The following is a 65,330-nucleotide window of genomic DNA, read 5'->3' on the forward strand; positions in this document are numbered from 1 at the left end:
TCTTAAGGGAGTAAAATTAGGGCAAAAAACCAACCTAGACCAAAGTGGCTGGGTTAGACTTCACTGATCTGAACCCAAATGTTCCAAATTCAGCATGGCAAAGTAGTGTTTCCACCTTTTATGAATTTATCATCAAGGCCAAAGTCCTTGTGCTGCGACAGCTGTCATGGCATATTGTGTGAGAAGAGGAGAGAGCTTCCTGTTTTAGCTCAGCAGTGTGGAAGCTCATTTTGCCCTATCTGAAAATAAAAATTTTAAGTTTGGTGTTGGGTTTATTTCTGTTGACAAATCCAGAGGTTATTGAACTCTTCTAGTTATCAGTCAATGTCCTTAGGCCACCTGGTGTTGTAGTAGCTGAAACCAGCTGTATATTAATGAATTTATCCTGGCAGCACTCCTGTGAGGTAGAGAAGTAGTAGTATCCCCATTTGACCAATGATGAACTGAGGTAGAGAGAGTGGTCACATGAGAACCTGGTAGCAGAGCTTGGAATGGTATCCAGATAGTCCCAGTCCCTTGCCTTTGCTAGAAGTATCTTTCACAGATAAGTTATTCACTTACGTATTCACATAATGTATTATGAAATCTGGAGTTTTCTAAGAGGCGTACATGAGAGCACTCCTGTTCCAAAATTCACCACTTAAACCTGAGCTATGTTTGTATTTTTATGGAGCTATGCAGAAATTTTTCCCCCATGGAAAATTTTGATTTTCCATTAAAAAAGAAAACCAAGAAGTTTGGACCCCAAATTGATGAGTCACAATGTTCCATGTTAAACAGATGCTTTCCATGGAAAACTTTGTTTAAGCAAAAGTTGATGGTGACTGAAAATGTGTGACCTGCCTTAATTTTTCCATGAGGATGACTAACAGCACTGTGATAACCTATTTTCTTTTTTAACTCAAGCTCTGAGATTCCCAGCTATTTGATGCCTAATTTGCTGGGCAATTTTGAGAAAGTCACAGAACTCCCCTGTCTCACTCCTTCATCCGTACAGCACCGAGAGGGGAGGGGATGTGAGGTTCTGTTAGCCAGTCTCTGTAAAGTGTTTGGAGCTCATTTGCTGGGAAGCACAACAAAAGCGCAGTTATTTCATTCTCATGCATTCACAGTGTGACACACACACTCCATCTCTTCTCCCCCCCCTGCTTCTGTCCCTTTCTTTGGACTTAGCACACACCCCCCCTCCCCCAAGAATGCTGTACTGTAAGCATGTGGGTTACATGTGCATTTCCCGAGCATCCCCTCCCAGGGACCTGACTCCCATTCCAGCAGACACAGGGCGGGAGAACCTGCTGCACTGGTTTCCTGGGTGAGAGCAAACCCAGCCTCCCCTCCAGCGGCTCGTCCCGGTGGGATGCTGCGGGAGCGGGGCAGGACGGCTCTGCGGCTCCAGCAAACCTGACCCGCCTAGCAGCTGTCATCCAGCCTCACCTCTCCACCCTTCTGCTGCCTTGTCTCCTCCTCTTCCGGGCGGGGCTGGGCAGGGCCCGTTATCCGACCAGCCCTGCCGCGGGAGGGGGCTCCAGGCACCCCAGGCTGCAGCTCTGGGTCTCCTCCTCCCTCCTCTCCTGCTGGCTGGTCCTCCGCAGCTGGGAGGAGGGTCGGCGGCCGGTGGGGAGCATCGTGCGCCCGGCCCCGCGCTGTGCAGCCAGTCCCGCCCGCGTGGGCTGCCCCGGGATCGGTGCGCGGCGCCGCGGGGCCCAGGTAGGTGTTTGCAGCTGAACGCGGGGTACCCGGGTCAGCCCACGTGCAGGGCTGCTGGGATGGTGCTTTGCCCGGCTGCTGGGATTTTGTTCCGGCACTGAACGAGGCTGGTTCATGGCTGTTACTTGGCTGGTCCTTTCTCCGGGTTGACAGCGGCCAGGGGAGGGAGGTGGGCAGTCACCAGGGCAGCAGAGCCGGGGAAACACACCCCGGCTGCCCGCGGCAACCATCCCTCCGTCTCTTCCCCCTTCCCGAGTGAAATGCTGGGATTGTACGACTCTCACCAGGGGACGTGTATATTCCGGAGGGGGACTGGCTCAGAGGGGTGTTGCTGTCAAAGATTCAGGACACGGTGTGTGCCTGGATCCTGCTTCGGTGATTTCTGACAATGGCTCGTTCATTCAGCTTGCCTGGGGCTGAATCGAAGACGCCTAGTTTGGTTTTGAAATTGTGCCTCCATACTAGGGAACGGCTTATTCTTAATGTAACTGGATACTGGATTGAGAGCCAGGGAGCCTGAGGACTTCTATCCATTGTGCCTCAGTTCCACTTTGGAGGGATCACCTCTAAATAATAATTCAGTCTCCTTGTCCCGTCAATCCTTGGCTTCTCCCCTGAGACCACTGTCGGCATGGCATGTTGTAACAGAGTCGTCCTCAGGTGGCCTCCTGTCTGTTGGAAACTGACCTGGGGTCATCTGTTAATGTTAGTTAGGGCACCTACCTGTTTGTCCAATAGTAACTTAAGTCCTCTCCTGCAAAGTGCAGAGAGTTGCCGTGGAGTCAGGAGCCCAGGCATACAACCCACCTTGCTGGGTTAAAGCCTTAATCACAGTACCAACCTCTTCTTTTCCCTTTGAATTCAGAGCCTTTAAGCAGCCTTAGGGGAAAACCGCAATATTAGTCAATTCCATCACTGAAGAGAGATGGAGCAAATTATCAAAGAGGAGGAGAGGGGAGGAATTAGTAAAGTTTACCTATTTCCAAAAAAGGTATTACTTAATAGTGTGTAATTTAACATTAAAGATAGTGGATTAAATCCTAGCACCATTTAAATCAATGGAAGTTTTGCCATTGACTTCAGTGGGGCTAATATTTCACCCGATATATCTTAAGAATAAAAACAGAAACATCAATTATGCAAAGAGTCCACAACAACTCAGCTCTACAAACAGAGACCAAAGAAAGTGGCACAAATGTTGATGCTGGAGGAAGCTGGCCTCCTAAACTAAAAAAAGATGGCTTGATGGGGTTAATATGAAAAAAAAAAAGAAAACAGAGGTGCAGCAAAAATGTTATTTTAAGACATATAAAAACTGCATATATTTTCAGATATGTCTTTGCTGCCTTTAAAGTAGGTTTCCTATTTAACTAGTTCAACACAAACACCCAGTTTTCTAATAAAGCAATGGAACAATCTGTCTTTGTTCACCAAGTCAGTCTTCCCAGGTTTGTCAACATTACAAATGAGATTTGATGGATAATTATGGGAGTTACAAACTCATGTATAGAATTGTAGCATGAGGAAGGCCAATTCTTGGCTCAAAGGTCTGCATTCCAACCCAGCCAGAGGTTTGAGTTGGGTGGCACTTCTACTAAGACAGAAATTCAGCCAAAATGATTTGATAGATTTCCGGAAGCTGCCATTCACGCCCGAAGGGCTGAAGTACAGAAAGTAGCCATTAACAGAGCGTGTGTACAGTTTCGGTGGGCTGGAGAGCAATGTTAGCAAACAGTTTGATTCAAACCTTATCTTCAGATGTGTGTGGAACGCCCATTGGTGTAGATAACTGAAAATAGGGTAAATGTGCATTAGAGCCTGATTTTGCTTCCAGTGAATGTCCTGACGGATCTCTCACTAACTTCAGTGGGATCAGGATTGGGCTTTTAATTAGTATATCCATGTTTAAGGGCTAAGTAGAAAGAGACTTCAGCCCACAGAACCTCAACAGGGAGTGGGGTGTAAAAGAGGGGATCAGAGCTCTGTGATAGGTCTCCCACTTCATTGGAAAAGGTCCTCTGGCAGGACTTGGGCTTCACATGGGGTGCGATGGAAGAGCCATGCTCCATCACGCTCCCACCTTTACCCTAAAACACAGTGCAAACCAGCACATATTTATACTGACCTGAGTTTGTCTTCTCCTTCTCTGGGATTGCAAGGGATCAAACAACCCCAGAGGCAAGTGTCTTCAGCCTCTGAGAAGGGAGAGAATGTGCTGCTTAGCTGAACTGGAATTCTTCCCAAGTGATTAAGGAGCAGCCCTGACAGACTGGCTGTAAGGAGATGTGGGACACTGATGGTTGGAATGGGGTGATGATATCTACTGCATTCCATCAGTGATGTAGAGACATCCTCCCACCCACTCCTTGGGCTGAGGTGCGGGACGGGGGAAGGTATCAAGATACCAGCAGAGACTTAGAGAGCGGAGAAGATTATTTCGAACCATCCATTTTTGTTGAAAGCACTGGGAGAATTCTCGTTGCCCCTGTCAGAGTCAGTGTCCTCTTTTTGTTGTTTGTTTTGAAGGAGAGAACATTCTAATGGAATGTTCCACCCGCCACAAAAGCTAACTGTGCCAGCCTGTTGACTGGTGGCTGTTCCGAGAGGTTCATGAAATCACATGCTTAATAAAATGAGTGCTGCCGAAAATTAAGGAATCCTGCAGGCTGGTTTGTTGGTAATTAGGTAACTACTGTACCAAAATGCTCAGATGCCATATTTGATGAGGACAGTATAAAAACCCAGATGGATGAATAGATATTCGAGATCTTCATTCAAATGGGTTTCTGTCATTCTTAAGGACTTTTTTGTTAAATAGCTCTGACATGGTTTGGGGTAGGAACTTAGCAGTTGGCAGAAGCTCCTTTCACTACCCCCTTGAAATACAACCTAAATTTGGCCAAGTTTTAGGCTGTGGAAAAGCACCATTTGTATCTGTGCATTATTAAAAATTGTTTGCTTGATTTTAACTTTCTGAAAGCTCCAGTTGCACTGCACATGTTTGCAGGACACATTGCGCCTCCTGCATCATATGCTCATGATTCATGCAGAACTAGAAGTCCAGATAGGACACAGGAAAATCTGATTCTCTTCCTCCTATTGCTCTTGTGAGGGGAAAAAAATTACTTATCGGAATCATACACACAAGGGGGATGATTTAAGGCTGCACAGACAAACATAGTTCTGACTTTTCCCACTTCTGAGTTCTTGACTTTGCAACTTCAACAATGTTCTTCTAACGTAGGTTTTTTTAACAGAATAAATAGATATAAACTAGATGCGCATGCGCACAAAAGCTTCATTACATACTTTCTAATATGTAACGTACAGTTGGTGTCTATGAGACTTTCTCTTTTGTATGGGGAAAGGAAGAAATACGACTTTAAAAAAGTCTTGAAACAGGCAAATATACGTGTCTGATTTGCTTCTGCTTATTCTTCAAAACCTTTGTTTATTTTTTTTATTGTAGGTTTGTCGCCATGGTGAAGGAGGATATTGTGGAGGACAGTGAAGATCCAGAGCTGTCTATAGAGGTGGGAAATGGCACTATTCCCATGAATCAGAAAACTCAGGTAATTGCATTTGTATCTGTATTCAGGCCTCTCCTAGAACAGGGTTACCGCGGGCAGCTCTCCTTTCTCCAGCTTCATTAAAATATTGAAGGAAATTAGTTTTACAAGGGGAACTTGTACCTCCTCAATTTGGGCCTTTCTTACATTTACTGTATATTCTATAAAGTGTTTCCTTTGTGGGTTTAGCTGCCTGAAATCAGTCCTGACTTCAGTTTAAAGCATCAGGTGAATTAGTTTAAATATTACAAAGACCCATCACCCACACACAAATTTTTCAGGTGGAGTTAAGATTACTGCAGTTATTCTCAAACAGTGACCCACAGGCAGTTCACTGGGCAGCAGCTGCTGTCTCTTACTTGTTTTCAGCTGCTAAATTGCATTAAAAAACAGCTTGAAAATATGACATAAACTCCCAATGATGTTTTTCCACGTAGTAAATTGCTGTAGTTGCACAGAGATGTTATGTGAATAAGACTGGGACTGGCAGGTGCCCTGTGTAATCGTGAACGGAAGGGCAGTTGGTCCACAAGCAAATCTCTCTTAAACTGGGCTCCACACTATGCAAAAATATATCGAGGAGCCCTGACCTACAGTTAGCAATGTTATAGTAAACATAGCCCTCGGGTAGCTTATTGCAAATGTACACAATGCTGCTTCAGAGAAAGCTTATTGTTTTTAACTCAGGAGGTAACTGTCTTGGACTGCAAAGGTACAGATGGAAATGCACAAACGGAAGAAACTGCTCTGTTGCACAATTGTGCAAGGCAACTTCAGAAACCACTGACAGAGTCAAAGCCTCCAAGGAAACTGAGGCAAATATTTGCTTGTCCTCCTCAAGGCCTCCTTGCCCGAACAGTGACAAATGGTACGTATGGGACAGGCGATGCAAAATGTTCAATTCCTTGACGTACGAGTATACACACCAATGTTTTGTTTTCTAGATGTGATAGCTGACAGCTTTTCTGTAAACAGTAAAGAACCATGAAGCGACTCTTACTTTTGACCTGCCAGGCAAATCTTTAGGTGCACTGATGGGAGAGTTTTGATGTAGAACAAGGACTTGCATTTTTAGTGCCTTTCCCGCCCCACTCCCACCCTCACCTCCAGCTCCTTCTGTCTCATCAGCTGGCTTATCTTCATATTAGAAATTGTTTTGATCAGAAGTGTGAGCTCTTCAGCCTATTTGAATGTTCTCATCCGCAAATGAACTGTAAAGAAGATTATAAATCATTACTTTTCTGGCAAAATAAATGGCTTGTGTTGAAATTAGGTCATGAATACACTAGTTTGCGGAAGAACCTTCTTCTGTTACTTAGGACTCAGTCCAGCGCTACATACCTAAGATTATTCGGTTGTTTCCAGTTTTTACCCTACTTTTGTATCATTCAAATATATATAAAATAGCTTGTTTTATTAGGAAAATACAATACACTGCATAAGATATATGTATTATGATAATACATTAGTCTGTGTGTATATGCAAAGTTGCCTGTTGAAGTAAGGTTATGTATTAGTCTAGAAGATACACACCATAAACAAACAGGCACGCACGCAAGCTCCGAAGTGCGTGCACATCTGAACTTACCGATGAATCTCATGCCCACCACGTACACATTTCAAGCTGTTAGCAGATCATAGGCTGACCAGATGCCCTGATTTTATAGGAACAGTCCTGATATTTGGGGCTTTTTCTTATATAGGCTCCTATTCTTCCCCCCTCCCCCCCCACTCCTTGTCCTGATTTTTCACACTTGCTGTCTGGTCAGCCTAGCCGATCACAATCTAAAGATTCGACATTCTAAAGTGGGAAGAAAATGAAAAATCTGTATCAGGATCTGTTTCAGAACACAAGGAAGTATTCGAAAGTTTTAAAAAAACAAAAAAGAGAAAAGGATGAAGTTGAGTGTATGTGCTGCAAATGGAGTGGCTCAATTATTAAATGTAAATATTTATAGGCTAATAGGTCTAAGGCTACAACAGTAAACTGTTTTTTCAAATGAAAAGTTTTATTTGGGGATTAGAGATACACCTCTACCTCAATATAACACGACCCGATATAACGCTGTAAAGCAGTGCTCCAGGGGGCGAGGTTGAGCACTCCGGTGGATCAAAGCAAGTTTGATATAACGCGGTTTCACCTATAACGCGGTAAGGCTTTTGGGCTCCCGAGGACAGCATTATATCGGGGTAGAGGTGTATATTGTTTTCTTAAACTCAGAGGTGACGTGTTTTGAGTTCTGTTTTAGTTCTGCAGCAAACCTCACTGATGGACGGAATTCAAAGCATTAATCTACTGAATACTTTTTCCCCCTGTCTTTCCACCCACCAAAATAAACCCCGATATTTACCCAGAAAAATTATTAATAATTTTTGCACGGATTTTCACCTGTTTTTTGTTGGTGTGGTAATAAACACTGATAAAGTCCCAGGAAAAAATAAATAAAATAAAAACTGAAAATGAAGGGCCCTAAGTACAGTGAATACACTATTGTGACTTACTGTCATATTTTAGCACCAACAAAATCAGAGCTCCAGCTCAAAGAACATCAGATTGTTGTAACTAAACTGACATTAAAAGTAAATGTTTTATTTCTAAAATTAAGCAGATAATACTTTTCCCCTCAAAAAAAATCATTTACAAATGTAAATCTGAAGTGAACTAAGCCATTCCTTAGAGATGATTAAATATATTTTTCCTGTCTTCTTCTAGCTGCAACAGTAATACTTGTCTGGGCTGTGGTCTGGTCCATCACAGGCAGTGAGTGTCTTCCGGGTGGGAACATATTTGGAATTCTGTTTCTCTTTTTTTTTGCTGTCATTGGAGGTAAAATTTTTGGGCTCATTAGAATACCAACACTGCCTCCTTTACCTCCTCTCCTCGGTAAGTATTGTGTGATATATTCTTTCTCTTTTTATTCTTGCATAGTTTTGCTTAGGAACATAGGAATTGAAATACAGGATCAGACCCAATGTCCATTTAGTCCAGTGTCCTGCTTCTGACAGTAGCTAATACCAAATACTTCAGAGGAAGATGCAAGAACCCCACAACTGGAAAGTGTGGGGTAATCTGCCCACACACAGGTCTCATCTTGATTGCTAATAAAGATTGGCTTTAAGCCCTATAATGCACAAGGTTTAATATCCCTTCTATAACGTTAATTCCTGCCACTGTGGCTACCCTGGAATTTGAATGTAGGATTTCTGACACTGTAAATGAGATCCATACCCCTAGGCCACCTGATTACAGGATAATAATGAATTCATAATGCAAGGAGTGTTACTCTTGAGCTGTCTCGTGTGTATCTCAAAAGGAAGTTTCTAGCATTTTAAGAATCTCTGTCTCCCACCTTCCCCCAAGCAGTCTGTTTCTTCCCCCTTTGTCTGTCTTGACTCAAGCTTGTCACCATGGTTGCTGACCTGGACTCAGATTTTCCCACCTATGACTCAACAATCCCCTGTCACAAAGGATTTCAAAATGTGTCTTAGTTTCGAATTATAATGAAACCCAAACGTTTCAAAATTCCAAAAAAAAATTCATTTGGGGGTTGATCAAAATGTCTTCTTTCTATTATGACTTTTTTCCTTTATGTAATACAGAATAACAAAAACTTCAAAACAAAATGTGGTTTCAAAACAAAAAAATGAAATGTTTCATTCCAAATGTAAAAATGAGATGTTGTGAAATGGGATGTTTTGTCTGAATTTTTTTTTCTTCTAAATGTCGGTGAAATCAACACAATTTCATGAAGTGTTTCAGTTTTGATAGACCTGCATTTTCCACTGGAAAATGGTGCCGTCCATGTTTTTCTGATCAGCTCTCTTGCCACCCTTACATGAAGAAAATGGGAGTGCTTACAGAGCACCATGAAGAAGCAGGTCAGAATCTGGTCCACTGAGATTATGAAAATAATAAGTAAACCCATTGGATCTGACCATGATTTGGAATTTGCACGTGGATTACTGAAGTGCAATGCTGTATGAAGTAGTGTATAGCATTAGGTATAGCAGCCTTTAGACAGTGAACTTGCAAAGTCAAAACCTTTTTATTTTTAAAGCAAGTTTGAGCTACTGTTTCTGACCATATCGATTCTTCTTACTTTTTGTAAACTACTCCTTTGCTCAAAAGTTATGACTTGGGCACAAAAGTACTTGTCAGGTGAGTAATGCTGAAGAACAGAAGCATTAGCAGGATAGCACATGCCTGATGAGATGCTTTTGACAATCTTCATGCCTAAGGTTCCTGGTATTTGAGGAAAATCTGAAAAAAATCTAGGAATCAAGGAGGGAGAAGGGAATATTAAATGTTCTTTGTTTTCACATGAAAAATCGTAATAAAAATACAAGGACCTATATTTGATCATGGACATCCTTGCCTTTGATTTATCCCTTTTAGAAGGAATTCAGTCCAGTGCAAATGCTTCCTACTACTTAACCCTTACAGTGAGGTTGTGTGGTGCAATTGCCAGCAGATCACCTACATGGGGGCATATTGCAGAGCCTCTCTGTGGTGTGAAGAGAGTCTTTATGCGAGCCCCACATAGATTAAAGGAGAGCATAGCAACAGAGATAGTCTTAAGAAGGGCCTATGAACCCCATAGTTATGCAGGTCCTATGACCCAACATGGTAAAAGAAACAGAGAAACTGTGATCAGTGTTCCAACCCATAGGCTCCTGTAATTGTCACAGTGAAGCACTGATGCTGCCTTTGTTTCTCCTAGAGGGCGTGGGAAGGAGAACAAATAGTAGCTATCAGGTAGACTGTGTTCCAGGTCAAATAAAAGCCATAGCCAAGGCCTGTCAGCACACAGCGGGCAGTCTGTGAGCAACATGAGCACAATATTGACCAAAAAAAAAAGGTCGTAATTCTCTACATTTTCATTTTTAGTGATGTTGACCAAATTGAGTTACTTAACAATCAAATGAATTACAGCACAACAAAAATATTTAGTGAAAATAGGGTCCATATGTTTGTACAGCACCTGGTACACTGGGGGCTCATTGCTGGTTGCGGCTTCTAGGCACTACAGTAATGCAGGTAATAACAGTAATGTAAAAAAGGCCTAGATGAGGTTCACTGCTAATCAGTGGATCTGCTAATTCCCTTGGAAATTAGAAAAATTAGAAAAAAAAAAATTTCTCAAGAGCCATCAAATTACATAGCTATGACCACCTCAGACAGAACTTCTTAAATTTATGTGCTGACTAAAATTTCACTCAGTTTACTGTCGATGACAAATTTACATCTAATATAGGACATATCAGCCAACATTTCACCAATAGCACTATATCCACCACCTGTTTGGAGTGGGTCGGTTAAACCACATCATTTCCAATAACCTTTACCTCTTACTTTCCTACTCACTTTCTTCTTTGCTTTCTGTCCTCTGATTTTTCAATTTTAATCTCTCAGGTTATAGACTGACATCTGTCAAGTACATCACTAACTCTTAAGAGTTCCTCTCCCAGCATAGCAGATCCTAATTTTCTCACTGAAGTTTTCCACAAAAGATTCTGATCTCACTCTAGACGCCACTGAAATACAATAACAACAACAACTCAGTCAAGAAACACTTGCTTGCTTTCTTTTTAGGGATGTTGCTTGCAGGTTTTCTCATCCGAAATACCCCATTCATCAGTGACATAGTCCAGATAAATCCAAAGTGGTCTGCAGCGCTGAGAAATATTGCCCTTTCCATTATCTTGGTCCGAGCTGGGCTTGGGCTTGATCCAAAGGTACAGTATCTAATGTTTCTGGTGTAAAAACATACAAACAAACAAGCCACTAACAGTATCAAAATATTTGATCGGCTGTTTGCTTGAAATCAATACTATATCGAATTATTAAATCTCATACGTTTTGCATTTTATAGCCTTGTTTCTATTGGAAGTGGTTTAAAATACAATCCAATATTGTTCTTATATTAGTGAAGTTAAGAATATCTATACACTATCAGCTGGATACATAGGATTGGTGAGCATTCCATTTTGTGATTTTTTTTCCCCACTAAATAAATAAATAAAATTATTTCTGTTTTGTGAGCTGGACATCTCAGTTAAATGCACTTTATCTTGATTTGCCAAGTTGTGTAAATTGTTCCGTTTGTTTAGTAAGTTTTCCTATAAAGTCTATTGTACTGCTAAGAGATCATTCAAAGGGAGAAAAAGGTAAAATAAACAATGCAGGGATCCAGGACACTGAAGAGAAGAGAATCTCCTTTATGATAAGACACTCTGGTGAAAGGAAGCCCTACAAGTAATATTTTTTATTGTTTTATGTGAGGATATTAATGTAAAGAAGAGTCCAACTGCCCTAGATGAAAAGACAGCTGACATAAGTCTTGATAAATAATAGCTCCCATGATATTTCTATGATCCCTTCCCCAACCACTACGAAACTTGATATCTCCAATGCTAATAAAAGAGGGGGGGAAAAGAAGGGTGGCTCCTGCCTAGTTTACAACTTCACCAGCTAAAATCAAGCTATAAGGTGTTCCCTTGTTCCTACACTTGAATGGAAGTAGAGGGTATGTCAGGCGTAACTAGCACATGTTAGCTAAGCCTACCTAAACTCAGATACTTTTCCTAGTCAAGGTAAAGGCTGGATAGGAAGTGTCCATCATGACATGACATGAGATTTTTCTTGAGGATACTCACTTATAGTAAGTCCCAGAAAATCTCAGGTTGCAACGTTTCTATTGTTACTCTCTAAAATGTCTGTTTTCCAATGTAGCGTCCTATTCTTTACCAAGACATTCAAGAGGGTTTTTAAACATTGTGTTCGGGCACATCATTACACACAGTTGGACGGTCAAGTTCGGTATTTGAGTTCTTTTCCCTCTGTGATGTGGTCATTTTCAGACCTAAGTAGACCGGACTAGATCAAAGATGGGCTCAACCCACTAAATGCACTAAGTCCTAGCTTTTACAGTAGACTGTACTGGATGATGCCATGTTACTGGGACGTCAGTAATAAACCAGAGCAGATCTTTAGCTGCGTTTCTCTTTATGAAATTGAAGGGTTATGCTGTAACTGTGTTTCTCTTGCAGGCTCTGAAGAAGTTAAAGGCGGTCTGTTTAAGGCTTTCTTTCGGGCCCTGCCTCACTGAGACATGCGCAGCTGCTATTCTTGCCCACTTTCTGATGCATTTGCCATGGCAATGGGGATTTATATTAGGGTAATTTACTCTGTTTTCTCCTCTGTAAAAATTCTAAATGGTTTAATTCTAGCTGATGCTGCCTATCTCCCTGCTAGGGATCTTCCCTTGAACTAAAGAATGCCACAGCTAGCCCAGTGCCTCATTCGTGCACTGCCAGGCAGAAGACATGGTTCAGTACTAGTTGCCTGTGTGTCTCTCAGTGGTGAAATGCCGTGAAAGCTAGGCTGTGCCCTGTGGTTGGTTTGAGGGGGAGGTGTTCATAGGTAAGGAAGGGAATCTAGCCTCACTGCACGAGACTGGCAGGGATGCTGGTTGTGATGTGGGTCCTTGAGAGTGAAGAGTTAGCATAAACAAAAGAACAATGGGGTGATCGAATCCTGGGGGCTTTGTCTGGAATGCAGAGGGCCTTTAGGAGCAAAAGGAAGTGTTGTTGCAGGTATCCTGTTAGGACGTGGAAATACTGGAGTTCAGCATTTCCCTTAAAGAGCCACCTATCGTGTAGCCATTCCATTAAAATCAAAAGATAGAATCTGATACGTCCTCTACTCTTTGGGGGGACGGGGAGTATATTCATCTTGTTCCATCAAGCCCCTTATTTTAATGTCACCCATTTGGGCACGTGACAAAAGTGGGCTGTAGGTTTACACAGATGTCTAGTTAAAAGGGCCATGGTGGATTTTCCAATTGAATATTTTATTTTTAAGAAGGGAAGAATGAAATTATGTGTGTTTAGTTTTGTTCTAGGTGCTGTCTCTCCTGCCGTTGTGGTTCCCTCTATGCTGATCTTGCAGGCAGGCGGGTATGGTGTTGAAAAGGGTGTCCCGACCTTGCTAATGGCTGCTGGCAGCATTGATGACATTCTGGCCATCACCGGCTTCAACACATGCTTGGGCATGGCCTTCTCTTCAGGTACACTACCTAATCCATAAATGGCAACATCTAGGGAAAATACGAAAATATGATAAGGAATCTGTAGTCTGTTATTGTCAATTAGTGATAAATCTATAGGGGCTTGATTTATATACTGGAGACTCAGATAATTATGTGTGAAATTACCCATGTGCAGAGCAAGTGGCTGATGCTAATCAGATATGCAGTAAAGCATATTAGTATGTTCTGGGACCTGAGAGACCTGAGTTCTGTTCCGAGCTCCTCCACTGACTCACTATGTGACCTTCAGGAAGTTATTAAGACTCTCTGTCTCCATTATTTTTATTAATTTATTATTCTGAACAAGTAGGTGTGACAAGCAATTCCATCAGCATTTTCCCTCACTCTTGCTGCCCATGTAAAGTTAGAAAGTCATATGGGTGGATCATCTTCTTCTTCCCAGATATTAGATGAACTGTGATATTTACAAAAAAAGTCAAATCTGTGTTTTTAAAAAAATCAAATAACTGATTTTCACTAAAACAAATATTGGTGGGGAAATGTCTCAGTTGATTAAAACAATAGAAAACTTCCCAGATATTATTGCAAACTTTGTGCCCTGACAGCCTCTCTCTGACTGTCTCAAGGGAAGAGTTTCCGAGTGGTGTGTTGGAAGTGGATAGCTCTTATTGTTGTCACTGAGAATTCTGTCACTAATTTGCTGCACACTATGTTAAATTTCCTACCACCTGCCATCATTTGCAGCTGCTGAATGTTGATGATAGGGTAAGGTTCGCCTATATGGCCATTTCATCCCTATAAGGATTGTGTACGTTCTTCTTCGAGTGATTGCTCCTATGCATTCCAGTTAGGTGTGCGCGCCGCGCGTGCACGGCATCTCGGAACTTTTTTACCCTAGCAACACCGGCGGGCCGGCTGGCGCCCCCTGGAGTGGCGCCGCTATGGCGCTAAATATATAGCCCAGCCGGCCCGTCCGCTCCTCAGTTCCTTCTTGCCGCCCGTGACGGCCAGTTGGAACTGTGGAGTGCTCTTCGTTCTCCACGATCCCTAGCGTTCACATTTTTTTTGTATATAGTTAGTTTCGTAGTTAGTTTACAGTTTTAGATAGTTAGTTAGTGTATATAGATAAGGTGAAAGGGGGGGAGTTTCCCCTTTTACCTCACCCGGTGCGGGCTCATGCCCAAGGCACCGGGCTTTAAGCCCTGTGTGGCGTGCCAGAAGCCTATGCCCATCGGAGACCCGGACGACGCCTGTCTCCGTTGCCTGGGCGAGGGGCACAGAACGGACAAGTGTTCGATCTGCTCGACTTTTAAACCGCGGACCCGGAAAGAGCGGGATATCCGCCTGAAGCAGATCCTAATGGAAGCGTCGCTTCAACCACCGGCACCGTCTGCGCCGGCACCGCGAACTGCCTCGGTGCAGAGCGCACCGGCGGCACCGAGCCGCTCCACCTTGGCGGCGCCGCCGATACAGAAAGCGACCGCGAAGTCGCGGCACCGCTCGCTTTCGCCGGCGAGGAAGCAGAGACTGGCGAAGGCAATAGCTCAGGTCCGCTCTGAGGACTCTGCAAGAGCGGTTGCACAGCTTGCGGCCCCCGCGGTGCCCGTGCACAAGCCGTGCACCGGACCCTTGACTCCGGCGCCGCAAGGCTCATCGAGTCCGGCGCCGCCACGCTCCCCGGTACCGTCCGCGGTTGAGCCCCGGCCACCATCAACACCGGAGACATTCGCCTCCGCAAGAGACCTGATCCAGCTCATAGAGGCACCGGGCCCCCGGCAGCGCCGGTGCGGGCCGTCGTGTCGGCGGGGAAGCCGGCTAGAATGACCCGGCCACCGTCCCTGGACAGGCAGCATGGATGACGCTCCCGGTCCCGGTCCCGTTCCCGGTCCCGCGGCAGGTCTCCATCCAGGCGCTCGCGATCTCGGCACCGCTCACCTTCGCGGTACCGGTCGCCATCAAAACGTCGGTCGCAGTCCCGGTACCGCTCGTCATCGCGGTACTGGTCGTACTCCCGACGCCGCACGAGATCCAGGTCGCCATCGCGTCGGCACCATCAGAGATCGCCGTCCCGGCACCGCTCCCGGCACTGCGACTCGCGCGGACGTTCGTGGCACCGTCAATCTCAATCCCGGTCGAGCTCCCGGCACCGGTCGAGCTCCCGGCACCGTGGCGGACGTCACTCCCGGTCGCCTTCCCGGTACCGGCGGGAGCAACCTCGCGCTTCTTTGCCATCCGGGGACGGACTACCCCATTCGGCAGCGCACTCTGCGAGCGCTTCGGCACCGCCATGGTCTTCTCGACCCGCGTCGGTCGCTTCCGGCACAGACGGATACGGACTCCTGCCGCCCACCCCACGGGACCATCCTCAAGGGGCACAACCGTGGGGCTTTTGGGTTCCATGGGCCCAGTACGAGGCCCAGGGGGTGCCTTTTCCACCAAGGCCCCCCGCGTCAGAGCGCAGAGTCCCAGAGGCGACGGTATCCAGACCGGCCCCTTCGACACCGGCGGCGGATGCTGTAGCATCGGAGTCCCAAGACCACGCGCAGCCCGCACCCCCCGACGGGCAGGTGGCGGACCCCTCTTCGGAGACGGTCGTCCAGGGGTTGTCCTCCTCGTCCTCGCCTGATGAGGCGGTGTCCGGTGCAGCAACTAAGGAGCCTCCCCCCATTGATGTGAGAGCTCACCAGGACCTCCTTCGTCGTGTGGCGACGGCGATGGCCTTGCCCATAGAGGAGGTGCACGAGGACGAGGACCCTATCACCAACGTGGTCGAGGCTGACATGCCGGTGCGAGTTGCACTTCCGTTCGTACGGACGGTGCAGAAGAACGCCACCACTATCTGGCAGACGCCGGCGTCCGTGCCCCCTACAGCCCGTGGTGTTGAGCGAAAGTACTCTGTCCCTCCCACGGGCTATGAATACTTGTATATACATCCGACCCCGGACTCCCTGGTAGTCCAGTCGGTTAATGACAGGGAGCGGCACGGTCAACCGGCTTCGGCGCCCAAGTCAAAGGACGCGAAGCGTATGGACCTGCTAGGCCGAAAGGTCTATTCTGCAGGTGGCCTGCAAATGAGGATTGCCAACCAGATGGTCCTCCTCGCCAGGTACGTCTTCGACATCCTGACGTCCCTGGCGAAATTTACCGAGCTCCTGCCAACAGCCTCCCGACAGGAGTTCACGGCCATGTTGGAGGAGGGAAGGAGGTTGTCTAGATCCTCAATCTCAGCCGCCCTCGACGCTGCGGACTCGGGTGCAAGGACCTTGGCCTCCGGGGTCACGATGCGGCGTATTGCCTGGCTGCAGTCTTCCACTCTGCCGCCGGAGGTCCAATATACGTTACAGGACCTTCCCTTTGATACTAAAGGGCTGTTCTCTGAGAAGACGGATTCTAGGATCCAAACTTTAAAGGACGGCCGTATCGCGATACGCACGTTAGGCATGCATACGCCAGCGACGCAGCGTAGGCCATTCCGTCCACAGCCCTCCCGACCGGCCTACCAGTCCCGGTATCGCCCTTACAACAGCCGACGTCCGGCCCAAAATCGCCGTCGTCCATCCGGCAACCGCCGCAACCAGGGCCAGGCCGCTTCGAAGGCCCCGCAGGGGGCCAAACAAGCCTTTTGATGGGACGCTCGAGGACGGCCCATCACTCTCCCTACCGGATCCTTCCCCTCTGTTTTACAACCGCCTTTCCCATTTCTTTTCGGCGTGGTCCCACTTAACATCAGACAACTGGGTGCTCCAAACAGTCCAGTCGGGATACCGCCTGCAATTTGTTTCACCCCCGCCTTCCCACCCACCCTCCCTGTCCCTCTTCAGGGACCCCTCTCACGAGCAAGTCCTCTTACAGGAGGTCCAGACTCTGTTGAGTGTGGGTCCCATAGAAGCAGTGCCTCAGGACAGACGGGGCAGGGGATTCTACTCCCGTTATTTTCTCATCCCCAAGGCGAAAGGCGGGCTGCGTCCTATCCTGGACCTTCGCGAGCTGAACAAGTACCTGCTCAAGCCCAAGTTTCGTATGGTCACCCTGGGGACCATCATCCCCTCTCTGGATCCGGGAGACTGGTTTGCCGCCCTCGACATGAAGGACGCGTACTTCCATGTCGCAATCTATCCTCCCCATCGTCGTTACCTCCGGTTTGTGGTCAACGACACTCACTACCAGTTCGCCGTGTTGCCGTTCGGACTGTCCACCGCCCCGAGGGTGTTCACCAAATGCATGGCGGTAGTCGCCGCAGCCCTCCGACGTCGTCAGATGCACGTTTACCCGTATCTCGACGACTGGCTGATTCGAGGCCAGTCCCGGCGACTGGTGATGGATCAGATGTCAGAAATCATATCTCTCTTTCATCGGCTCGGTCTTCTCATCAACTCTGAGAAGTCCACTTTGATTCCGACACAGCGGCTGGAGTTCATCGGAGCGGTTCTCGACTCCACAGTGGCCAGGGCCTGTCTCCCTCGCGCTCGGCACCAGACGATGGTCTCCATCATCCGGGACCTTGTCGCCTTCCCTACCACGACGGTGCGCTTGTGCCTCCGCCTCCTAGGCCACATGGCCTCGTGCACTTATGTCACCGCGTACGCGCGGCTCCACCTCCGCCCGTTCCAGTCTTGGCTCGCGTCGGTGTACCGGCCGCATCGAGACCCCATCGACATGGTGGTCACGGTCACCAGGCCGACCCTCGAGTCCCTCAGCTGGTGGCTCGACCCGGAGGTCGTGTGTGCCGGAGTCCCGTTCCACCCTCCTCGCCCATCCGCCACTCTCACCACGGATGCCTCAGCGCTCGGTTGGGGAGCTCACCTCGGCGACCTTCACACCCAAGGCCTTTGGTCGCCCCAAGAGCTCGCTCTCCACATCAATGTCCGCGAGCTGCGAGCAATCCGTTTGGCGTGTCGCACCTTCCGCGCCCGCCTACAAGGCCGCGGTGTGACAGTGTTCACGGACAATACAACAGCAATGTTCTATGTGAACAAGCAGGGCAGAGCCTGCTCCTCCCTCCTCTGCAAGGAAGCGATGCTCCTGTGGGACTTCTGCGTGACCTACTCCATTCACCTGGAAGCGTCCTTTCTTCCGGGAGTGCAGAACACGCTGGCCGACCATCTCAGCAGGTCGTTCCTCTCCCACGAGTGGTCCCTCCGTCCCGATGTCGCCCACACAATCTTCCGGAGGTGGGGGTTTCCCCAAGTAGACCTATTCGCCTCCAGGGAGAACAGGAAGTGCCACCTGTTTTGCTCGTTCCAGGGTCGCTCGCCGGGCTCCCTGTCGGACGCCTTCCTTTACCCCTGGACGGATCGCCTCCTCTACGCCTTCCCTCCGTTCCCGCTCGTGCACCGAGTGCTCCTGAAGCTTCGGAGGGACAGAGCTCACGTCATTCTGATCGCGCCGGCCTGGCCGAGGCAGCACTGGTATACCCTGCTGCTCGAGCTCTCCGTTCGGGAACCCATCCCCCTCCCGTTGTGGCCGGACCTCATCACCCAGGACTTCGGCAGACTGCCATCCCAACCTGCAGTCCCTCCATCTGACAGCTTGGTACCTGAGTGGCTGACCTACGCGGAGAGAGGCTGTTCTGCAGCAGTTCAACAAGTCCTGCTCGAGAGCAGAAAGCCTTCCAGTCGCTCCACTTACCTAGCGAAGTGGAAGAGATTTGCACTCTGGTGTGATCATCGAGGTCTTAATCCATTCCTGGTCCCGGTCCCTACCATCCTGGACTACCTCTGGCACCTTAAGGAGCAAGGTCTGGCGGTCTCCTCCTTGAGAGTCCACCTGGCAGCGGTATCTGCCTTCCTTCCCTCCGTGGAAGGGCGGTCCATCTTCTCGAACCCGATGGTTTCCCGCTTCCTCAAAGGCCTGGACCGCTTGTACCCGCCGGTGCGGCGCCCGGCCCCGACCTGGGATTTGAATCTCGTCTTGGCCAAACTGATGGGTCCTCCTTTCGAGCCCTTAGCCACGTGCTCCCTGCTATACCTCTCTTGGAAGACGGCCTTCCTCGTCGCTATTACATCAGCAAGACGAGTCTCGGAGCTTCGCGCTCTAACGGTCAACCCGCCATACACAGTCTTTCATGGGGACAAGGTGCAGCTTCGCCCTCATCCGGCCTTCCTCCCGAAGGTAGTGTCAGCTTTCCATCTCAACCAGGAGATCTTCCTCCCGGTGTTCTACCCGAAGCCACATGCCTCGCCTCGGGAACAGCAGCTGCATACCCTCGACGTCCGCAGAGCGCTCGCTTTCTACATCGAGCGGACTAAGCCCTTCCGGTGTTCGCCCCAGCTGTTCGTAGCGGTTGCTGACCGCATGAAGGGAGAGCCGATATCCGCCCAGCGGATTTCCTCCTGGGTCACTGCGTGTATCAGAACCTGCTATGAGCTGGCTCGCGTACCACCAGGCCGCGTCACTGCACACTCGACGAGGGCGCATGCCTCATCTGTTGCCTTCCTGGCCAACGTTCCGATCCAGGACATCTGTCGAGCGGCCACCTGGTCTTCGGTCCACACCTTCGCCTCCCATTATGCGTTGGTGCAGCAGTCTCGAGACGACGCAGCCTTCGGCTCCGCGGTATTATACTCCGCCACGTCTCACTCCGACCCCACCGCCTAGGTAAGGCTTGGGAATCACCTAACTGGAATGCATAGGAGCAATCACTCGAAGAAGAAAAGACGGTTACTCACCTGTAGTAACTGTTGTTCTTGGAGATGTGTTGCTCCTGTCCATTCCAGACCCGCCCTCCTTCCCCACTGTCAGAGTAGCCGGCAAGAAGGAACTGAGGAGCGGACGGGCCGGCTGGGGTATATATTTAGCGCCATAGCGGCGCCAGCCGGCCCGCCGGTGTTGCTAGGGTAAAAAAGTTCCGAGATGCCGTGCACGCGTGGCGCGCACACCTAACTGGAATGGATAGGAGCAACACATCTCGAAGAACAACAGTTACTACAGGTGAGTAACCGTCTTTTTCCCTCGCTCCCTGTTGCTCATCCCATGAGAAATCCTGTTAACCAGGCCACTGTGATAAATCAGGTTGTCTCTTAAGGTTTCTTCACTAGAAAATAAGGCAGAGTTAGAGCACAAACTTGAAGTCATGTTTTAGGGCTATGAATTAGGGGTGGGATTTTCCAAGCACTCAGCATTAGCCTAATTCCACTCCAATCAAAGTCAGTGGTCAAACTCTCACTTCAATGGGCGCAGAGTTAAGTCAGCACTAAGTGCTTCTCATTAATCCAATGTAGGTGCTTTGTATGCTGAACTAATTTTTGAATGCCTCTGTAAGTGGCAGCCTGTTTAAGTGGCAACAAGAATAGTGACTTGTTCATGTGAGGAGGGATAGCAGTGGAGGGGAAATGTAGGCCAACATTGAGGTCTGGTCTACACTACAGAGTTAGGTCGATGTAAGTAGCTTACATCCACCTAACTATGGAAGTGCCTACACTTAGATTTTGCTCCTGCTGATGTAAGTGCCACACTATGCCAACTTAATAACTCCACCTTCATGAGTGGCATAGAATTGAGGTAGGTAGGTCGATATAGTGGCCGTGTAGACACTGTATTACTTAGATCAACTTACTGGCTTTCAGGAGCCGTCTCACAATGCCACTGAAAGTACAATTGATACAGGGGCTCCTGGGGAGGGCGTGCACCACCGACAGAAGGAGCAGAGTGTAGAGGTGCACACGTGATGTAATTACTGTGGCGACTATATGCCGACATAAGTTAAGTTGACTTAATTTTATAGTGTAGACATGGCCTAAAAAGAAATACTGTATCATCAATATTTGTAGCTAGAAATCAACAAATGGCTGATCTGGTGAAAGTGTTTTCAAATTAAATATTTTAGTAATTTTGTATTTCACAAAGTAACTAAACTTTCTTAGGACGTGCATGTGACTCCCATACTGTGTAAGCGAAATTCTTCCCTGCCTAAAAAACCCCCACAAGGTGAAGAAGTCTCTAAATCTTCCCAGTATGAACTCAGAGCTCCAGATACCATCCCATCATGGGGAAGGGTTTGCAGCCACACATAGGAGGCGGAATATGTCATATAGAAATAATATGGCATCCAAGGATTTATGGGGACATCATGTCAGATTGTGAGGACCTTGCATGTCAGTGCTGCTCCTCCTTTGTGCCTTCCCCTGACGGCACCGCTCACTCAGAAGCCATGCTGCCAATGATTCTCTCCATTCAGACTGCACATTAATCTCTTTCTTAGAAAGCAGAAGGGAAAATCAGTGCTGTCGCGAGCACTGTTAATTCCCACACTGATTTCCACCTAGGGGCCTGAGGGAGGCCTCCCATGTACATCTCCTGCTCCTCAGCTCTGCCCCTTCCTTCAGGTTGAACTACCCCCACAGAAAAAACTAAAGTCTCAACCATACTTTATGCAGATATTTATCTGCAATCTTGCCGAGAGAGCATGTGGTTCAGCATACTTTCATCCCCATGCATAGCAGCTGGGCCCTTGAATTCTTGTTCCTTTCCTTGCCTCGTGCAGAAGAGCAGAAGCTCTCACCATGTAGTATAAAACTACATTATCATGAATCTGGGGGCTACACTTATCCCCTTATTTCTTGTCCAACTTTTGGGTTGCTTCTTTCTGTATTTTCTCCTGCAGAAGGGATGGTGACTAGTGGGTGATATAAGAGGGGTTGTGCGTAAATACTTACATCTAAGCCCTTTTTTCTTACTGTTCACAAACAGGTTCCACGCTTTACAATATCCTCCGAGGGGTCCTGGAGGTTGCAGTTGGCATAGTAGCTGGTGGGCTTCTAGGAGTTTTTATTCAATATTTTCCAAGTAATGATCAGGTAAAAAAAGCTCAAGAACTTTTCTGAAAATATACCACCTAAGGTATCTTGCTAAGAGTAGAGATGGTTAGCAGGAGAACTAGACAATCCATTTCCTAACTCAGAATGGGTGTGGATATGACTTTATAGAGAATGGTATGTGTCTAGCACTAACAGTTGTGAATCCTGTGAAGTTTTATTATTTGTTAAAATGGATTACTTGTTTGCTGTTATGGTAAAGATGTGCGATTGCATAATTCTCCAATGTGCTGAGAGTTTAGACCCTTAGCCCCCAATCCTACTCCCTCTGAAGTCACTGGGAGTTTTCATGCTCAGCGGGAACAGAATCTGGCCCCAATTTCAGCCAATAATGTGAACATCAATTAGATTGATGTGCTTCCCATATGTGCATGAGAACATTCCTTTTTATGTGAGTTGCCTGCTGAACTAAGAGAAAAGTAACAATGATAGTGCTGAGTTTCATGGGTTTAACTGGTTTGTTATGCTCTTAATAATATTTTAACGTTTAAGAGTATTCTGTATTTGTTGCCTTCAATAAAAATTAAGATTACATTATTTTAAATCACATAAGGCCTCTGTAGTTGGCTCTAAGATTAAGTGGACAGAAATTTGTTTACAGTTTGCATAATGCCTTTGGACTAGAGCAGTGGTTCCCAACCTTTTCGTCTGGCAGGCGCCAGACGAAGGACCGTGGCAGCAGTTGAGCATCCTCCAAAATGCCGCCTCTGGATGACGTTGCTTGTCAACAGTAAGTGGTGTCATCCAGAGGCATCACTGCTGAAATGCCGCCGAATTTCGGCGGCATTTTGGTGGATGCTCGACCTGGATTAGAGGAATATGAGATTATAAAATATCCCAAAAGATACTGGGTAACATCCTTGCCCCATTGAAGTCAATGGCAAAATGCTCATTGACTCGACTAGGGCCAGGATTTCATCCTTTGTCTCTTGATTATCAACATGAAGAACACACTACAGAAACAACCAGATGATTAAATGGTCCTAACTCAATGGTTGCCATTAAGTAAGATTGTTTGTGTAGAACTTCATCTTTAGAATTCCTGTGGTACAAAAGCCCTTTGCGCACACAATGATTTCTGATGGAAAGAACAAAGGAAATATTGAACATCTGAAATTAAAGTTCCATAGGAATAGAAGTAAAAAAGAAAATAAACAAACAAAACGTCCTCATAGCTGACCACATTCCTGGAAGCTCTGGTTCCTCCATCTTGGTGCAGTTTCTTATTGATGTTTTAATGAATCTAAGTAAGCTTTTTTCCAATTTTTTAAAAATAAAAATGTACTTTTGTTTATTCCTTTCCCTGGTTCTAGGCATCTCTTGTATGGAAAAGAGCATACTTTGTGTTGGGCCTGTCCATGTTTGCTGTTTTTGGCAGCCTGTACTTTGGTTTCCCAGGATCAGGAGGACTCTGCACACTGGTCTTGGCCTTCATTGCAGGCATGGGGTGGTCAAGTGAAAAGGTGAATGTTTAGATACCCAGGCCTCATAGCCAGCTGAAGTCACTTTAAATACACAGGGTCAGATTGTGATCTTGGATGTCTGGAGGGTGTTGACCAGAACCGCTTAAGGGCAGGAGTAGGGTCACCTGGCTATAAGGCAATTCCCATCCTCATGTGAGAGAAGCTAGAATCAATTTATTAGTGTGTGGTGGATATATTTCTTAAAGAGTGCTTCCCTTTATTTTGATCATTTAAAAAGAGTTTTAGTTAATAAAGTATTTCTGCAGATTCATGCCTAACAAATGTAGTTGCTTTTGCCACTAGTCAGTATGCATGGGATATGGAGACCACCTGTAGAACCCTTCAGCTATAACTCTGCCAGTGTGTCCATTCAGGCATTCCAAAGACATTAGGTGTAAACACTGATCTGCCTTAATAGTGATCCCATCTGGCAGTTTTTATCTTCAGCATCTCAGGGATATGTAGTTTGAAAGTGATTGTATATATGTGCATGTAAGTTTAGATGCAGTTATACGAGACATATACACACAGAGAAAAGCTCGCTGAGACACAAGATCTTCTCTGGCTGTGTTGAAGAAATAAGTCTCTGGAAATGTAAACATATTAGGAAACGAGGACTTGGTATTTCTTCCTGCAGATGCACAATATCCTGCTAATGGTACAATATGTACTGTCGTGAGTGAAACATCAAATTCCTTTCCAAAACAGAGTCTTTTCCCTGTTCTTTTAGCTTCAAAACCCTTCTTTGTGTAAGAAAGCACATGGCAAAGGGCTGAGCAGTACAAACACACTTTCACTCCCTCTGTTTAGTAAAAGGAAGGTAATTGCTATGAATTATGACTTGTACAGGCATAGTGCAATATTGCTTCACCAAAATAATTTTGCCTTAAAATCATAATGGGCAACCCCATTGCATCACTTTTTTCTCTTTTTTAAAATATGAATTTTGCACTATAACGCAGACAGAAATGGACACAGAACAATCTCTGTCAGTCTCATTTTATTTTGTGATGAAATCAAATGTTGAGGCCACAAGGTCCAATTTTTGTAACTTTACAGATTGCACCCCTTTCCTTACAGGTGGCTGTGGAAAAAATTGTTGCAGTCGCATGGGACATCTTTCAACCCTTTCTCTTTGGTTTAATTGGAGCAGAAATATCCATTTTGTCTCTCAGGCCTGAAACTGTCGGTAAGACTACTTAGAAGACATACTGTAGTGGGTAGCTATCCTGCCAAAAGAATCACTACAAAACCGCTTGTTGGCCTAAAGGTTATGGCATAGCTATACAAGTTTGTTTCCTTTGTTTTACCTGCCCTAGACATACTGCAGCAAATGCTCTTGTGACCATCTTACCTATATAGCAGGTAGGGTTTGCCGGTGGTGGGTTGTAGATAGGAATTGAGCATCTCCTCAAGTTCTGAATAAAGTCTGAGTTTTCCAATCAATACTGCAGAGTTAATTCTAAGCAAAGTACTACATTATGGGGCAATCTGATGCTCCTTATCCCAGCAAAACACTTGACTTCCATAGGAGTTTTGCCTTAGTGAGGAGTGCTAGACTGAGGCCAGTATGCTGAAAACATCATTTGCACAAATTCACAGTCGCATCGCAAGTGGTTTTAAGTGACAGTGGCACTATCAAGATAATGTCTTGCATTATCTGCTGCATTGGTCCTTGTTGTCTGAAGTATATCCTCCACATCTCAAGACACCACATTATTACTGATTCACTAAACTAGCATTATAAAATACCTCCAAACACATGGTATTGGGTTATTTCTAATAGTCTGTACTTCGTTTTTCTAATTTAAAAAAAAATGACGCAAAAATGTTGTTAATCAGCAATTTTAAATTTCATTTTCCTCAAATATGCCCGCCGTTTCAAGAAGTTGTTTTTCTCTCTGCTCTAGGGCTTTGCATTGCCACACTGGGTATTGCCTTAATAGTACGAATCATTGCCACATTCCTGATGGTGTCTTTTGCTGGCTTTAACTTCAAGGAGAAAATATTTGTCTCATTGGCATGGATCCCCAAAGCCACTGTCCAGGTACAGTATGGCAAGAGGGGGAATGACAGGACCATCGAAGACACCATTGCTGATTCTCCTCTCACACCAGTTTTATACCAGTCTGAATTCACTGACCTCAGTAGAATTATTAATGATTTATCCAGGTATAAGTGAGAGAAGGGTTAGGACCATTAACTGATCTGTGTGGGACTTTGAAATAATGAATCCTGGATTTCCATATTGAAATGGGCAGGGGAGTTGCAGCACAACACTTGGGTGCATGCTGCTGTTCACGCCCCTGTGGTCCAAGCTCCAGGGCAGTGTAGGTATAGCTTAAGTTTCCTCTCCGGTGTCCTGTAGGGAATCTAAGTTAGAACTCTGCTTATGCCTCCCTTCCCAGGCTGGCAACAGAGGTTTCAGTCTCTCGACATACTGTCAGAGACACAACACCACTTCCTTGTCAATAGGACAGAGGACACTAGTTGGCTCAGAAATTCCACTTGTGTTCTTCAGCTTCATTTTGGAGAGGCAGCATGAGCAAGTGGTTAGAACTGGGGACTACTGGCAGTCAAGCTTTGCCGTGGTCTTACTCTGTGACCTTGGGCAAATCACTAAACCTCTCTGGGCCTCACTTTCCCCATCTGTAAAATACTTATCTGCATCACACGGATAGTGGGCAAAACTAAGAAGGGTAAATACTTCCTGCAAGATGCCATAACTCCCATTGAAATCAATTGAGGGTCCTCAGGTCCTGCTGAAGTCTGCATCTTGTGATGTTCTGCAAAATCAAGTTCAGTCGGAGGCTATCCTCATTAAGTGCTTTCAGGCCTATCAAAGGAATAGCTAAATAGGAGGTTATTTATTATTTGCATTTTGTGTTTGGAAAGTGCTTATGTGATCCTCCACAGCAGACACCTATATAAGTATAACACATTAAATAAAAGTACATTTCACAGTTTAGATATAACAGCAAGGGCTTTTTGCTACTTGAAAGTTCAAGTGCATGGACTTATGGTCGCTGCTGTATGTCTTTGTAAAATGCATGAGCAGCCCTATTATCCATTGGGGAATCTCATGTAGGAGCAGAGGGGTTATTTTAACTTGATATTTGACACTTGTGTGACCACTGCTGGTCCTTTGCAAACAGAAATGAATAAACAGAACAGCAAAAAAAAAAAAAGATATTGGCAGACTAGATAGGTGGACATTTAAAAAAAAGAAACGATTACAGCGACTAGAGGTCCCCTCTGACAATCTAGGAGGTGGCGAGAGATGGCAAAGTAAGGTGAATGGTTGTTCCGTAGGTTGTTTGGAACCTTTCTGTCTCCTTCATCCTCTAGGCATTTTCTGTGTCTTTCGTTCTGCCAGTTTCCTAGTTGAACAGAGACACATGGTACCTCAGCAGTCAGGACTACATTCCTCTGAGTTAGGGTGACCAGACGTCTCGATATTTAGGTGTTTGTCCCGCATTCAGACCGATCTTTGGTTGGGACGCAATTTGTCCCGATATTTCGTTCCACCAGCAGCATTCGCCTTCCTCCCCCCACCCCTCGCTGCTCCGCCAGCAGCACTCAGCTTTTCTTTTTTTTGCTCCACCGGCGGACCGCACCCCCACATGTGTCCCAATATTTTCTCCCTCTCATCTGGTCACCCTACTCTGAGTGCTGCTTTTCCAACCCTTGCTTTCCTTCATCTGCCCTTTAAAAGTGAAAGTACATAGTGCCAGCATTTGAGCAGAAGAAAAGCTAGGCTAAATATGCTTCTGGCCCTGAACTTGGACTTCACTGCAGCTTTCTAGGCAGCCAGGAAGCAAACTATCAAACAAGGGAATGCACCTTTCCCTCCATCCCCTCCCAGAGAGGTTTGGTTGTCATGAGGAAAGTCTGACCATCTACAAAGCCTACTGTGGATGGTAAAACAAACTGTTTTACATCAGTGGCCCTAGGCTGAAAAGCATACAACTTTAAAAATCATGTCTGTCAAATACCAGCTTGGATCAAAAAAATATCAGGAGCCTCAATTTCAGTTCAAGTGTAATAGGCCTATCTTGCATAATGTGGTTAATTAGTTGGGGCTAAAGTGTTTTCCAGGTGCTTTGCACAGGGGCTACACCTGTTTAAAACCTACTCTGTGACAATCCACCATTGAAGTTGGCAGCTGTGATCCTCAGGAGATGCCATGGCTGACAGTCTCCAGGTGAAGCTTCCAGGGGCTGAGGGCAAAGCTGTCTCCTTGGAAGGCCCTGGCCTCTGGGAACTGCAATCCCCAGAGATGAGACAAGCCTGAGTTTTGTACCTTTTAAGGCCTATTCCAAGATTCATGGCCGAAAATCTCAAAAATTACTAGTGATTTTGGGTGCCCAAGTTAAAGTACAAATCAGGCCCCTTAAAAGGGTTGAACTGGGCATCAAAAATGGTAGCACCCAAAAGTCACAAGTCATTTCTGAAAATGTAGGCTTAATTAGGCCTTCCCTCATAATGGATTAACATGGCAGCTCAGCAATGTTTCTCATGGAAGACTATCACCAAGGGCAAACCCACTTGAAAAGGCAGCTTAAAGTGGAACAAAGAATGAAGGCCATTCTTAGACAAATATGACGTAACCCTTAACCTTGTATATGGTTCTTAAATCTTATGGTGTTGGGAGTGTTAGAAATGTAAATAGATGACAGGCATTTTGGATAAGAAGCAGACATCCCCTGGCCACGAGAATGTATGCAGGCTAACAATGGAATGGATGTACGCACATGCACCCACACACGACTCCAAGTGTAGGATTAGACCCTTCATTTACATCGTTAAATGCAAATGGTTAGTTGTTCCGTTTCATTGTTTCCTTTAACAACGTTTTTCTTTCTCTGTAGGCGGCGATAGGTTCCCTTGCCTTAGATACAGCCAGAGGGCAGCAGGATGAACAGCTGGAAAAGTATGGAATGGATGTTCTGACAGTGGCATTCTTGGCAATCCTGATCACAGCTCCAATTGGAGCGCTGGTTATAGGCCTGGCAGGGCCCAGACTTCTGCAGAAAGCTCAGATAAGCAGTGGTGAAGAGGAGGAAGGTGTTGGAGGAGGAGGAGAAGCAGAGATCCCTGGGCCCGCATAGGAAAGAAACAATGGATAGTATATTGGTCTCACAGCTGCTGCTACTAGTTACTTAGTAAACACAATGTCTGTATTGTTCGGAAAGAAACTGAAATAGATAACAATCAATTACGGGTCCTAAATCAGCAGCCCCCATGTTTTGCAAAATATTTTTAACTGTTGATAGAGCCTTATGAGGAAATATGAAAAGAAATAAATGTGCAGTATGTAGGCTGCCTAGATGATGACTGATGGGATAGGATAATGGTCTATGGTTAGTTGATGAGCGTGGGTGTAAACACCACGGAAGAAGAAGTGTTCGGGGTGTATAACTGGAAGAAATGAGATTAAATTTGAACAGAAGAAAATTTCAAGTGAACATCAGGAATAACTTTCTCATGTTGAGATTAGAGATTGGGGAATAGGAGGTAAGACCCCCATCCTTGGAGCCACTTAAAGTTAGACAGGAACATGCATCTGACAGCTGGTGGACAGTGTATGGAACAATCCTGCACCTAAGATGGTGATTCTCAACCTTGTCCCATCTGGGACCCCAAAACCTGTGTTTTCATGCTGTGATCCACTCAAGTCTCTTGCATCCTTTGTAGTTGCAGAGGATTGTGTGATTCAGTCATAGCAAGAAACTACAGGAGGGTTTGGGTGGTGAGTGGGTGCACTGGTGATTGAGGTATTGCTTGTGGGAGTTGCTTGCTGGAAGGCTGTTTGGAGCTGGTAGGGGGAATGGCTTGGGGGTTGACTGGAGGGGTTGTTTACAGTTGGGATGGCTACAACTAGGGATGTTTCATTTTCTGCTCCCTCCTGTCCACACACAGCTCACTCCTGGGACACTTCAGCGAACCCGGCCAGAGAGGTGGCTCAGCAGGGGAGGGTGCCTAGGGGATGGAGCAGCCCCGCAGTCCCTAGGCTCAGGACCAGGTGGAGGATGGGGGGTGAAGAGGGTGCTAAGCCCCTGCCCGGGGTGGTGGTGTGTGTGTGTGTGCTGTGAAGCCTGCAGGGCTGGGATGTGAACAGGCTGGAAATTGCTTCCCCCACACCACTCCAGAGCTTAGCTGAGAGGTGGAGAGGCTTCTCTGTGCCAGTTCTGTGTAGGGCTTTGGCACATGCAGGGCTTGGCTCCTCCTGGCCAGCGCCCTGGGCTGGAGGGTTTTGGGCTTGCCATGACTGCCATGGCAATTGCAATGGAAAGAAAGAAAGAGCGTGACCTAGAGAAACATTGCATGGAGCAATAGAGAGAGGAGCCAGATCCATCAGCGTGGCACTCAGAAGCCTGAACAGACCAGCACAAGACCAAAATGAATGGTGGTAACTGGTGGATGCCCTGCACACCTGAGGATAAAGGAGAAGAAAGGAATATTTGAATGCTTCTCTCCCTCCCACACAGTTTTTACAAGTGAGGTATATACTTATCAAGGTTTGTTAGCATGGAGTGATACGGATCTTTCTAGAAAGGTAGGTTCCATATGGATTGGAAGTGCAGTAATACCTGGAAATGTACATCTTAATTGATTCTCCTTCAGAAATATCTCACCAGGGGGAGCAAAAGGCTCAGACGTGGGGGTTTTTTTCTTAATACAAACACTAGTTGTCTTACTGTTGCATCAGTCTTTCCCACGCATTCAATACAATCTAATTCAGATCTGATTTCCAAAATAACCTGTTACAAATTGTATCTTCCCTCCCCACCTCTCAAATTGGAAGCAAGCCTCCAACAACCAGTCCTTTCTAATCAAGGTCAAAATCTGCTCCTTCCATTGGACCAGCCACCAGCCTTAAGCCCTCAGTCAGGTGTGTGGTATTGCCTGCTGCAGTGAAAAAGCACCTGATGTTCTGTTCTCAGTGCCCCTATTCCAGCGGAACCTTGGAGTGGCAGACAAGCTAGCTCTCTGGGGAGCTGCTCCCCTTCTCCAATCAGAGGTATGGAGTCATTAAAAACATCTTTCAGGAAGAGAGCATCCTATATTATTTTTTGATTGAGGAGGGAGCACTGCATTTGAACTCCATACTGGTGTTCACCTGCCTGCTTTTACTAACAATGCTGAATTGGTTTTATAGTACTGCATACGCTTGATGTACCCAGAGACTTTGGGCTCCCCTTAATATTGGTAGGGGGTTAATCAATTTTATGTCCAGCACTTACATTAGTTTAAAAAGGAAAACAAATATTTTCTTAAAAAAAAAAATATATTGTGCAATTCTGAAATGGCATTGTGTGTGTACATGCATGTGTGTGTATCATACATACATACAAACACAACAAAAAAACTTCAGTAAAATCCTGTTAAGATTGATAGAGTGCTCATATATGCAACCATAAAAAAGGCAGAAAATGTAGTAAAGTTTTCATTTAAACGATGTAGTCTACAGTCTCAATTCACCTTCTCCATATTACCTCGTAACAATTTCGTCTTCTCTTCTGCACAAAATGTGTGACCTTTAACTCTGACCACATTTGAAATGATTAGAAATTGATGTTTTCTAACTATTTGGAATGATGAATTGGTGCTGTGCTTTTTAGTAGATGGGTATGCTGTGGATTTGTAGTTGATGTCTACGTTTGTGTTTGTTACTCGAGGGACTGGACTGTTTTTTAAATAGCAGTAGTTTTAATAATTGTTTATTACATTTGGAAGTTGTTTGTAGATGTATTATTTAGCGATGAAATGAGGAAATGTGGTGGTTTTTCCAGTAGTTCATGTCTGTGCTCAGAGTTAAGGATGTATGTCTTACATGGAAGTGGAGAGAGAAAAATCAACTTAATATTTTATTTTAAAAGATATGTAGGAAATAGAATTGTTCTTACTCAGAACAATGGTTACTGTGCCAAATTTGGAGAGTTAATTTAATTAAGAAATAGTCCTTTAGCTTTAAGTGCCAATCTTAACACAACTATGGAATCACTAATGAAGTTTCTAATATGCACACATCACCTATGTGGAGATGTCTATGTGATAAACTGCAGAGCCATCTGATAAATTGCATTTATCTCCTGCACCTTTGACATACCTCACTGTACTTTCTTAATTTATCTCTCTCTAGGGGGGACCCACTTCCAACCTTCTGAATATCTGAGCAGCTACATTCAGCCCAAATATTGTCTATTTTAAAAAAAATAAAATAAAAATAAACTGCCAGCTAAATGTTTCCTCTTCCTTCCTTCCCTTCCTCCTCCTCAAAGAAAAAAAATTAAAGTTTTTTTCTAAACTAAACTGACCCATGATAGCTGTATTAAATCCCGGACCAGTGACAGATATAAAAATATCTATTGACCTTGCAAAACTAAAGTTTAAAATGTTGGCCGCGGGGGGAGGAGAGATTCCCTGCTTTCCAAAGGGGATATAACTTTTGTTTCTATCCCTAGTAAGATTTCAGATATTGGAACTCAAAGTCATGATCTTTTTTTTTTTTTTAAATATGGCGAAAGGCTATTTAGGATAGTTCTTTAGACAGTTGTTAAATGTAGGAATTATAATTTAACTTTTCCTCTTCTTTAGGACGTGTCATAATCTAGATTGTTTAGCCATCTAACTGCTGCATCATTGAGGGCAACAAGGTGTTGCAGTCAGTCCACTTTCCAGTCTTCTGATTGTGCACTCCTTCACCATGTGTCCGATCATCTGCATTGCTGCCCCGCACTCACCCTGTGAAGAGTGAGCTAAGCCAAATTTCTGAACTATGTCAGCCCCTTGGCCATTCCAGTCAGCAGCCCATTAAGCCTAGTCCAGGATCTGCATCTGTGGCTGAAAACAGGCAGATGTTTGTTAGGGCTTCGGTCAGCATGCCTGACTATCTCAGAGTTGCCGCCACTCTGCAAGGACATAGCTGTTGGCCCTGATATGCTGCTGGTCATCTGAGATTGGCATTGGGCTGGCAGAAGTGGACATGAGTGTATGAACAGCTGCTGCAAAACCATGTCACAAAGTCAGTCACGGTGAGTTGTTGAGGGACATGTCTCTGCCTTCTTGTGGCATCCCCCAGGAGTAGTGTCAAGTGAAATGAAAGGAGATAAAAGGTGGAACATAGGCTCATGTTCTAAGCCTGCACTTTCCCTCTGAGTCCTGTATAGCTGGACTCATGGTAACTAATGCCCCCATTCAGCAAAGCACTTAAGCACATACTTAATTTTAGTATGTGCTTAAGTGCTTTGCTGAATAGAATTGACCTCAAGCACAGGTCTAAAACTAGGTTTTACCAACAAAGGGATTAATGAAATAATCCCAATAATAGTTTTAAAAATCCTTTCAATATTTCTACAATAGTTATAGTATGTCACGTTTACAGAGTACATAATGCTGTGATGTGGTATCAAGGTTTTATTGATGGTGCTGGGGTTATTTGCATAACTCACTCGTTGCTCTGCCACTCATAATGCAGGCAAGCTTAGGTCAGTAAAGCCTTTTACGGCATACCATGCCATCTTGTGTTCCCCGCAAATAAAATAATGCGCAATTAGAATAAAATTCAATGGAGTTTTATAATGCAAACTTACTATATGAAGGTGTAAGAGCAATGTATGTAGGTGATATTTTAGAAGCCAAATAAGAAAACGCCTAAACCTGATTTTGACAGTGTAGTGTGCTCTTGATATTCTGCAGTGGGTTGATACGTGTTCATGGCTACATTAGGACAGAATACAGGAAAACAGTAATCAGCTATCTGAACTGCTGGCATTTACAAAGCTTTGTAATTGTGGCAGTGATATCAATATAGGGAATTACTTATCTTTTTTTTTCTGTCGGACTGATAGCTTTTGGTGGTGACTGTCTTAAGATTATGAAGCATATAACTTATTAAAAACTTTATAAAAGTTTAATATTTTTACCAAAGCACAAGTCATTTTTATAACCTTTGTATTTTGTTTTTTTAAATATTTAAAGATATCATGTACTATGCCACTACATTAAGGTTTAAAGCATTTTGCTAGTAATAACCAATTTTAATTTTACTATGAGGATTATTTGTTTTGTTTAGTCTATTTTAAGTCATCTAAGTTCAGTAGAAGAGAACACAAACAATGTTCAAATATGACAACTGTAATAATGGACAGAGCTAACCACCTAACATTCTAGTAGGAAATTGGAAAGGTGGCTTTTCTTATCTTTGCAGTAAGGTGTCAGATTTGATCTATCATCTTTGATCCTCATCCCGCTCCCATTGACTTCAGGGGTCCAAGATCAGTTCCCCTGTGCATGATAGACTTAAAGAATGTATAATTCATAATGCTTGTAGTTACTCATGCTAAAATAAGAGCATCCCAGTCTCATGCTTGGGGATGGAAACTGTTTGTCAAAGGGTCGAGGATTTTTCCTCCAACCCCCATCTGCCCAGAAACAGCATTTTAACTGGGTACTTTATGGTCTACATTGCCTGCAGCAGAAGAACCCAGTACTGGTCTCTGCAAGAGGAAGGATCAGGTACAGGAACAAATGGATCTGGGTAGATGGCATGGCAACACTAATGGGTCTAACTGATAAAATGTCTTGAAGAAATAGGACAAAGCTGGAGTTGTAGAGATCTAGCTGCAACAAACTAAAAAGCACAAGAGGTGTAATGTGTAGCAGTGCTACTGTTGTCCCCTTCAATACAGGCTTCCTGATGCATTTGATACCATTGGCCTTCATGTTGCACTGGTACATTTGTATTTCAACCTCCAGGTTGGTAGTAGGTTGAAACAGAAAGCTCTCTGTTAACTTGATGCACTAATGTGAAATCATTCCTGGTTTGGGTTTTTCAATAGTGAAGCTTTCACACCAAAACTGTCTAAAGACTATCTTCAAATATTGTGAACTTTCTTTATTTTAGATTTGTAGTTGTCTGGTTGGCTATACATTTGCAGAACCAAAATGACATGTTCGCAAGTTCAGGAATACATGTATACTTTTGATTTGAAGGTCTCTTCTTTAACAAGCTTGATTCAAAACCCACTGAAGCCTTCCCATTGATTTCAATGGGATTTGAACCAGGACTGTATGTGGTCCAGGTGCAATACTCAAAATAAAGCTTTGTGCTGCTGGAAGGAGCAAAGAAGGGGCTTGTCAAATACTTCTGCCTTGCTTTGTTTTTAAAAAGAAAAAAAATCAAGAAAAACAGTCCATACATGTTCAGGGGCCAGACTAACTGGTTTAGATATTAAAGATACTTCAGCAACCTCAACTGACAGTCAAGAGGCAAAAGTATTTTGTCATGTATTTAAGTTATTTTAATGTGCAATTGCATTAAATACATGTTGTTTGCTACTGCTGTTCTCCTTCAGGTGAGCCTTTTGAGGGAAAACCCAACAGATTTTTGGCAAATAACTAGCTTTGTGCTTCTTGTATTCTACCTTAATCTTCATTACAAAGAGTGGATTGATGCATACGGTGTACTTCTCACAAATGAGTAAATCAAATTCCTTGAATGCAAAGTTTTGAGTTACTAGATAAAAGCTGGAAGTGCAAATTGACTTGTATAAAATTTAACCAGCCTCTTTTGATAGCTTGTGGATTTTAAGAGTGGAAAACACCATTTAAACAACACAGGCCATGAATTTCACACAGTAATTCTTCCATCAAGCCCAATAACTTAGATGTTGCTCTAAAAGCTATAGTCTAGTTCAAGCCCAATCTTGATTTAAAGATTTCAGTTCACATTATTTTATTACTTTTATATATTAATTATCCACTATTGGGTCAATAGTAATTCTTTTAACTAAAGTAGACAGGCAATACACATAGTAATCTTAAGGTTCCTCTACACTAGAAATATCACCATGTTCTAACTCCACAGTACTCTGACACAATTTGGCCTTGCCTTTATCAGGACAAGACCAAACTATGTTATAGAACAGTATTAAAACCTTACAGTGGGTCTGTACTCCAGTTCCATTATATGGTTTGGTAGACCAAGTATGTTAACACCATAGTGTCCCAACATTTTATAAACACTGTCCTATAAAATGCCATATGTTCTACTACAGCCAGGCCCTTTTAGCACCTCACACTAAATCTAGAAATGCAACACCTGTTATAGACAGGGCCTAAGTTTACATTAGAAACACTGGAAAATTTCTCCCCACCATTAGAGAAGCTGCAGTGTAGATAAGCTGCTATCTGAATGCAGTATTTCTCTGACATGAGATTGAGCAGTCAGCAGGCTGCCTGCACTTGGGATTCCAAGTTTACTAGCACTGGTTCAGGTAAATTGGTGTTAATGGTGAAAAAAAAATCACTAGTATGAAGGGGGCCTTAATGTCTAACTCTATAGAATGCAGATTGCGGCACTGTCATCTGTTAGGTTTTTCTTTAGGCTTCGAACAACTGACCTGTAGTGCATTTCATTGAAGGATCAAAGCTTTTGATAAGCATTGTGGGCTAGGTAAGAATTAGTTATTGAAGACTGATAGATGAAACTGTGTGGCACAGGGAGGTTGTGACTTATCCTGGGTGATGGAGTAGTAAAGACAGGAATAAAGATCACACCTTTAATCCAGTTCTAAGATTTAGACAGTGGATCCTGCTCTGTCCCTGGAGCTGAGACTTTCATATTGCATAAACGTGCATCATGAGTGTAAGAATTATCTGCAAGGGGCAAACTCCTATCCATGCTTCACAACTGCTGAAGTCTAAGTTTGGAGTCCTGAAATAAAGGTGTATTGTAAGTATTGCTGGCTAACCTCAACTGTGACTTAATCTGAAGACAATCTAGGGGTACGTCTACACTACGGGATTATTCCGAATGTGCATAAACCGGTTTTGTAAAACAGAATTTATAAAATCGGGTGGAGCGCGGCCATACTAAGCACATTAAATTGGTGGTGTGCGTCCATGGTCCGTGGCTAGCGTCGATTTCTGGAGCGTTGCACTGTGGGTAGCTATTCCCTAGCTATCCCATAGTTCCCGCAGCCTCCCCCGCCCCTTGGAACTTCCGGGTTGAGATCCCAGTGCCTGATGGGGCAAAAATCATTGTCGCGGGTGGTTCTGGGTAAATGTCGTCAGTCACTCCTTCGTCTGGGAAAGCAACGGCAGACAAGCATTTCGCGCCTTTTTCCCCTGGATTGCCCTGGCAGATGCCATAGCATGGCAATCATGGAGCTTGTTTTGCCGTTTGTGACTCTCACCGTATGTGTACTAGATGCCGCTCACAGAGGCGATTCAGCAGCGCTACACAGAAGCATGCTTTTGCTTTTGCATGACAGCAGAGATGGTTACTAGCCATATTGCACCATCCAAATCCTTCCATAAATTGGAACTGAGGATGATCATGGCTACCAGTCCTTTTGTACCATTTGCTGCTAGTGCCCCTGGCCAATCAGCCAGGGGCGCAAAAGCCAAGATTGGTTACTAGCCATATTGCACCTTCCATCGTTTTGTACCATTAGCTGCTGTCATAAGTGCCCCTGGCCGATTAGCCAGGGGCGCAAAAGCAAAAATTGGGAATGACTCCCTGAGTCAATCCCTCCTTTTTGGTATCTAAAAATAGAATCAGTGCTGCCTAATATAGGCAAGTGTGCTAGAGAACCACCGTATCATAGAACCAGAGAGCACAGCTGCTCTGTGTCAGAGCCTGCAGAAATTATCTGTATGCTATTCACAGGGGGTGCTCCTGTAACAACCCCACCTGTTGATTCCGTTCTTCCCCCAGCCTTTCTTGGCTACCGTAGCATTGTCCCCCCACTTGTGTGATGAATTAATAAAGAATGCAGGAATAAGACACACTGACTTGTTAGTGAGAAATGAGTGGAAGGCAGCCTCCAGCTGCTATGATAGTCCAGACAGGACATTAAGCAGTGTGTAGGAGAGAAGCCCAGCATCCCACTGCTAGTCCAGGGGCAACTGAATCTTTTCTTTACACATGAAGGGTGGGGGCTGATGGAGCTCAGCCCCCTGTTGCTATGATGAGGATGGTTACCAGCCATATTGCACCATCCATCCACCAGAAAAAATTAGGGCCAATAGGCTGATGACGAGGACGGTTACCAGTCCTTTTGTACCATCAGCTGAGGCTGATGATGAGGATGGATTTCCATCTTTTTGTACAATCAGCTTATGCTGATGATGAGGATGGATTTCCATCGTATTGTACCATCAGCCGCCCATGGCGGGGGGGGGGGGGGAGCAAGGATGTTGGTGTTGAGTGCTGCACTATCGCGTCTATCTGCAGCATTCAGTAAAGATAGGGTGACATGTAAAAGAGTCAGAGGATTGTTTTACCTTTCGCTTCTGGGGGTGGGTGGGGGTGGGTGAGTAGATTGCCAAGCTATGCCCTGACCCGCGGACACTGTGTTTGACCCTAGAAGCATTTGGAGCTCAGCCAAGAATGCAAATAATTTTCGGAGGCTGCAGGAACTGTGGGATAGCTTCAGTCCTCCAGTCCATGCGCATCCATTTGATTCTTTGGCTTTCCGTTACGCTTGTCACGCTGCAGTGCGCTGAGTCCCTGCTATGGCGTCTGTCTGGAGATTTTTAAAAAAGGATTCTGAATTTCATCTTCTGTAACGGAGCGCTGATAGAACGGATTTGTCTGCCCTTACAGCGATCACATCCGCATGGTCCATGCGGGAGCTCTTTTTTTATTTTGATTTCGGACTGCATCGCCACCCGTGCTGATCGGAGCTCCACGCTGGGCAAACAGGAAATATTCAAAAGTTCGCGGGGCTTTTCCTGTTTACCTGACCACTGCATCCGAGTTCAGATTGCGGTCCAGAGCGGTCACTGGTGCACTGTGGGATAGCTCCCGGAGGCCAATACCGTCGATCAGCGTCCACACTAACCCTAATCCGATATGTTAATACCGATACTAGCGTTACTCCTCTCGTTAGGGAGGAGTACAGAAACCGGTTTAAAGAGCCATTAAAATCGATATAAGGTGCCTCCTAGTGTGGACGGTTTTGGCGTTAAATCGGTTTTACGCTCCTAAAACCGATTTAAACGCCTAATGTAGACCAGGCTTAGGATTACTGCACAAACCAACTGATGTGGGCATCTGAACTCCCTCCAGCCATCAGAATACAGATGACCTTTGTTTCTATAATGTTGGCTATTAGTTTTCTTTTTCCATACTCTTTGGAACAATTTTTTGTTCCTCTGACATGGCTACATCTTACAATGTATTTTGTGCAGCAGGTCAGGGTGGAAGGATTGGTATGGTAAAAAGAAGAGTTAGTCAATTACACACATTAGGCCAAATCCTCAGCTGGTATAAACTAAAATAGCTCAATTGAAGTCTATGGAGTTGTGTTATACCAGCTGAAGATCTGACCCACAAAGTAGGATAAAAACAGGATGTTTTTTCCCCCTCTCTGAAAAGCAATCTTCATTCTTCCTTAAAAGCATCTCAGACTAAAATAAAAGCAATGGAAAGATACACATCTGGCCCTTTGAGTCGTGTGTTTATTATATCACGTTCATACCGAAAAGATTTAATTGTAAGATTGGGAGTGGTCATTGTGTTCAGATAAAAAGGCCTATTTACAAAGATGTTTACTTTACAGTTTTACACAAGACATGATTCTTCAGAACATACAAAGTATCAAATCGGACCTAGGTCTAGCACTTGCCTGTAACTATAGGTTAAACCAAAAGGAAATCTACAGCAGCCATTAGACTAAAAATTCCACAACGTACATAAAACATTGTGTCCTGCAATTACAAATGTATAAATGACTTCACATCAGTCGTGATTTAATGGATTAGAGATTCTCTATACTTCTTTCTTCTTGAGTATTAGTGGACCCACATTATCGCCTGTCAATTCATTGTGTTTGTTGTGAGAGCCATCACAGACAGGGAACTGGAAAAGACAAGAATGATTAGTGTATTTACTGTACAGCTTTTGTGGTTAGTAAGAGTTCTGCAAGCAACTAAAACAAGTGGTGGTCACTTGTGTAGAGGATAATCCATATTGTTGGAATGAGATCAAGACTCCAACTCAAAAACAACAACAAAAAAGCCCATAGGTCAGAAATGCTCAGAGTATAACTTAACAGTGGTTCCCAAACTGGGGTTCGTGAAATGTTACAAGGGGTTCTTGGTGAAAAAATTCCCTAAAGGAGGTCAGAGCTGTCCCTAGGAACCCCAGGCAGCAGCCCGGAGCCCCTGGACTTCCAAGAGCTAAGAAGATCAAAGCAAGCATATCTATCACACTGAGGAGATTTCAAGACTCATAAGAAATGGAAAGGGAAGTGAATATTTTTTGCTGTTTTTAAAATTAAATAGGAAGCTACTATTGTTTTAAAAATTATGAACAAATTTAAGCTTTGTTGTAACGTGTGTTTGCCTGGACTCAAGACCTGAATGCTTGTGTAGGAGGAACTCTTTGAGTTGGCTTCTTAAATACCTTCATGCTGTTTCACATCTGATACTCCTTGGTGAAACATAGGAGCCTTGTCTTATAACAGGCTTATTCAAAGTGATACAAGCTACGAAAGTGAGATCTTGGAAGAGTGTCGCTGTTTTCATAATGTAATAAAAATACTGTAATGATAGATACATTAATAATAGTGTGTAATAAGCATGTCAAACACTTTTATATTTCCAAGATCACTGTTTTTATAATTTATACTCAGGCAAAGGAGAAAATCATTTTTAGAAGGGAGGTTGCAAGACTTGACATTTTAGTGAAAGGGGTTCACAGGTTGTTAAAGTTTGGGAACCATTGCTTAAGAACCAAATGCAACACATCATCTGCTAAATGAGAGCTGCTGCTACTCCTTCCATGAAGCTAAAGGATAAGGGACAATGTGACCCAGCTGCAGATTTGATTCTGACAAATAAGTAGCAATTAATCTTAATTTCTCAGAGGAGATAGGGATACAAGATTATGATTGTGTTGTATATTTAACAGATAAGTGAAAAGTCTTTTCACTTCCAGCCAGTTAACAAAGTAGCTCTCCGTATTAAAGTCTGGGCAGCTTTAGACTAGATGCCTTTTTTCTGCACAGAAGTACAGTTATCTCCTCACTTAGCATTGTAGTTATGTTCCTGAAAAATGCAACTTTAAGTGAAACAATGTTAAACTAATCCAAATGTCCCATAAGATTTAATGTAAATGTGGGGGGTTAGGTTCCAAGGAAATTTTGGGGGGGCAGACAAAAGGCAGTATACTGTACTGTGGTTGGGAAGTGCCCCTGGCTTACCCCACACAGGCACAGCCCACTGCACGCACGGACGCTAGGAAGCGCCTTTGCAGCAGCAGCGGCAGCGGCAGCTTCCCCAGAGAACAGGCTCGGAGTTTGCTGGGAATGCTCCAGGCTTGCCTCTTCCTGTCCCTGCTCCACTCCACCTTCTCTCCGGGGCATGCCACATCCTTCCTCCTCCCCCGCCCCCCCCCCCCCAAGTCCTAAGCACCACCAAACAGCTGTTTAGCAGTGCTTAGGATTTTCTGAGAGGGAGGGGGGGGGAGTGGAAATGCAGCACTTCCCTGCTTCTCCCCCTCCCTCCCAGAAAGTCCTAAGCTGTTTGGCAGTGGGGAAGCACTGGGAGGGAGGGGGAGGAGGCGGAGAAGTGGCACTTGTGCAATGCTCACTTGTAAAGTCACTGCTCTTCCACAGAATCTTACAAGCAGGCAGCCAAACGACATTATAAGGGAGCATGCACTTTAAACGAGCATGTTCACTAATTGAGCAGGGAGGTAACACTGAAACAATGTGAAGTGGGACAATGTTAAATGAGGAGTTACTGTGTATGTACCCATTTGGCAAAGACAGCATGTTGCATCAGGGTGGCGTTTAAGAGCACTATACAAAGATTTTTTTTTTTTAAAGGTTTCCTGCTATTGTTGTTTTCCAACATCCTAGCAATCCCTGTCTTCCCTATATGGCACTGGTCAGTCAGAAGACTGCTGCTGCTGAGGAATCAAACTCCATAGAGAAGCATAAAGCATTAAGAACACCTGCTCCAAGCTACAAAGTGTATTTAAAAAAAACAAAAACTTTTTCACTGACAAAACAGCCCAATAGAGGGGCAGCTAAATCCAGAGGCACCCAATGTACTTTAAGGTTCATTCCAGAGCTGGTCAAGTTTTGATTAAACCTTTCCCCCTGCCTCCCATTGGAAAATGCTGTTTCATCTAAATGTTTTGTATAAAAGGATCTGTTTTAACAAAACATTTCATTGGGAAAGTTTCATAGGTCCAGGACTGTGCACAGTACAGACCATCATGTGGCTTGTAGGTTTCTAAGCTCTCCTGAATAGGTTTAGAGTGGAGAAAAAGAACTGCACAACTCTTAGAGAACCCATGAATCTGTCCAGCCTCAGGGTGAGAGTAATGTGCTCCAATTCACAGAAAGCAGAACTGATAATAATAAAAAGTTAACTCCATAGCCCTATGGCATTGCTAAAAAGCACCTTACCGTCTTAGAACGCCAACACCTGCAGTAAGCTTTAGTGAGGCACAGATCTTCAATGTTTATTTCATTTACTACTTTGGGATTTTCCTTCTGGATCTTGAGGTTAATCAAGCTATCCTTCTGCTGTTTCTTCTTGGGGAGGAATGGACGAAGAGCCAGGTATCCAAGTAGTGCCAGGACACCCAGGAATGGCAATAACCGCAGCCATTCTGAAACTAAAAAACACACTAGACTTATATAGAGCACTAGGGTGTGAGCTGATTTCAGCATCAGTTACACTCAAATGGCACAGAAGCAGCTCTTCCTGCTTGATTTAGAATGAGTAGGGCATTGAGACTAACCAATGGAATGGACTAGTGAAGAGAGACTGGAAAATAGAGGAGGAACACATAGGAGACACAAAGGGTAAAATCCTGGCTCCAAAGAAGTCCAGAGCAAAACTCCCATTGATCTCAATGGGGCCAGGTTCTCACTCATAGTTTAAGATTGATGCAGTAGAGGAAGGGGAAATCAGTGGAGAAATCCAAAGCATGATTCACACTAAACGAAGGCTCCCTAATGCTTTACCTGCTCACTCAAGTTAGCTTTGGATTATCTTCTAACAAATATAAGAGGAACTGTTAACAGTATGTGTTTGTTAGAAAATGGCCAGAGGCTAATTTGAGTGAGCATTCTTAAGGGTCCTTCTTTGAGTTTGAATCCTATTCCATTGATTCCTCTTCTAAACTGCATCAGGCTTAAACTTCTTCTACATACATATGAATGTATAGGTTAAGGTTGCCTAAGATTTCCTATAACCCTGTGTTTTCAATTACTTATAACTTCAGCAAATTTTAACCATTGGGTCTGAAGTTTTTCCATGGCTGGTGTCATCTTCAGGTTGAAATCTTAAAAGAAAAAAAAAAATCAGTGGAAATGGTACAACCATTTCTAAGAAGGAAGTTAGTGGAAAAAATAGTCATTTTGCCAATGTTCATTTTTTTGTTTTAAGAGCTCTAGTGCCTCAAGACTTTGGAGCAGGATATTACCATTTGGCAGACAGTGGCTCTTGAAACCAGACAGGTCCCTTTTGTTATCCCCACGAAAACCCATCCGGATTTGGCCAAGTAAACATATATAAGCCACAGAAAATTGCCACTTGAGCATACACTGAAGAACTTGTTTTAAGTTTCCTCCTGAATTCTCTTAATATTCTATTTGCGCTGCGTATGCTCTCAAGACCCACTTACCCTCTTGCCTCATTCTAAAGCATCCACAAATACCAGTAAAATGGGGGTATATATTAACCTTTACAAGCCATATACAGGAGCAGAGCCTCAAGTAGTGTAAATTGTCATTGCCCTATTGACTTCAATAGAACCTGCTAAGTTGTTGCCCCTCAGACTCTGATGAAATGAGCTATGTGGAAGCAAAATATTAATTCTTGGTTGTTATTTAGATTTACACTTTAATCCTCAGAGGATATTATTTTAAAATAAAAGAATTTTTGAACAGGTTGGTCAGGAGCCCAAACTATTATATAAGCTCCTTGTAAAAGAAGACAGTACCCAATTATCTTGCTGTTTGCATTCAAACCAAGTTCCTCTTTAAATGGGCTTAGGGCCAAAACATAGCTAGATGTGTTCTGTTTGTGTTTCAAGATTAAAAGAAGGGAAATGTAATATAGCAAACCGAAGATGAGAAGTATTTTTTTGTCCTAAAAGCTTCAAGTAACCCAAAAGACGCAGTAGGTTTTTTTTATTCTGTACACCAGGGTTGCATGTGTGGTAAACAGATTATTAAAAGAAAAGAACACACATACTTTCATAACTCAGAATGCCATGCCTCTTTTGAAATGAGCTCTGGTTGGGAAAGGATGTAACATAATGAACGTGCTGCATGGTGACATTTATTCACTTTTTATTCATTCCTTAGCCTTTGAAGTAAAAGCCCTCCTTAACGTATACTACCTGGAAGAATGACAATGAGCATTTAAAGCACCATGGCTTGTGTGAAAGAGGCACTATAAACTGCCAAAGGGAGAAGTACCCAACTTTAGTATAGAATTTTGACTGGAAGCACAGTCTTTCTGCAACTCCAACTGCAAGAGTCACTCTTAGTTTGCTTTCTCATAGAATTTGCTAACACCAGCCCCTGCAATACTATATAGAAGTTTCTATTACCTCTGACTTTTCCCATTGTCCCACACACAAAAAACTTTTGAGTTCTCCACAGTACTAAATTCTGAAGTATTCACGGTAATATCTGTAAATGTTGTATAGAGTATTATACGTGCTAGATACCAGTTGCTGATAGCTCATCTGTTCTTGTCATTAGCATCAGTGACAGCTATGTGAAGTCTTGAGTACCCTCATTCTGCCAGGGAAATCAGCAGAAGAACTGAGTGAATCTTTGTTTAAAATCCAAATCTGCATTAATATTTCAGTAGAGAAATCTCTTTCCGGTCAGCTTTTCCAGAGCTGAATTGCATCAGAAGGTCTAATCCTGCAAGGTGTTGAGCATCCAGTTCTGACTGACCCAGTGGGAGTTGGGTGCCCAGAACCTCAAAGGACTGGGCTCAGAGTATGTATGGCAAGAACCAATGACCTAGCTGGAGAAGCAAACCTCAAGTGTACCTGATTAAAGTAAGTAGTGGTACCTTGTGGACTCAACCACTGTTCCAGGATAATCTTGCATAACCTCACCTATTCTTTCAATCGCTAATAAGAGAAACAATGCATCCTGAAAATAAGGTCTCAAGAACTTTCTTAGGAAGTAAGTGATCCTGTGGTCAGGTTTTGCAGATAGGAATTATGCCTTAACCATGTTGTGTGCTGACACAGCAGGTGTTACGCATATGACAAAATGCAGTTTGGAAAGCTTTTGTTCCAGCACATGAAGATTTGGAAACCAAACCACTACTTAAAGGATTTTAATACATTTTTTAACTTGTGAAGGTACGTTTAGTGAGAATGCAATCAGGGGCGGCTCTAGACATTTTGCCGCCCCAAGCATGGAGGGTCCGCTGAAGCCGCGGGACTAGCGGACCCTCCGCAGGCAAGCCGCCGAAGGCACCCTGCCTGCCGCCCTAGCGGCGACTGGCAGAGCGCCCCCCGCGGCTTGCAGCCCCAGGCAGGCGCTTGGAGCGCTGGTGCTTGGAGCCGCCCCTGAATGCAATTAACATAAGAAAAGATTCTCTCCCCTGAAAGAATCTTTCCAATCACATTCAGTAGACCCACTAGCAGAGAAGTTGAGTTTCCTGGCCTCCCCAAATCTGTAAGATCTACTCAGAGCTCCAAGACAGATAAGATGCACACTTAGGAGCACTACAGACCAAAGTAGGGTACTTACAAAACATGTAGCACACTTGATAAGACTAGACACAGGGAGAAGAAGGGCCTCATAAAAATACCATTAGAATCAAATGGCATTATATATTTTTTTGAATAGTGATTGGCATCTTAACATAGCCTGGAGAGCCTCAAGTCAAGCTCAAAGACAGAACATTTAGCTGATCTGGTAGGCATGACTGAGGAACAAAGTCTCAGCCCACTTGGGTACAAACATACAGAGAGGAAACACAGAGAAAGACAAGTAACAACCAGAATAGGAAGCTGTTATTTATTATTTGTACTGTGGTAGCAAAACGCACAGGGTTTTTAGCTTCACTAGCCAATGACTTCTGCAGTATATTTATATGGGACCTGGAGGCTTTCCAGAGAATCAAAACAAAATTGACTCATGATACAAAATATTGCTACAGAACTTCCACAGGGATACCCTTTAATATGGCTTGAAAAACTGACATTTCAAATTTGAGTTCATGCAATAATGTCTTTCTGAGCCTACAAACAGCTCCCCTGCCTCTGTTGCTACACCTAGCTTTCTGAAGCAGATCCAACAAAATTAACAAGATTCTGTTCACTGATGCTATTCAGACTTCTGTGAACACCACAAACATAAGAATCAAGCCAATTTCACAGTGCTATTGCTTGGGAATGCTGAGCATCAGAGCCAATCACTGGAGCTATTTCTGAGGGCACCCAAAAATAGAGGGTGGGAAAGGGGTAGAGTAACAAAGACAAATCTTTGTCCCTCCAAAGAACACAAGAGAAGGGAAGGAAGAAGAGACCAGACTTTCCTTCTCCCTCTACAATCAGAAAGGAGTGAGTCTTCAAACTTATACTTCTGATAGCTAAAGACCAATCCAAAAAGTGGAGTCCCTGGAGAGTGTCTAGGAGTAACACTTGACAGGAACAACTCTCGCCCAAGAAGCTGGTGTCATAGGCCTCTTACCAGGGTGTTGCCTCTCTCCCTATTTTTCCCCTTACCAGTTTCTGGGAAGTAGATGTCCACTCTTTTTTCATACTCACACTTTAAGTTCCCTAACAGTAACAAGACCTTTATTAGATGTGAACGGAAAGGGAACCCTGACAGTGACAACCTAACTAAAGTGAATGGCCACAGCGTACATTGCAGCTTCCTGCAGCTGATATTCTGTCCTCTCCCTCTCATTTGGAAAAGAAAAAAAAAAAATCAGGTGGAAGGAGTGTGTGTCAGCCAAAGTGGTTCTTTAGCACAAAAACTGGTGTTCATAGAAAAACTGAGCAGTAGAGGTAGCTTTGTTGCATTTTTTAATTACTTTCTAATATCAGTTTCAAAAACTAAATTATGTATGCACTAGTAGGTGCTCACTTACTACTGTAATTATTACACCACTTTCTATTCCAACTGGCTACAGAGCAGCTCATCCGTAAGTTAAAACACTAAATGTGTATGAAGTATCCACCATTCAGCATGCAACGTGCTATTGCATCAGGATTTTCAGTGACTCCAGGCTCTATGCAAATTCAGAAGTTACTTCCTGAATTACATTCTCCTCAAAGTTAACTAGCAGGGGGCTTTTTCTAACAGATGATTGTACTGCTTCCTGTTTTTACAGATTCAGTCAATGAGTTCTCATTTCCACGCACTCTAAACACAAAAAACCCTCTAATTTCAAAAAGAACAGGAGTCCTTGTGGCACCTTAGAGACTAACAAATTTATTTCAGCATAAGCTTTCGTGTAGCCCACGAAATTATTAAGCTTATGCTGAAATAAATCTGTTAGTCTCTAAGGTGCCACAAGTACTCCTGTTCTTTTTGCGGATACAGACTAACACAGCTGCTACTCTGAAACCTCTAATTTCAGATTCCCACTAGATAACTCAGCAAGTTAGGTGGGGCAGGAAGAACAGATAGTCCTGTCAGTGTTGGATCAGTTTAATAAGTTAAGAAACGCCAAATCCCCTATTAGATACACATGCAGCTTGTCACACTACTATATAAGATGACATGGTCAGAGATTCACTCAAGTGGTCTGTGGAAGATACTTCTCAATGTGCCCCTGCCTTCTCTATCCCCTCTCCTTCACTCCACACACCCTTTCACAGCAACTACAGAAGCATATATTCTGAACAGAGGTGGCTCAAACATTTGTAAGAGAGGCTTCATAAGAGTGGCCTCTTCCTGTATGGGATGCTGCTTAGGTTACCAACAGCCCCCTTAGCATAGAGGTTAGATGGAAAGCCCACAAAAATTGTGCCTGTGGCCCTCCACTGAAAAATTAAAGTATAATCAGCATGTAATTCCTACAGGGAATTTGACGCTTATCTTACCTCACTCATGAACACGTCATTTTGATATACAGATAAAGGTTGTCTATATATTGTATATATTTATACTGCCAGCATAAAAAGCATGATCATCATGAGGCAGTACTGTACATTTCAGCATGACTGTTGTGAACACACAGGAGTGGGGGGAAGAGGCAGCCACGGCAAGAAAGTCAGAGAGGTAGAGACTTCTGAACATTAAGGGTGTGACAACACTAGAAGATAGTGTCTGAAACCCAATGCCAAACATTGGTCCCTTCCTCCCTGCTAACCCTTGATGCTTCTACTTTCAGTGAATGGTGGTTCTGTATATTGTATTGAGTATAGTTTTTCCTGACAACACAAGCCGTCAGAGAGAGGCTATGACTGACATCAGATCTCAAAAAATGGTTCAGTTTCTAGCGTACAGGGGGCCCAGGATTTTTATCAGCCTAAAATACAAAGCTGTATGTAAGATGCTGCTCTCCACCCTGTGTTTTCCCCTCATTTCTCTGTGATTGATAAGGTAAGAGCTTTTACTCAGGGACAGTTTTTCCTAATTAAACTTAGGGATGCAAAAGAAGAAAAGTTCTAATAGCCAAATATTATTTTAGTGCCCACCCTGATTCTGGGGTCAGGCTTGAGACTACAAGATCAACACTCAAACAAATGTGTGCTTAGTGAGTATGGTGCCTAGCACAGGACCCTGATCCTTGATTGATGGCCAAGTAGATGCTCACTCAGTACAAATAATATTTTTAAATTACTTCCCTTCTTTCACAGCCAGGAAACAAACTAGATCAAAGTTCGTAAATTTTCATTTGAGGCTGCCAAAGAACATTCATTCGTTTTAATTTATAGTAGTAAATATTAGTAATAAAAAATTTACTCTACACTTCTAGGCATCTTTCACTGACCATAATTCAATTGATATGTTCTATAATATCTCCTTCCTTGTCTTGAATTTGAGCTGTTACTGTGTGAATACTTTGAGTTACACTGTATAATATTCAAGGCACTGATCTTGTCTACAACTGTTTTGTAAAATGGTAAGCACAGCTACAACAATTATATAAATGTTGTGATGATTTGATTATTGTTGTACCTACAATGCTAACAACTAATCACTAGTGCCTACTAGCTACCAGTGCTAGCTGCTTCCCAGACATTCAAGATGGGACAAACCCTTCTCCTAGGTGCTCACGACTTAAGGACAGACAGAAAAGTAGGCAGGTTAGGGACAGGAGAACAACAAACAGGGACTGTAATACAATACAAAGAGTAGCAAATGTCCTAGAAAATGCTTGTATATTTAATCTTTGTACAAAATATGGTTGTATTAGTATACTGTAATCTTTTAGTTCTTAAATCAGTAACTTATTGAATTACAGCTGCCACCATGCTTAGAGCAGGCACTGTCCAGAACATACAGTTTCCTGGATTGTAGAGTTTAACTGTTCTGGTTTGCTGTTGGACTGTAAAGTGGTACAACTTCCTAGTGCAGACAAGTCCTTAGTCTCCAACTGCAGCCCTTCAGGGGGAAAAATTCAACAAAAGAAGAAATATTTCAAGAAGTAACCAGATGTCTGTTTCACACTTCAAGGGGTTATTTTTTCAAGAGTTAGGGAAACACTTTGAAGGTGTCTTTTTAAAAGAGCTATAGTCAAAGAGCAGCATCTGCTAAAAATTTAGTGAAAATTCTTGCCGATTACTCAGTTCAAGAGCAGTTCTGGCACCATATAGCCCCTGATTTGGCTGTATTCTTGTTGAGCGACCTTTTGGAAGAAGCAGGCAAACATGTGCTATCATTAAATGATTTCATAAAGCAATGTAGTAGAGTGCATTGCTGTATAAATTTAGTACTTCAAAAATTATTATTCAACTTGCCCACATTACAGCTGCTGTTTGAATAACTTAAGGTTCTTGCCATTTGATCTCGGCGGGCAGACCCTTTTGCCCATGTGCAGCGCCACTGAAGTGAATGTAACCAGGGCCAGCTCTAGGTTTTTTGCTGCCCCAAGCAAAAAAATTTTTGGCTGCCCCCCACCTCAGCCCTGGGCTCCCCACCTGTACCCTCCTGCTGCCCCAGCCCTGGGTTCTCCCCGCACAACTGCACCCTCCTGCTGCCCAGCCCTGGGTCACTGGTAACTCGGTCCCAGAGCGGGTTATTTAGACGGAATTTTGGATGTGCACAGAACACAGACAGGATTGGTTCCCATATGGTTACAGAACTGTGGTAAAGTGGAACAATTTTCAGCTTGTGTGATTGAAGGATATCTGGATGCATATTATAAGACTGTCCTACATAAATGAGGAAAAGTTGAGGTGCCTTTATTATTCTTTTGTTCCACTCTTTGTTTCTATGGGGAATTTGCCAATGCAATATCACTGTCTTCCTTTTAAAAGGAAACTTTAAAAAAAAAAAAGGCAATGGCTGTTGAAAATAGCAATTCCAGTCCTAATAACCACTGGGGAGCATTTCTTGCTCAATTTTATCCTACTTTTTCTACAGCAAGTTACAGTGGATCAGTCTATTTGATTTGGGAGAAATGAAGTAACAGCTGCCCAAATTGAGCTTGAGCACTCCTGAATTTTGAGAGTGTTCAAATCTGGAAGGCAGGTGCAAGATTCCCTTTCTGAATATTAGCTAAATCTGGAAAGGAAAAGTCAATTTCTGCTTCCATGGCTCAGAAGTGGAAATCCTCCTACATGCCTGGTACTGTATCTAAAGCTGCCCAGGTCCTCTAGTAGAGCCTCCCCTCCCTTACTTTTCATTTTCAATTCTAGGGGGATCCACGTACCTCCCTTGCTAGGCTTCAGATAGAGAGGGGCACTGTCCATTTAGTCCACCCAATTCTTTCTTTGGGGGCTGCAAGGTGAGGTCACACCAGTATCCCTAATCCTGTCTGGGGATGTCTTCTGAAGGGGATATCTGGGCCAAAGCCTTCTACTCCTTGGGCACACTTGTTCCCCTGTTCACAGTGCCACCCAGTTCTAGCAGTGAGCATCTATTCACAGCAAGCTGCAGCATGAGGTCTTAGCTACCTCCCTCCCTCCCTTCCCTTTCCTGTTGATAGCTGCCAAAGGAATGCTGGGAAATGTAGGTCTTTCCCTGCTCCAGGGCTGGCTCTATAGGCAGGGAGCTAACCAAGGAACTACAGCTCCCATGCCGGATCCCTGCCGCCCCTGCAAATGTGCTGCCCCAAACACTTGCTTTTTTGCTGGTGCATAGAGCCAGCCCTGAATGTAACTCTACAAGGGTAAAAGGATTTGACAGCACAGATCAGAGCCAAAGACTTTAAAAGTATGTCAGGAAACCAAGGGTATATTTTCACTACCAGCCAGATCGGCGGGCAGCGATCGATCCAGCGGGGAGCGATTTATCGCGTCTAGACTAGGCGCAATAAATCGATTCCCCAAGCGCTCTCCTGTACTCCAGCTCAGCGAGAGCTGCAGGCAGAGTCAATGGGGGAGCGGCAGAAGTTGACTCACCGTAGTGAAGACACCGCAGTAAGTAGATCTAAGTACGTCGGCTTCAACGTAGCTGAAGTTGCATAACTTAGATTGATTTCTCCCCCCTCCCCCCAGTATAGATCAGGCCCAAGTAAATATGATGTATTAATGTAGCTTTCTAAGATCTAATTTTATGTGCTCAGTTTCATATTCAATATGCAACCATCTCCATTTACCAGGCTGAATTTGTTTTGTGCTTAATTCCACATATGCATGCCCACAACTCCCTGGAGCGCTCAGAGTTACGAACCTCAGAACCTAGAACCTCAGACTTACGAACACCAGAGTTATAAACTGACCAGTCAACCACACCCCTCATTTGGAACTGGAAGTACACAATCAGACAGAAGGAGAGATTAAAAAAATAGCAAGTACAGTACTATGTTAAATGTAACTACAAAAAAAAGGGAAAGCAGCATTTATCTTCTGCACAGTAAAGTTTCAAAGCTGTATTAAGTCAATGTTCAGTTGTAAACTTGTGAAAGAATAACCATAATGTTTTGTTCAGAGTTATGAACATTTCAGAGTTAAACAACCTCCATTCCCGAGATGTTCATAACTGAGGTTCTACTGTACCTGTATGTTCTATCAATCATTCAGATAGATGCTTTAAAGAAAATTAAAGCTAATTTACAAAAGCATTTTATAACATACTACAGGTGTCTTCTCTCCAGGAGAGAGCAGGGTCTAAATGCAATGCTCTGGTGAGGAGCCCAGTGCTCTCTTCCCTCCTAGGTATCCTATTTAGATGCTCTCCTCTCAGGCCCTGCTGTTTGCTTCGCTCTCTCTCTTTTTTTTTTTTTTTTTTTTTTAAGCAAACAAGACTTATGATTTTTGACTTATAAGAATTTTGAAAGATAAATTAAAAAGACCCTTTTGAGTTTTTTAAAAAGATGTAAAGGGAAAGTTTAAATATTTTCCAACCTTAGTAGTTTTTTTTTTTTTTTTTTTTTAAAAAGAAACCCTCTCTCTTTCTGTAAGTTTCAATCAGTGCTCTCGGGGGGCCTGGCTCAAAGTCCTCAACGTTTCAGTGGAGTGCCTTTAGACCCTCTCGTAGTAAGTTTGAGAGGAGCATTAAAATACTGTTTCTGTAAGTCATCAAGCTGCCCTGTTCTCACAGGAGGTGGGGCACCACATTAGAATGTAGAGATGACAGGCAAAACCCTCCACTGTCCACTCCCATTAGAGTCCTTTCCATGGAGCCCCTTCCAAACTCCCACCTCCTAGGGAGAAGCATAGAGGCAGCTTTTTTTCTCTCCCCTTCTCTAGTAAGCAGGTACAGCCTTACCATACTCAGTTTAAAAAACCTGATAGCAAATAAAACTGCTAAGTTACTAAAATCATTGCTAAATATTTGTAAAGGTTTATATGAAGTTTGACGTAAGTGGAAACTGAATTCCCTAATCTTTTCCAGAAGGTATAATAGCTCTGGCATTTACTGCTGATGCTGTCCTTAAGGAGGTGGAAAAGAACATCGTTTCAGTTTAAATTACCAAAACCCCAGAAGCCTACACATACCATGAAGGGGTGAATCAGCAGAACTCTGCGCTTTCAGCACCAATGTCACTACCACAAATCTACAAAACTCCTATGAATATAACTGCAAAATACAAAGCTAGTGTAAATCTTGGGTTTGCAAATGTAAGAGGCTTAGTTCAACCTTAAGACACTACCCAAAAAGCTCTGACTGAATTGTGATAAAGGACGTTTGAGCAACCTGTAGTGTGCACTCTCCCAAACAAACAGGTAGTGGTGAGAGACTCAGCACCTTTAACCTAGAATACTTTCACATCTTTTCATCTTAGATGGCATCCAACTTTGAGGTCACAAGCAATGTCATACTATCAATCATGTGCTGTTATGTCAAGCTGCTGCTGCTGCTGCTAAGAAAAAAGGGGCTGTGAGCCAAGAGAATATTATTTCAAGGTGGATGTTCTTGAAAAGCTCTTCATTAAGTTTGCTGTGTGCCATAACACTGAAATACTTCAATCTTGCACCCATAGAATTCTTGGCTGTTTTTCTCAATTTAGTGCTATCAACATGATGCATACATTACATCTTAGAGAAAAGACATTTAAGTGTGACAATGGACACTAGCCTATTAAATACTGCAGAAGTGAATCCTGTGTCCAGATTTGGAATGCCAGCCATGTAGCCATGTATTTCTGACTGCATTTTGTATCTGCATCCATACTTTCACTATGCTTGATTGTTAAGTACCAGAGCCAGTGAATGTACAGGACTTCTGGAATTTTTCAGCTAAGAAATTGTCATTGAATTCCTATAGCAATCACAAAGCAGTTTCCATTCTAATCCCCTCTTCTACCTATGTTCATTAGTTTCTGAAACATTCACCTTTGGGACTGAAATGTCACATGACTGGCCAGGGGCGGCTCTAGGTATTTTGCCACCCCAAGCAAGGCAGGCAGGCTGCCTTCGGCGGCTTGCCTGCAGGAGGTCCCGGTCCCACGGATTCAGTGGCAGCCTACGGGAGGTCCGCCGAAGCCGCGGGATCAGCGGACCCTGCCCATTGCCCTCGCGGCGACCGGCAGAGCGCCCCCCCTGTGGCTTGCCACCCCAGGCACGTGCTTGGCGTGCTGATGCCTGGAGCCACCCCTGTGACTGGCCCCTCCCAGAGATTATAATTTATTTTATTCTAAGTTTCAAATCAATTAACTGAAAGGATTTTGTTTAGCGTAAACAGCTTCCCTCCCCACCTCACTCTTAAAAAAAAGTTTTGATTACCTTTTTCAGAATAACTCACATGACTGAAGCTTAAAACTTCAAAAGTTGGTACGCTAACTGGCCTTAGTGACCAGTAAGTACTTTGCTAAGTTTTTAAAAGCTTGTGTTTAATAGTTATGTTTGAAACTGCAGGATTGAGCATTAGAAGTAGTGTATTTCCTTATGCTGTCAGTTGTGCACTTAAAGATAGATGTAGTGTGTATGAGTATACAGGTAGACTTCATACTCCTCAGTTACATAAATCTATGAGCTCAGATGGCTGAAGCAAGAGACTAGAGCCATGTTTACACTAGTGAGCTTACAGCAGCACAGCTGTATCGATGCAGCTGTGCCACAGTAAGATCGCTCGTGTAGCAGCTCTATCCTGACGGGCAAGAGCTCTCCCATCGACATAATTAAACCACCTTCAACGAGCGGACCTCTTAAAGGCCCTTTTACCCTGCCAGAGCAATGATTCTTGTGTTTAATTTTTTTTATGTCCCCAAACAAACCATACTAGCTAAAACAATATGATACTTGAGGTCCTATCCACACTACAATTGCGTCTAGAAACTGGTTCAAATAGTTCTAATTTGTAACATAGTTGGGATCTTAATGGGACACAAAACTGAAAAATCACAATTCTGTTGGAAAACATAATTGTAGTAGGTACAAAGTTAAGAGGGGGAAAATCTCTCTTTTTTCAGTTAGTTCACTTTGTTCAACTGGCAGCACTTTGTATGGTTATTTTCCCTATTTCCCTTGCTAAGGAGACACTTATAAAAAAAAAAGTCACCAGGGGAGCAGAAAATCCTTTCCACAACATTTTAAAGAAATACTTTAAATAGTATGTTACTTTTTTTTTTTTAAAGGGTGCTCTGTCAAACATTTTTTAATGTATGTTTTTTATTTTTTGTAAAACACAAATTTTTCTGTGTTCGGCAACTGCGTTAGGCTAGTTACAGAACCAAGCTAACCAGGTCCCCTAAGTTGGCTGTAAATGAACTACAGATGGAGCCTTAAAACAGCCTTAAAATCAGGCACAAAGTCTGTTAGTTGATATTGCTAAAGTAGGTTCAGTTTAACACTGGTTTAAGAATCTTTGCCTGGTAATTATGGAACAGATAAAAACTTGTTACATCTGTTTTTGACATTTTTCAAACCTAATGTGTTTGTTTGGGGTTTTTTAGGTTAAAAGTGCAAGTCTTACATTTAACAATTATAAAGTGGTTAATTAGTCCAGGCTGAGCTGTGATTATAATTTGAATTGAGGGAGAGCTGCTAAAGTGATGTGTAAGATTGGTTACAGTTGAAAAAGACCTGTAAAACAACATCCACCCCCTTCTTACTCAAAACAACTGCTCCCTGCAGGTCTTCAAGTCACGGCTCATGATAAAATTTGCTTTCTGTCCTAGGAGCCAGGCAGAGCCTATGTAGCTGTAGAGATGCAAGCTGGAGTCTATTCTGCCACAGGCATTATCAGGTTTATTAGCCACTTTCAGACTGCAAAAATCTTGTTGCTGGAGGTGATATTAGAGGCATAAAGAACACAACTTGATCCAGGGAAGCGGCTGCAGCGCTGGGCTGGCAGGCAACAGAGTCACTCTTAAGACTTGTAGGAACAACTCACACTAGATCTGGGGGAAGTAATATTTTGCAAGAGTAAATATTTTACCGCTGGCAGTTATTTTATTTTAGCCACAGACTTGCTTCTCTGTCTGCCACTGTGAAGCAAACAAGGCAGAAGTGCAGTCACCCCCTTAGGTCAAGGGAAACTAAGGCACACAGAGGCAAATTTTCACCCACCAGCAGGAGAGGGCACTGAGATCAGCAACTCTCTTGCCAGTTATGTTAGCTGCCTCACTTCCTCCTTCTCAACACCCATCGGGGCAAGAAAGGGGAGCTCTAGGGGAAAGGCAGAGGAGATGTGGGAGGGGAAAGCAATGGGATGGGGAGGAAGCAATAGGAAGGGGGAAGAATCAGGGAGGTGGGAGGAAGTGAATGGGATGGGGTGGGGGACACCGGGGAAGTGGTGGGGGATGAATGGGCTGGGGGAAGGCCAAGAGATGGGGGCACAGGAATTGGATGGGGACACTGGGAGGGGATGAGGTGGGGGACGCCAGGGAAGCGGGGGGGGGGGAGGGAAGAATGGGCTGAGAGAAGGCCTAGAGATGGGGGCACAGGAATTGGATAGGGGCGCTGGGAGGGGAAGGGTTGAGGTAGGGGATGCCGGGAAAGTGAGGGGGCAGAATGGGCTGAGGGAAGGCGGAGAGGTGGGGGCACAGGAATTGGATGGGGCGCTGGGAAGGGATGAGGTGGGGGACACTAGGGAAGTGGGGGGGGGGGAATGGGCTGGGTGTAGGCCGAGAGGTGGGGGCACAGGAATTGGATGGGGGCACTGGGAGGGGATGAGGTGGAGGACTCGGGGAAGTGGCGGGGAAGGAATAGGCTGAGGGGCTGGGTAAAGGCCGAGAGGTGGGGGCACAGGAATTGGATGGGGGCACTGGGAGGGGATGAGGTGGAGGACTCGGGGAAGTGGCGGGGAAGGAATAGGCTGAGGGGCTGGGTAAAGGCCGAGAGGTGGGGGGAGGGGAGGGGGATGAGGTGGGGGATACTGGGGAAGTGGGGGGGGGAGGAACGGGCTGGGGGGAAGGCCGAGAAGTGAGGGGGAGGGGCGGGACTAGGGCAAGGCGGGATCCCGGCGGGGAGAGCGGAGGGGGCCCAGCCCGCGGTACCTGTCAGCCTGACGAAGCCGCTGATGCTCTCGGGCAAGGGCAGGCGCTTGAGGTAGGCAGGCAGCTGCACTTTGATGATGCGAGACAAGCTTTCCAGCGGCATGGCGACGTGGGGGGAGGGGCGCTACTCGGCGGCCTCCCCGCCAGCTCCCTTGTCATGCCACAACGGTGCCCTTCCTCCAAGTGGGGGGGGAGGGGGCTTTCGGCTACTGAGCATGTGCGCAGGGCGCGGGCCATTGCGCGTGCGCACTGGGCAAGTGAAGCGCCTGCCCTTAGCGGTCGGGGCTGCGCGTGCTTATCTTGCTCCAGCGTGGCGGGGCCTCGGGCGGGCGCTGGGACTTGGCTCTGAGCCCCGCGAGCTGCAGGGTTCTGTGGTGACGTAGCGGGCCGGGGCCCGCCGAGCGTTAGGCGCACGAGCGAGGCTGTGCTCGCGAGCTACCCGCCTGCGTACAGCGGGGCCTCCCGGGACGCGTTTGCAGCCGGATTGCGGTCCGACGTGGGGTGGGTGTGAGCTCGCCGAGAGCGCGAGCTCCGGGCGCCTCCCCGGGAAGGCCTCGCAGAGGACTGCGGGCTTTCGCCGCGTGACGCGGCAGGAGGCGTTCAAGGAGGGCAGAAATGCCGTTCCAATTCCCCAGCTCACGGAACTGGATCGGCACAATTGTGCAGAATGTTGTAGGGGGTTAAACATAAGCAAAGGGCTGGAAGGTGAATGAAGCCGATTCCTAGTAAAATGGGGTTAAAATGCAAAAAGAGGCAAAAGTAGAAAGGGAAAATGCAAGGCGAGGTAATAACATTATTTTATAAAATTACAAAACAGGTGACTAAATGTAGCCATACGATACTCCCCCAAGGAGTTCAGTCACAAATTTAATTAATAATTTTTTTAACAAGCACGGAAGCATGTCCTCTGGCATGATGGCGGAAGCATAAATCTTTAGCACATCTGGCATATAAATATCTTGCAACACTAGCTACAACAGTGCCATGCAAATGCCTGTTCTCACTTTCAGGTGTCATTGTAAATAAGTGGGCAGCATTATCTCACTTAAACTAACTTGTTTTGCTTCGCAATTGGCTGAACCAGAAGTAGGCCTCAGTGAACCTGTAGGCTCTAAAGTTTTACATTTTGATTTGATTGCGGTTATGTAAGAAAAAACTACATTTGCAGTTGCACTTTCATGATAAAAAGATTGCACTACAGTATTTATATGAGGTGACTTGAAAAATACCACTTTTGTATATAATTTTTAAGTGCAAATATTTGGAAGCAAAAATAATATGAGCACTGTACACTTTGTATTCTGTGTTGTAATTGAAATCGATATATTTTAAAATGTAGAAGAACATCAAAAATATTTAATAAATTTCAGTTGGTATTCTGTTGTTTAACAGTGCGATTAATTTTTTTTAGTTAATCGCGTGAGTTAACTGCATGTAATCGGCAGCCCTAATAATTAGGTATCTAAGTAAGGAGGGCTGAAATGGATGACTTTTTGGCTGAGGCCTGTAAAATTTTAGTTTAACTCTTTTAGGCCCTAGAGATAAGAAATGCTGACATAAGTAAGTGACCGAAGAATTAGTTGGAAGATTAATTTAAAATCACAAAAATGCTTTAGGGGCCCATTTGTTTCTAACATGTGCCTTAATCACAAGCTACAGGTTGTGTGTCAGTGCTAATGAGAATAAAATGAACTATACACGACCTATAGAAAATGGGGTATCTCAAGTTTCTTGGGGAAACCAAACCAATAAGGAAAAAGAGGGTTGATACTTTCATGTATATGTGCAGAATCATATGAAAACAGGGTGCCCAGAATGGGAAAATTTGAGCTTCCTACAGGAAAACGCCAACATTAACCATCCCTCTACCGATGATCAATCCATGAGAGACCCATCAGACCCTACTACGATCTAGGAGGATGTGAGGATGTCTGTGCATGGATATAGCTAGGATTTGTATATGCTGTGATATTCATAACTTTGCAGGTAACTTTAATAACATTGATAAAATATATTAGGCCTTGTTCTTGTGATTGTATATGTTACTTTCCTTGGCCTTCATGTGTTCTAAATCTAAAACAGACAGAGGTAACTGTTGAACGTGAGACTAGGTGCCAGAGCTGAACCTACAGATTTTGTAATACAATACAATTACATTTACTTTAAATTAAAATAAAAGGCTACAAGTGGGATAAATCCTGGAACTATGCTGATTACACCAGTTGAAGATATACCTTGTGAAAGAATACTGAAAGTGTAATGCAGTGTTCTAGGATAGCACAGTGTTCAGGTTGAAGTAGGAGATAATGGTTTCCATAGGGACATTTAGGAAAGTTCCTCCATAGGATATTTTGTGAAAAATAAAATATAACCCCCTGGTTCATTTAGTACAAACTGGTCCATTCCAAACTATTTTTTAAGATACGAATTAAAAGAATCTCTGACATTCTTATAAAATGAAAAAATGAGTCCCATTGGACTTGTATCCAGTGACTTCCATTAATGTTTATTGCAAATATCCAGTATTCCTTACTGAACACCTTAACTGAGAGGATATAGCAAACAACTATTGTACATTATTATTTGTAATATAAATAATGGATATATTCTAAGTAGCATATTATAAAGTTACTGTTACATTATTTTAGAATATAATAAGGGAATAATTCCTACCTGAAAAAGCTGAGCAAGATGATATTACTATTTAGTCTGGCTATTGTCCAGGATTATTACAGTGCAACTGTTATGTTTTGAAAGTAGGTGCTGTGTTTATAAAATGCCTTAGTAACTACTGTACCATACCAATAATATGTACCATTGTTTAATTTTAAAGTTTCCTGTGAAGTAAAATGCCAAATATTGTAACATTATATGGGACATCAAAGGTGAGAATGCCAGTTCCTGCAGTGCCGTGTGATTTGAATGGCAGGGACTAATAATAGCACAAGCTTTCCCGTTGAAGCCTGAGTATATGATCTCCACAACACACCTAAACTCAGTTCAAAGTTATTGCTGGATAAGTATGATCAGTAGCATTGTGCTATCAGGATAAGTAATTTTATGTTATGCTGTTGGTTTAATAATAGTGCTCTAAAGATTCCTGATTCAGGCTTTCACTCCCAGTGCTGGGTCTGGCAGCACTGTCCCTGAAGAAGGGATTAACCCCCTTGTAACTCATCTGTGATCTCACAGAAGACAAAGGCCTGGATATTTGGTAGGTATCAACTAATGACCATGGAATGCCTCTTCAGGAAGTCGGCCAGTTTGGACCAGCTGGAGAACAAAGAACTAAGGTGGATAGCCAGGTGGCAAGAGGTTTGCCCAGGAAGAACAACGGACTGAGGAGGGGCCAGGTGGGGGATTGTATAGTGTGGGCTGCTGGAAGCAGGGACACTTCTCTCAGCCCATAGTCCAGAGAGCCGTGGGCACTGGACAGACCCAGTTTGGACTTTGCAGTAGCTTCCTGTTTTTTATGCTAACCTAAGGGCTTTCTATACTGTGTTCCATATATCTTAAGAAAACAAACAAAACCTTCTGTTTTTACAATGCTGGCTGAGAGTCACTCCAGACTGGGGGTGCATTGCTTCCTTTGTGTGTAACTCTCCCCCATGTGTCCAATTCAGGTGGACTTGCTGAGGGGATCTCATGGTGTGAAGGAAGGGTGCTGAAGGCTCTGAGGTTCAGTCCCCAGAGCCAGTGAGGCCACAGGGCTTACCACAGAGAAAGTGCAACCCTCAAGGATTGATCTGAAGGGGGTCCTCCTGGGGGCTGTTCCAGAGCTGTTTTGAGAGCACCTGGCCTGTGGGATCCATGACACCTGGTAAGAAGCATTTGAATAAACTACCAATGAAATTGTCCTCACACTCTAAAGCAAATTGCAGCAAACCTAGATTATGCAGAACAAGATAGTAAAGATCACAAATGCTTCATTAAAACTGAATCAAATACCAAGCTGATGAATGCTGATTTGGAACCAGTGGATATAAAGGCAAAGGGCCTGATTCTGATCTCTCATTGGTTTTACATTTGTATAACTCTCTTCACTTCAATGGGTTTATTCTAGATTTACACAAGTGTAAATTCAAGGTCAAATTCTGATTTCTGTTGCACTAATGTAAACCTTCAGTAACTCCACTGAAATAATTGGATTTATTCCAGATTTATGATGGTGTAGCTGAGAGCATAATCTGGCCTGAAAGCTCTATGGAACTCTTCGGACATGTTGAGCCTGGTTCTTAAATCAGGAATAACTCAACTGAAGTCAGTGGCTTTATATTGGAATAAAATCAGTGTAGATGCAATTAGAATAAAATCCTGAAATTCTCTGACCAGAAAACATTGAAGGAGCCAATTCTGCAATGCACTTGAGTACTACCTCAGGGGATCAGGGTTTATAAAACCTGATATGAATACAAATGTTTCATGATAGTATTTATTTCATTTTTTATTTTTTAATTTAAATATTCTCTTGAAGCATTGGAAACAAAAACTGAAAGCACTGTTCTGAGTGCAAGAGGATCAGAGAATGAAACTAACTAGAAAAAAGTGACATTCACCAATCCAAGTTTAAGGACTAATTCTCATGTGCACTAAGGGTATGTCTACACTACAAAATGAGGTAGATTTAATAGAAGTAATTTTTTTAGAAGTCGATACAATCGATTGTGTGTGTCCCCACTAAGCGCATTAAATCGGCGGTGTGTGTCTACATTACCGAGGCTAGCATCGACTTTCAGAGCATTGCACTGTGGTAGCTATCCCACAGTTCCCGCAGTCTCGGCCGCCCATGGGAATTCTGGATTGAGCTCCCAATGCTTGATAGGGCAAAAACATTGTTGTGAGTGGTTCTGGGTACATGTCGTCAGGCCCTCCTCCCTCCGTGAAAGCAATGGCAAAAAATCATTTCTCACCTTTTTTCCTGGGTTAACTGTGCAGACGACATACCACGGCAAGCATGGAGCCCGCTCAGCTCACTGTCACCATATGTCTTCTGGGTGCTGTTGGCAGATGCGATATTGCAGTGCAACACAGCAGCATTGCCTTGCCTGGCAGATGGTACGACTGCTAGTCGTTGTCGTCCTGTAGGTGCTCCTGGCCAACCTCGGTTAGGTTGGTCAGGGGTGCCTGGGAAGACATGGGTGCCCCTTGGCTGGCCTCGGTGCGTTCGGTCGGGGGTGCCTGGACAAAAATGGGAATGACTCCAGGTCATTCTCTTCTTCTTTAAGTTTTGTCTAATCGAGATTCAGTCCTGCCTGGAATACGATGCCAGCTGGAGGCTTCTGCCTCAGGCTGCTCTCCCAGTCGGCAGCACTGTGCAGTCGCACCTACCCCTTGCTCCCATGGTTCATGAAGCCTGGACAGTAGTAAGGAGCAATTCAACTATAGGCTGAGAAAGTGCATAATGGTGGTAGAATGTGCCTTTGGATGTTTAAAAGCTCGCTGGCACAGTTTACTGACTTGGTTAGACCTCAGCGAAACCCATATGCTCATCGTTATTACTGCTTGCTATGTGCGCCACAATATCTGTGAGAGTAAGGGGGAGACGTTTATGGATTACACGCAGCCAGACACCAGGGCGGTTAGAAGAGCACAGCAGGGCGTGCTGTGCATCAGAGAAACTTTGAAAACCAGTTTCACGACTGGCCAGGCTACGGTGTGAACGTTCTGTTTGTTTCTCATTGATGAAAACCTGCCCCCTTAGTTCATTCTACTTCCCTGTAAGCCAACCATCCTCCTTTCCTCCCTTTGATCTCCGCTTGCAGAGGCAATAAAGTCATCGTTGTTTCAGAATTATGCATTCTTTATTAATTCATCACACAAATAGGGGGATAACTGCCAAGGTAGCCCGGGAGGGGTGGGGGAGGAGGGAAGCACAGAGGTGGGGTAGTTGTAGGGGCATCCCCTAGAATGGCATGCAGCTCATCATAGAAGTGGCATGTCTGTGGCTCTGACCCGGAGTGGCCGTTTGCCTCTCTGGTTCTTTGGTAGGCTTCACACAGCACTGCTGTGGGTCCCTGTTATAACCGCTGTCCTTCATGCCCTTGGAGATTTTTTCAAATATTTTGGCCTTTCGTCTTTTGGAATGGAGTTCTGATAGCATGGATTTTTCTCCCCATACAGTGATCAGATCCAGTACCTCCTGTTTGGTCCACGCTGGAGCTCTTTTGCGATTCTGGGACTCCATGGTCACCTCTGCTGATCAGCACAGGTGACCATGCAGAGCTCATCAGCTTGCCACACTGGCCAAACAGGAAATGAAATTGAAAAGTTCGCGGGGCTTTTCCTGTCTACCTGGCCAATGCATTTGAGTTGAGAGCACTGTCCAGCGCGGTCACAATGGAGCACTCTGGGATAGCTCCCGGAGGCCAATACTGTCAAATTGCATCCACACTACCCCAAATTCGACCCAACAGGGTCAATTTCAGTGCTAATCCCCTCATTGGGGAGGAGTACAGAAATCGATTTTAAGAGCCCTTTAAGTCGACAAAAATGGCTTCATTGTGTGGTTGGCTGCAGGGTTAAATTGATCTAACACTGCTAAATTCAACCTAAACTCGTAGTGTAGATCAGGGCTAAGAGTGTAAAGGCCCCTTTATGCTGCCAGAGAGGTAAAAAGTAGCCTTAGTGTAAATGAGAACCATGCCAAATGTGTCCAAATGAAATGAAATGGAAATATTTAAACAATAACAAATGGTGAACATTACAGTTTTTAAATGTCAGGTTTATAGTGTGAGATGTTATAATATTGTTAAAGACATTTAAAATATCTTTAGAGGGCCTGATTCACCACAGTTTTGTTTGTTTTCTACCGGTGTAACTCCATTGAATTAATTTGTTAGTTTTAGTCCGACACATCCTTGTGAATTGGACCGTGATATCCATTTTGGTAGTGCCAAAGCAATCTGATGTATATTCCCAAGGTAGAGCATTCTCCCTCTCCCTCATTCTGTGTTCTGTTCCTGGTTTTGTTATAGACTTCCTGTTTGATCTTGGGCAAGTTATATAACCTCTCTGTAATTCCAGTCTCTGTCTCTAAAATGGAGATAACAATACTCGGAGTACCTACCTCATTAAAGTCAGTAAAGTACTTTGAGATCATCAAATGGAAGATGCTATATAAGGCATCTACTCAGAAAAGCATTTAACTATTTCCATGGGACTATTTCCATGGGACTCCATGCTTGAAGTTAAGCATGTGCTTTGCTGAATCTGGGTCTAAGTGTCAAGTAACATTATACTACCAAGATTTTAAACCTCCTGAATCACAAAAACCTTCACTAATCTAATTTCTCTCTCTAGTGCCACATATAATGGAAGAATAGTATTTTTGTCTACAAAGAACTAAATTATCCACTTTACTTCACGGGTATATCATATATATTTTCCCAAGATGTCTCCTACTGATTTAAATGGTCTTTTGAGCAAGTGCAGATGCATTGTCCTCAGATTATAGATTCTACTGTGGGATCTAACAGTAATATCAGTTTTTGCCTATTTGAAAACAAAACAAAGACCAGACATTATAGGAAGAACTGAGGTCCAATGAGCAGTTGGGTGGTGTAATCTATCTGAATGTGGAGTTGCAGCTACTCCAATAACACTGACTGTCCCATCTGACTCGCACCTCACTGCATTTTACAGCATTTTTTATCCCCACATTGCACATACTGAGCAGTCTTACATAAGTTTTTGAATATTTGAACTGAGAGTACCCCAACCAACTCCACTGTAAATCTATTCTACTGTTCTAAGCTTGTACTTTTAAGACCCTCCCCCCTCCTCCCCACCATGTCTAGTCTAAACTTTTCCTTTCTTAGCTTTAAGCCATTGCTTCTAGTTTTATTGTAGCAATGCTCCAGCTATAGCTGTAGTCATGGTTGAGAAGGTATTCTTGAAATTGAATTGTTCTTTTTTTTGTGTCTATAGAAATTTTGAAGAAAATCTCTTCCATAATTTTTAAGTTAGTAGTGTATGAAAACTTGATGGGTTTTCCTACTTGAATAAAATTTTGAGTCATGGAAGGGCATTTGAACACTGTTTGGATTTAAAACTTCAAACTTGTCATGTAATTAGACTTTTGCTGAGTAAGAATTTCAGAATCTGGCTCTTAGTGTGGCTCTGTAGAAGATGATATCGTAGCAAAATGTAGACAATGGCGACTGTATCACTACATAAATATTTCCTATACATGTAATTCATCTTACACAATATTTAATACAGGTTTGACAGCGGTAAAGTATTACAGCATGTTTGAGATGTTATGAAGATACCTGATGAGAGATGTGTTTTTTTTAATTGTTTGTTTTTAAAACAGTGCTGCAATATATAGTTTAGTACTCAACTATTTAACAAGCAAGTCATATCTCACAGCTATGGTGTCAGAGGCCTCTCAGTCACAAATATGACATTGTGGCCAGGAACTCAGTGTTTCAATGTCTGAGGAAAAAAACTACTACTACTTTTGAAACTTTTAAATAAATATCATGGTGGTATATAAATGAACAAATCATAGCTGTGTAGGGATTGGCTAAATTACATATGTGACAATCCCACCACCATTTTTTTAGGATTGATCTTAAAAGTCAAAATAAAATGAACCAAATTCAAAATACTAATATTTACAGGCAAATACATTAAGGTTAAAATGCTAAATGTATATATATCAGGAAATCCATATTCATTGTTCCTACAGGCATCATAACTTGTCTCACT

At 44.0% G+C, this 65,330-nt stretch overlaps 2 protein-coding genes across 2 annotated transcripts; one reads left to right on the forward strand and one right to left on the reverse strand.

The window, feature by feature from the left end:
* Positions 1 to 1,549: 1,549 nt before the first annotated feature.
* On the forward strand, positions 1,550 to 29,168 carry SLC9B2 (solute carrier family 9 member B2). The gene is made up of 12 exons (XM_045018583.1): positions 1,550 to 1,707; positions 5,177 to 5,279; positions 5,964 to 6,144; positions 7,990 to 8,160; positions 10,870 to 11,012; positions 12,327 to 12,454; positions 13,170 to 13,345; positions 22,016 to 22,122; positions 23,454 to 23,603; positions 24,684 to 24,792; positions 25,514 to 25,650; positions 28,475 to 29,168. The coding sequence occupies exons 2-12, from the start codon at positions 5,187 to 5,189 to the stop codon at positions 28,712 to 28,714; spliced, it is 1,635 nt and encodes a 544-aa protein (XP_044874518.1). The 5' UTR covers positions 1,550 to 1,707; positions 5,177 to 5,186; the 3' UTR covers positions 28,715 to 29,168.
* A 9,887-nt stretch (positions 29,169 to 39,055) lies between these two features.
* Positions 39,056 to 56,828, reverse strand: CISD2 (CDGSH iron sulfur domain 2). Its single transcript, XM_045019738.1, has 3 exons — positions 56,619 to 56,828; positions 42,038 to 42,249; positions 39,056 to 39,477 (listed from the first exon to the last, which is right to left on the reverse strand). The coding sequence occupies exons 1-3, from the start codon at positions 56,719 to 56,721 to the stop codon at positions 39,388 to 39,390; spliced, it is 405 nt and encodes a 134-aa protein (XP_044875673.1). The 5' UTR covers positions 56,722 to 56,828; the 3' UTR covers positions 39,056 to 39,387.
* Positions 56,829 to 65,330: the final 8,502 nt, after the last annotated feature.

Source organism: Mauremys mutica, chromosome 5 (genome assembly GCF_020497125.1).
Source record: "Mauremys mutica isolate MM-2020 ecotype Southern chromosome 5, ASM2049712v1, whole genome shotgun sequence".
NCBI classification, from domain to species: domain Eukaryota; kingdom Metazoa; phylum Chordata; order Testudines; family Geoemydidae; genus Mauremys; species Mauremys mutica.

What these genes read in the sequence shown, in the direction of transcription:
- SLC9B2 (XM_045018583.1), top strand. Translation starts at nt 5,187, where the DNA reads ATGGTGAAGGAGGATATTGTGGAGGACAGTGAAGATCCAGAGCTGTCT. An exon ending in CCATGAATCAGAAAACTCAG is followed by an intron (nt 5,280 to 5,963) that starts GTAATTGCATTT and finishes TTTTTAACTCAG; the next exon opens with GAGGTAACTGTCTTGGACTG. An exon ending in GGCTTGGGCTTGATCCAAAG is followed by an intron (nt 11,013 to 12,326) that starts GTACAGTATCTA and finishes TTTCTCTTGCAG; the next exon opens with GCTCTGAAGAAGTTAAAGGC.
- CISD2 (XM_045019738.1), bottom strand. Translation starts at nt 56,721, where the DNA reads ATGCCGCTGGAAAGCTTGTCTCGCATCATCAAAGTGCAGCTGCCTGCC. An exon ending in CGGCTTCGTCAGGCTGACAG is followed by an intron (nt 42,250 to 56,618) that starts GTACCGCGGGCT and finishes TGTGTTTTTTAG; the next exon opens with TTTCAGAATGGCTGCGGTTA. An exon ending in GGTGTTGGCGTTCTAAGACG is followed by an intron (nt 39,478 to 42,037) that starts GTAAGGTGCTTT and finishes TGTCTTTTCCAG; the next exon opens with TTCCCTGTCTGTGATGGCTC.